The following is a 72,089-nucleotide window of genomic DNA, read 5'->3' as shown; positions in this document are numbered from 1 at the left end:
CATTATTAACTTATGTTCATAGTTAAATGTCAATATTGATCCTGCATATAGTAGTTTTATGTTTAAGACACTTAGTAGTTGGGTTTTTGTTGGTTTTTAGTTTGAAAGTTACACTTGAGTAGTTTTAACTTGTTTTGAGAGTTAAAGTGCCAATTAGACCATTTTTTTAGATTTTTGGGTTGGTTTTTAGTTAGTAAAGTACACTTTAACTAAAAAAACAAGTTAAAAAGTGTTTAAGTGGCACTTAACTCAAATGTGATATTGAACTAAAAACAAAACAAAAACCAGTAGATAACTTTTTAACTTATTTCCTTGAGTTAAAGTGTCACTTAAACACATTTTAATTTTTTAGATTGATTTGACACTTTAGCTAATACGTTGTCGTAATTTGCTACAGGGTTAACTCTTTTCTGTTCTATTTGAAGATGAATAGGGATTGGATTAAACTAAAAAATAGATTTTCAAGTGATTATATTGATGGAGTTGATCAATTTATGGAAGTGGCTAAGTGTCATGTAAATGATGTGGGGAAACTAGGTGTCCATGTAAGTGTTGTCAAAATTCAATAACACAAACATTGGATGGAGTAGAGCGTCAATTATTTACATATGGAATATCTTCTTCATATAATAAATGGGTTTATCATGGAGAAGCAATGAACTTAGCTCTATTTGAACATGGTGCTTCTTCATTAGAAGGTGGTAGATTAAGTGGAGAGTCTAATGTTGGCGACGAGGACGATGATATTTTTTATCTTTTAACTAATTTGCAAGGATCGATGATAGCGAGGCAAGAAGATTTTGATGACGGAGATGGTTTTGATGATGAATTTCCAGAAGATGTCGATGAAATGGATAGTAGTAACATTTTTTAGGAGTTGATGAATGAAGCACGTAACCCGTTGTATATTGGATACACCAAATTTTTCTCATTGAATTTTTTGGTGAAGTTAATGCATATCAAGGTTCTAAAGAATTGGAGCAACAAATCATTCGATATGCTACTAGAATTGTTAAAAGATGCATTTCCAATGGGTACATTTATACCTAAGTCATTTTACGAAACTAAGAGAAAATTATGTGACTTGGGGATAGGATATGATTCTATTCATGCCTGCAAATATGATTGTGTATTATTTTAAAAAGAATTTGCTAATTGTCAAAGTTATCCAGTATGCGGTGAATCTCGATAGAAAACAACATATTGTGGAAAAAGAAAAAAGATTCCAAATAAGGTTTTGCGTCACTTGCCATTAATTCCAAGGTTGAAACGATTGTTTTTATCATAACATATTGCTTTTGAGATGAGATGGCATAAGGATAAACGTATTAACACAGAGGATGTTTTACGACATCCAGCTGATGTTGTAGGATGGAAACACTTTGATAGAGAATTTCCTCAATTTGCTTCAGAGCCAAAAAATGTTTGTTTATGCTTAGCTTTAGACGATTTTAATTTATTTGGAAATATAAGTACTGCCTATAGCATGTGGTCGATGGTGCTTATACCATACAATTTTCTCCATTAGAAATAATGCATGAAATAATCCAATTTTTTCATGTCTTTGCTTATACCTGGACCCAAATCTCCTGGGAAGGAGATTGACGTATATTTGCAACCATTAATTGATGAGTTGAAAAAGTTATGGATTAATTGTATGCAGACTTTTGACTATACAGATGAGGTGTACGTTCGATTACATGCATGTTTGTTGTGGATCATCAATAATTTTCCTACATATGGTGACCTGTCAGGATGGAGTACGAAAAGATATAAAGCATGCCCTATTTGTAAAGAAGATATGTCATCGTTTGGAATAAAAGGAAAAATATTCTTTATAGGACACCAACGTTATCTTTTGTTAGATCATAGTTGGCGCTGAAGTCGACAACATGATGGAAAACCCAAATGCAGGCCTCCACCAGTTGTAATGAGTGGAGATGAGATCTTACAAAAAATAAACTCCATGAACTTTTCAGAACTAAGTAAGCATCCATCCAAGATGAATAAGAAAAGAAAGCGTACTATTAATTTGAATAAGAAAAGTATATTCTTTGAACTTTAGTATTGGTCTAAACTTTTTTTGAGGTATAAGTTGGATGTCATGCATATTGAAAAAAAATGTTTGTGACAACTTGCTTGGCACTTTATTAAATATTGATGGTAAAACAAAGGACACAATCAATGCCCGTTTAGATCTAGAGGACTTGAATATACGAAATGAATTACATTAAGGCAAGGAGCTAAGTTGATAAAACCACATGTACATTAACTGGTAGCAAAAGAATAGACTTTTGTAAGTTCTTGAAATAGGTTAAATTTTGTGATGGATTTGTCTCAAACGTATCAGGATGTGTGAGTGTCAATGATGGAAAATTATAGGGATTGAAGACTCATGACTCTCCCATTTTACTCCAACAACTTATTTCTATTTTTGTACAAGCATACTTACATAAGGATGTGTGTACAACTATAGTTGAGTTATGTAATTTTTTCCGTGATCTGTGTGCGAAGACAATATGTATCAGTGACCTAAATCGTCTAGAAGCAGATATTGTACTCATTCTCTGCAAACTTGAAAGAATTTTTCCACCTGCATTTTTTTGATGTAATGATACATTTTGTAGTTCATTTACCGGCTGAGACAAAGATTGTTGTTCAGTAAGCTATAGTTGGATGTATCCTATAGAGAGAAGCTTGCGAACATTAAAACAATATGTATGGAACAAAGCTTACCCTGAAGGTTCCATAGCAAAAGCATTCATTATGAATGAATGTTTGACCTCCTCCTTGATGTATCTAACAGGAATAGAGACAAGATTCAATAGGAATCCACAGAATGATGACTCAATGAAAAGACAACTTAGTTGTGGGGACTTTGATGTATTTAACAGAATGTGCAACTAATTGGGGGGGTCAGTTGTGAGGACGCTATCTAAAGATGAGAAGAGAATGTGCCATTGGTATGTTCTGAACAATTGTTGTTGAATTGAATCGTATAGTAGGTGAATTTTGTATATTTAGTTACTTGTCGTTCATAAAATGTATATGACTAAGTCAAAATTCTTTTAAATGTTTGATATGCTTACTAAATAGATAACATTTGAGCTTGATAAACCCTAGAGGAGAGGATGTATTAGATTTATTTAGAAGACACCAATTAGAATTTCCTGATTGGTTTAGAACACATGTAACTGTTGTTTTCAGTTTCATAGAATATTGTTTTACTATTGAGCTATTAGTAGTTATTCTACATACATAACATTATGTAGATATATTCATTATGTGATTGGGGCCTATTAATGAAGTTTGCATTTACAGTGGTTTCTTTGTAAATGGATTACGTTTTCATTCAATAGAGCGTGACAATCGTCAGACTACTCAAAAAAGTGCAATCATGGCATATGGAGAAACCAAAGTCAACGAAACGAATTATTATGGTGTATTGCAAGAGGTCTTAGACTTAGAATATCCTAAGTGTAGACGTGTATGTTTTTTTAAATGTAATTGGTTTGACATAGATGTAAAGAAGAATCAATTTCGTTGTGATTTAGGGTTTAAAATAATCAAGGCTTCTCATCTTTGGTACACTGATGACCCATACATATTAGCTATTCAAGCTGTGCAAGTTTTCTACATTGATAACCCAAAACTCTGTAGTAATTAGAAAATTGTGCAAATTGTCCAAAATAAACAAGTATGGGATATCCCAGAATCTGAAGAAGTAGAAGATGATAGATTTGAGTCGTTAGAAGCATGTAGTTCAATTGGGGTTGATGAATCCATACACAATATCCTATTTTGTAGAGGCGACGTTGAGCCTACTGTTGTTAATCATGAAAAGACAGATAATCAAGATCAGTCTCGAATTGACGATGACGTTATAAATGACGAACCTAAAGAACTAGAATCTTCTAATTCAGATGGTAATGAATAAAGGGTATATTTATATACTTATGACATAATTATTTTAACATCTAACCGCTAATAGTTGATTTTGTAGCGTAATGGTACATCCAGATCGAGCACGATTGGCATTGACTGAAGTTGAACAAATAAACACTCCATCAGTCGATCCTTCCACTCCATCAAGTATTAATATGATAGGTAAGTTCATTTCTTATACTTTACATAAATTATCTAATTTTTTTTTTTACTTTTAGGATCTCAATCATGAACTAAACGTGAGGAAGGGGTGTGAGAGGGTACGGTCGAAACATAGAACTGGACAAGTTTGTAAAAAAACATGGGAAGATCAAGATAAAGATTAACGAAGCGGAAGAAAAACTAGTAATTACTTTTGCCCCTAAAATTGCGTTAGGCATTGGTACTGCAGTTCAAAATACTATTCCATTGAGTTGTGAGAACTAGAAAGCAGTACCTATGGGTGTAAGGGAGCTCGTGATTAACAGTTGGAGGTACGTTTATGATTCTTTTATGCATTCATATACTATTTCAAATGTAAAAGTGATCCATTTATATATATACCATTGAATATGCAAACACATTTCGAATTTGATCCCACTAACATGGTTATGAGAAAATACTTGGAAGAAAAGATGCATAATACTTTTTAAAGAATTTAGAGCAGATTTACACAAATATTACTGTGAATTTGATGATCCGATTGAAGCCCGTGCCAATCCACCAAATCGGATAACACATAAGGATTGGAACGTAATGTGTGATAGATGGGAAACAAATGCATGGAAGGTATGTTTTCCTTAGTTTAGAAAATTGTTTTACATGTATATTTGTTCTTATCACTACTCAATTAGAAAAAATAAGAGACAAACAAAAGAAGTCGCTCTACTGTCAAGTTCAACCATGTCACTAGAGCTAAGTCATTTCTCCAAGTTCCACATGAACCTAGTATGATGAATTGTAATTATCTTTTATACTATTGTATGAGTATTTTAGTAATCTTAATTGCATTCTTTTTGTAGAAAAAGAAAAAAGATTGTGATGTTGATGAGATAGAAGTATACCATGAAACAAACTTTAATGAAAAAGAATGATGAATCAATGATAAGGCAAAAAATGCATACATAAGTTTATTTTATCATGACTAAGTAAATTCATGTGTTGTTAAATATATTTAATCTAACTATATCTTTCATATAGTTGAAAATGCAACGAATCATTGCAGTGTCAACTAAAGCTAGTGTTCAAACGATCTCTACTGCGAAGGCATGTGAATTTGTATTAGGGAGTCGCTCAATGCAAATTGTCAACCCTAAAAGTGGTGAATCGTTAGGTAGTAATGTGTCATCTACATGTGAGAAAGAGAAGAACAAGATGGCATACCTTAAAGAAGCTAATGAAAAGTTAACCCATGAACTTGCAAAATGGGAACAAAGGTGGGCTAACATAAAGAAAAAGTTGGATCTACAAGAGGAAGAGGTAGAGGAAGAGGATGCACCTTGAAACACTTAGGTATTTTTCTAAACTAAAAATTAAAAACTTATATTGTTAAAGCATGTCTCAATATTATGTGTGGCTATCCTGCAGTTACAGTAGCCAATAATGCATACATTTCACATTTATTTTTGTACTTGAGTTGAAATATTTTGTGGCTATCCTGCAATTACGGTAGCCAATCATGCATATAATGACATTTAACACCTATTCAGCACACTTTTAGCACAATTTTTAGTTACAGTTTAGTTTCAAAGTTGCACTTTTTAGTAACATATAATGACAATTGTTGTTTTAAGACTTAAAATGTCACCTAGACACTTTTTGAGGACTTTTTAGGTAGATTTTGGGTTTGAAAATCACACTTAGGCCATATAAGTGTGTTTTAGGAATTTTTAGGTAGATTTTATTTTAAGACTTAAAGTTGGACTTGGGCATATAAGTGGTTTTTTAAGACTTGGGCACTTGGGCATATAAGGAGTTAGAGATCATACACCTATTTAGCACACTTTTTAGTTAGACTTTAGTTTCAAATAAATCAAGTATAAAAACAAGTAGTTACCTATTTTATTATTCATTTTAATGTACCTTTTTCAAGTTTATGTAGTTTGAAGAAGCAGGGAAGATACTGTTTTTTTAAGACTTGACTAAGTTAACCATTTTTTGTGTATTTAATTTTTTTTATTCATTTTGGTATGGCAAAATGAAATTTAATATACCTCAGGTTTATATATTTTGTTATTGCAACTAAAGAATTATGGTTTTTCATATTTTGACATTGGAAATATTTTCATTTTTGAATTTTTTGTTGAAATGTTTAATATATTTTTTTATAACCAGGAAATTCATTATATATTTGAAAATTAATTTAGAAGTATACAATATAAATGATATATATTAAAAATTAAATTTAGAAGCATACAATATTAATGTATATGACACATATCTGCCGATAAATTTAACGTGGAGAGAAAATTTCTTTTTGTCAACAAAAATCTTTTCGTTGGTAGAAACAGTTTTTGCCCACGAAACAAACGTGGCTAGAAAGTTTGTTTTTGCCGACAACATGATGATCGTGGGTAAAAATATCTTTCTATCGACGTTTTCTTCGTGGACAGAAAATCTACTTTTGTCGACGTCATGATGATCGTAGGTAAAAATTTCTTTCTAGTGGCGTTTTTATCGTGGACAGAAAGGTTATTTTTGCCAACACGATGATGATCGTGGGCAAAAATACCTTTCTATCGATGTTTTTTTTCGTGGTAAGAAATTTCTTTTCTGCCCACGATTTTAATTTGTGTGGGCATTTCTGCCAACGGAACGTAAATAACGTGGGCATAGGAAAAGACAACGGTGTTTTGTCCACGCAGAAAAACATCGGCAGAAGCTTTGCGCACATTTTTCTGCGTCGGCAAAGATGAAAATTCTTGTAGTGTGATTAAGTTTGCTGATTATCCTTCTACAAGTCTTACTTCACTAAGAGCAGGAGCTCCAGATCTGTTAATATTCCCTTTACCAACAACTTTACCTTTAACTCCATCACCGAAGGTCGACACATGTCCAGCACTGCATTCCTTTAAGTCAGTAAAATACAGTGAACTTTCGATTATGTGTCTAGAGTAGCCACTATCAAAGTACCAATCATCTGAGTTAGATGCATGAACAGATGTAAACGCCACATTATATCAACTGTGATCTAACTTTTCCTTAATCCTCCATTTCGTTTTTGCATAAACAAAATTGTTCTGAATATTTTTTCTATTGCTTTTACTACACCATCTTGTATGACTAAACTGGTTATACCCGTAGAGTTTATAACAAAATGGTATGATATGTCCCAATTTCCCACAGAAGTGACATATCCACTTCCTTGAAGGTCTTGAATTTACTTTGGGATAAATGTTTATAGTTTGCACAACCTCATAAAGATCACCTTGATTCTTGTTATTTGTAGATCAAACAAAAACTGTTGACAATTTTCCAAACAATGAATCACTTCCTGAGGATTTAAGATTCTTTTTTATCAATCTTAATTTTCTCCTTACTCAAAAGATAATTCAAACTTTGAGTTCCTAGAGAAATAAGTATGATTGATTTAGACAGGGAGTCAAACTCATTTTGAACATCTTTAAGTTCCATTTTGAGAGCAGAAATCATTGACAAGAGACAATGACCGTCCTCTAAGAGAGCTTTCATTCTCTACTTTCGAAGTATCAGAACCTCTTGATACTCTTCCTATTTAGACAACAATTCAATAACCTTGAACTGACATGTATAAGAATCCCTTTCTTCTAGTTTTAAAGAAGATCTAGTCTTAGATACTTCAAAACCTATTTCAGAGACAAAACTGATCAAAGCCTTGCAAAAATGTTCAAACATTGCTGTCTAAGGATGATTCATCGTCAGATATAGTACAACAAAACTTTTCTTTTCTCTCTTTAAGAGGGCAAAACACTTTGCTTGGTAGTGGTCGGAACCTTCACATTCATGGCATCTGTTTGGGTAAATATTGACCTATTTAAAGTGTAACGACCCAACTTTCCGGACTAAGCTGAGGTTACTACTAAATACCAAAACTCGACCACACAACATAAAATTTATAACGGACCGGTTACGATTTCTTAAAACGTTAGAAATATTACAAAAAAAACAGTTTCGGGCCCTATTTTAAATCACAGTCACAAAAGTTTCAAATAAAAACTCAAGTCATCAGTTCAAAATCACAAACCAAATATTCTGACAAAATACATAGCGAAAGCAATAAGAAAACCAGACGCGTCCATATGGCCTTTAAGCGTCCTTCCTGCCTCTCGTCGGTCTGCCCCTCGCTGTGCCCTTACCTGAAAAGTATAAGAAGAGAAAAGGGTGAGTATAAACATACCCAGTAAGGGACCCACTACTGGGCCCGTTAGGGAACAACAGTTAACTTCCTATTCAGGGGTACCCTACATAACAGTCTAGTGGTTCCGTAGAACGCACATATCAGTCTAGTGCTCCCGAAGGATGCACATATCAGTCTAGTGCTCCCGAAGGATGCACATATCAGTAAGGCACACTACCCCATAGATGAAGCTAACCGTTACCCCTCAGTCCATACTAAACCGTCTACAACAGTCATACCCCATCAACACTCATATTACAATTTCGCCATAGGCTTTGCCAGTCAGATAGTACAGGTTTAAACAACTACACCCTCAGTTGCCATACGCGTTTCCAATTCGCATACCATTATGGTAACCCCTAGACCCAATCAACTAATCAATCAAAATCGGATTCACTGTCCTTCCCCGTCCAAACTCCATGATCAATGTCTAGACCAATGACTACCCCGTACCTAACCGTAACTTTAAGGTCCATCGACATACAATTCCAATCTACCACGTAGCCCATTAACATAACCACACTATACCGAGCATCCAGCATCGGGGTCTACTAGCAAGTAACTCCTTATACCCGATAGCGCACAAGTTACAACTAGCGGTCGCGTTACTCTTACATCAGACAAGAATATAATAACAATGCTTAAAAGTCAAACACACATATATTTATTCGGTACAGTTACTAACGTGTAATCCCCTGTGGACTACTACGTTTCCAGCCTCACTCCGAGGTCCAGTAGTAGGAAAAACCCTTACCTGAAACTCGGTTATGCCCCTCGATCGAGTCCAAGCTCAACGGATCCACCTAAACGAAAACACGAAGGTTTTAATCGATGATACTAGTAGAAGTCATATTAAATGGTCCTAAGGAACACCCGTTGACTTACCCAAGGAAAGGAAAGCTATCTTCAAACAAGCCTGCCACGGAACCCGAGAACTTATACGTCAACTCCTTAATACCTTCAAGGGATGAAAGGTAGGACCATATCTTATTCCAATATTCAAACTCGAATCGAATGTAGCAACATTAAGGAATTCATCGAAAACAATCCTTACTGAAGACTCACCGTGACCCGAAGTGAAGGGAGGAAAATATGGCTTAGGTGGCTCGGCTCGGCTTGGCTCACCCTCGGCTCGGCTCGGCTCGGCTCGGCCTTGGCTCACGGCTTGGCTCACGGCTTGGCCTCGGCTCACAGCTCGGCTCGGCTCACCCTCAGCTCGGCTCGGCTTGGCCTCGGCTCGCAGCTCGGCTTGCGGCTCGGCTCAACTCGGCTTGCGGCTCGGCTCAACTCGGCTTGCTACTCGTCTCAACTCGGCTCGCGGCTCGGCTCCACTCGGCTCGCAGCTTGAAACACGGGTCGGATTTGATTTGGGTTTTCGGGTCGGGTCGGCTTGAAATCGGGCAACCTCAACGATAACCTTCGGGCGTTCGACGACGGAGATGCGTCGCGGCTGGGCGGAGTCCGACGACTGGCTCAGCTTCCACGCGGCGGAGGGCGACGGTTTGACGGCGGACACGGTCGGACGAAGGACGCACGGCGGCGTCCGAGTGTTTGAAACCGAGAGGAGACCCGAAATGGTAGGGAGCCGTCGCGGACGAAAATGCTGAAGTTGAAGACGTTGCCGACGCCGGAGCTGGAAATGGGGACGGAATGCGACGGAGAAGATGGGGATGGAGGCAACGGCGTGCACGGAAGAGAGATGGTGGACGGCGGCGCTGAAACGAAAAGGAAAGAGATGGGCTGCGGCGCGCGAGGAAGAAGAACGAAAACGGATGAGGGGGGGTGTCTCGCGCGCGCTTTAGGGTTTAATTTAAAAAAAATTATTATTATTATATATATATATATATTAACTTTTAATAATTATAAATAATAAATAATAATAATATAAGGTAATAATAATAATATAGAATAATATTAATAGTAAATAATAATAATAAATTAACATTAGATAATAATAATGTTATTATTTTAAAATAATAATATTACTATAATATTAAATAATAATAATAATATTAATATTAAATTATAATAATAAGAATAAATAATAAGAATAATAATATAATTAATATTATATTATTATTATATCAATTTACACCAACATTTTAAATTTCCAAAAAATTACATAAAACGAAAAAGTTTACCTCGAATTTTCGGGGCGTTACATTCTTCCCTCCTTAGGGAACTTTCGTCCTCGAAAGTTTTATTCCTCGAACAGTTCGGGATAACGGGACCTCATGTCATCTTCACGCTTCCAAGTAGCCTCTTCCACCCGGTGATTCCGCCATAAGACTTTAACCAAAGGAATTTCTCTATTCCACAACATTTTCACCTCTCTAGCCAGCACCTCAACGGGTTGTTCCGTATAGCTCAAGTTTTCATCAATTTCTAGTGGCTCGTAATCCACTACATGGGATGGATCTGACACGTACTTCCTCAACATAGAAACATGAAACACATCATGAACGGTCGAGAGTGATGGTGGCAACGCCAAGCGATAAGCTACAGGGCCAATCCGCTCCAGAATCTCAAACGGCCCAACAAAACGGGGACTCAACTTTCCTTTCTTTTCAAAATGTAAGACACCTCTCATAGGTGCTACCTTTAAGAATACCTTGTCCCCCACGACGAACTCAAGATCCTTCCGTCTAACATCAGCATAACTCTTCTGCCTACTCTGTGCGGTCTGCATACGTGATCTAATTTTCTGTATCGCTTCGTTAGTCGACTGAACTAACTCAGGGCCCATCAAACTCTGCTCACCCACCAAATGTTATTATAAGCAAATTCCATCAAATGTAAGTGGGAGTCCCAGCTACCTGGAAATTCCAATGCACACGCTCGCAACATATCCTCTAAAACTTGGTTCAGACGCTCAGTCTGACCGTCAGTCTGTGGATGGAAAGCTGTACTAAAGTCTAACCTCGTGCCCATAGCCGTCTGCAAACCCTTCCAGAATTTGGAAGTGAAACGGGCATCTCTATCAGAAACAATCGACACTGGCACTCCGTGTAATCTCACTATTTCAGACATGTACAGTTGTGCCCACTTACTAGCAGTATAGGTGGATTTACCCGGAACGAAATGCGCTGATTTGGTAAGTTTGTCCACCACAACCCAAATCACTGTAAAACCCCTCAGAGTTCTCGGCAGTCCTGTAATGAAATCCATGGACACGTTTTCCCACTTCCATTCCGGTATGCTCAAGGGTTGTAATAAACCCGCTGGTTTCTGCCTTGGTGCCTTAACCTGCTGACACACCAAGCATCTACTAACAAATTCTGCTACCTCCCTCTTCATGTTACGCCACCAATAAACCCTCTTCAGGTCCTTATACATCTTCGTACTACCTGGATGCATGGAAAATGAGGAACTGTGAGCCTCAGATAATAATTCTGTCTTAACCGCACTATCCGACGGCACACAGAGGCGTCTCTCAAACAAAAGTCCGCCATCAGAGGATAATGAGAACTCAACCGCTTGCCCTGCCTCTGCTAGGCCACGTTTCTCAACCAAATAAGGATCGTTACCCTGAGCATCAATGATCCTTTGCCTCAAAGTCGGCTGTACCGTCAACTGGGCAAACTGCATAGTGACTGCCCCCACTGACACTGCAATCTCAGCCCGCTCGAGGTCCCGATGCAATGGGGCCTGTCGGGTAATAAGTGCTGCTGAATGTGATACCTTTCTACTAAGAGCATCAGCTACCACATTTGCCTTGCCTGGATGATACAGTATCTCACAATCGTAATCCTTCACTAACTCAAGCCACCTTCGCTGTCTCATATTCAATTCTTTCTGAGTAAAGAAGTATTTCAAGCTCTTATGATCCGTGAATATCTGTATCTTTTCACCATATAAGTAATGCCTCCATATTTTCAAAGCAAAAACCACCGCTGCCAACTCTAAATCATGTGTAGGGTAGTTCTGCTCATGACTCTTCAACTGACGAGACGCATAAGCGACCACCTTACCCTGTTGCATCAAAACACAACCCAAACCCTTCTTGGAAGCATCACTATAAATCACAAAACTGCCAGAACCATCAGGTACAGTAAGAACCGGTGCGGTAACTAGCTTCTGTTTAAGGTTCTGGAAACTGTCCTCACATGCCTTGCTCCAAACAAAAGGAGCTCCCTTCCTGGTCAACTGAGTAAGAGGAGTAGCTATACGAGAAAAGTTCTCCACAAACCGTCGATAATAACCTGCTAAACCCAGAAAGCTACGAACCTCACTGACTGTGGAAGGTCGGGTCCAACCGGTGACTGCCTCTATCTTAGCTGGATCCACAGAGACTCCAGCCTTAGAAACCACGTGGCCCAGAAAGGACACTTGCTTCAGCCAAAACTCGCATTTCGAGAACTTTGCATACAACTTATTATCCCAAAGTGTTTGCAAAACTATACGTAAATGCTCCTCATGTTCGGCCTCCGTCTTGGAGTATATCAAGATATCGTCGATAAACACGATCACAAAAGTATCTAGGAACTCCCTAAACACTCTGTTCATCAAGTCCATAAACACTGCCGGAGCATTCGTCAAACCAAAAGACATCACAATAAACTCGTAGTGTCCATATCTGGAACGAAATGCTGTCTTCGGTACATCAGCATCCTTAATCCTCAGCTGATGGTATCCCGACCGAAGATCAATCTTAGAGAACACTGTGGCTCCCTGTAACTGGTCAAATAGATCGTCGATCCTGGGCAAGGGATATCTGTTCTTTACGATTACCTTGTTCAATTCCCTATAGTCAATGCATAGACGCATCGATCCATCCTTCTTCTTAACGAATAAAACTGGCGCACCCCAAGGTGACACGCTCGGTCGAATGAATCCCTTATCAAACAATTCCTGTAACTGCACCTTCAGTTTTTTCAGCTCTGCGGGGGCCATTCTGTAAGGGGCTCTGGATATAGGAACCGTGCCCGGCTCCAACTCTATGGCAAACTCAACCTCTCTGTGAGGAGGTAACCCTGGAAGTTCTTCAGGAAAGACATCCGGATAGTCCCTCACCACCGGTTCTGATGACAGGGATACATCGACCTCTCTAGTATCCACCACGCTCGCTAAGATACCCCAAGTACCCTGACTGAGCAGTTTACTGGCCCTGATGGCTGAGATTACCTGAGGCAACGACCTTGACCCTTCTCCCTTAAATTTAAAACTGGCCATCGAGGGAGGGTTAAACGTTACCTCCTTACGGGAACAATCTATGCTGGCGTGGTTAGCGGCCAACCAATCCATACCCAGGATTACATCAAAGTCGAGCATATCCAGGACTAACAGCGTTACTTCAATCACATGGCCTGCTATGTCAATCTGGCATGCTTTCACCTTTTCCTTCGACAACATACACTTCCCGGAAGGAGTAGATACTGATAGAACATGGTGTAAGGGCTCTACCTCTAAGCGGGCATGCAACACAAATGCGGAAGAGATAAAAGAATGTGACGATCCCGAATCAAACAAAACTAAGGCGTAATGCCCCAATACTGGAAGCGTACCTGTCACCATTGTGTCTGCCCTCTCAGCCTCAGTCTTGTTGGTAGCAAAGACTCTACCCTGATGTGGAGCACCTGCTCCCTGATTCTGCGCGCTCCCCGTAAGTCTCAACGGGCATCTATCAGCTGTATGACCCTCTTGCCTACACTTAAAGCAAGTCCTGGTCCCGAATAAACAACGGCCCAGATGGTGCTTTCCACAAGTGGTACACAACGGCTTCGCTCTGGCAGCTTCCCCTGTCTCAAAAGGTTTCTGCTAGAAGCGGCGAAACTCACCACCTGATCTGAAGTTCCGCTGTGGCACTGGAACAGGCTGCTGCTCAGCCTTCCTCTTCTGTCCCGATGTTGAACCTCTACCAGCGGTCTTAGACGAGTTAGCCCTCTCCTGTAAACTGAGATCCACTGCCAGGCGCAGTGCATCGGCATGAGTAGCGGGTCGGAAAGCTCGAACCAAACCCTGAATGTCCAGTCGGAGGCCTCTAACAAACTTATCAGCTCTGGCCGCCTCGGTCGCTATCATCTCGGGAGCGAAGCGGGATAACATGTCAAACTCCGCATCATACTGCTCCACTGTCATGTCACCCTGCTCTAAGTTCAGGAACTCCTGCCGCTTGGCATCTCTCAAACTAGCAGAGAAGAATTTCGCATAGAAACTCTCCTTGAACTGTTGCCACGTGATCTGACTCACATCACCACCTAGCATTCTCTCTGTAGTCTCCCACCATGCAGTACCTCTGTCAGTCAACATGAAAACAGCACACTGAACTTTCTGATCCTCAGGGCACTTCATGTATCGGAATATGGTCTCCAAAGACGATAACCACAGCTGAGCCCTGGTGGGGTCCTCAAAAGACCCATCGAATGTCGTGGGATTATACTTCCTGAAATCCCTCAGGTGCTTAGCCTCTTCTGACAACTGATCCGGCACAACCTGGGGCGCAACTGGTACTGGAGCCGGAGCTGGAGCAGGAGCTGGTGCTAGAGCTGGCGCTGGAGCTGGCGGGGCAGGCTGCTGCTGCTCCCGCATCTGCATAATCAAATCCCTAAACCTCTGCTCCATGGCAGCTAGATCCGCATGAGTAACTAGCGCAGCCGGGTCAATGGCTTGGGCTACAGGCTGCACCTCAGGTTGAACACGTCCTACTCCCCTTCCTCGGCCTCCTCGGCCACCCCTACGTGCACCTCTCCTTGGCGGCATTTCCCTAACAACCACCAATGATCCCTTTAGTCATAATGGTAATTAACTGCGCATTTTAACTTAGGTAAGGTAATGCATATAGAGTTATACATATAATTTCATGAGAGCGTACCTGACGAGTGGCAAGGATCGTTTTAGCCATAAGGACACAAAACATAGACTCATATTATAAGTCAGTCTACAGAACCTAAAACTTAGGCTCTGATACCAACTGTAACGACCCAACTTTTCGGACTAAGCTGAGGTTACTACTAAATACCAAAACTCGACCACACAACATAAAATTTAAAACGGACCGGTTACGATTTCTTAAAACGTTAGAAATATTACAAAAAAACAGTTTCGGACCCTATTTTAAATCACAGTCACAAAAGTTTCAAATAAAAACTCAAGTCATCAGTTCAAAATCACAAACCAAATATTCTGACAAAATACATAGCGGAAGCAATAAGAAAACCAGACGCGTCCATATGGCCTTCACGCGTCCTTCCTGCCTCTCGTCGGTCTGCCCCTCGCTGTGCCCTTACCTGAAAAGTATAAGAAGAGAAAAGGGTGAGTATAAACATACCCAGTAAGGGACCCACTACTGGGCCCGTTAGGGAACAACAGTTAACTTCCTATTCAGGGGTACCCTACATAACAGTCTAGTGGTTCCGTAGAACGCACATATCAGTCTAGTGCTCCCGAAGGATGCACATATCAGTCTAGTGCTCCCGAAGGATGCACATATCAGTAAGGCACACTACCCCATAGATGAAGCTAACCGTTACCCCTCAGTCCATACTAAACCGTCTACAACAGTCATACCCCATCAACACTCATATTACAATTTCGCCATAGGCTTTGCCAGTCAGATAGTACAGGTTTAAACAACTACACCCTCAGTTGCCATACGCGTTTCCAATTCGCACACCATTATGGTAACCCCTAGACCCAATCAACTAATCAATCAAAATCGGATTCACTGTCCTTCCCCGTCCAAACTCCATGATCAATGTCCAGACCAATGACTACCCCGTACCTAACCGTAACTTCAAGGTCCATCGACATACAATTCCAATCTACCACGTAGCCCATTAACATAACCACACTATACCGAGCATCCAGCATCGGGGTCTACTAGCAAGTAAATCCTTATACCCGATAGCGCACAAGTTACAACTAGCGGTCACGTTACTCTTACATCAGACAAGAATATAATAACAATGCTTAAAAGTCAAACACACATATATTTATTCGGTACAGTTACTAACGTGTAATCCCCTGTGGACTACTACGTTTCCAGCCTCGCTCTGAGGTCCAGTAGTAGGAAAAACCCTTACCTGAAACTCGGTTATGCCCCTCGATCGAGTCCACGCTCAACGGATCCACCTAAACGAAAACACGAAGGTTTTAATCGATGATACTAGTAGAAGTCATATTAAATGGTCCTAAGGAACACCCGTTGACTTACCCAAGGAAAGGAAAGCTATCTTCAAACAAGCCTGCCGCGGAACCCGAGAACTTATACGTCAACTCCTTAATACCTTCAAGGGATGAAAGGTAGGACCATATCTTATTCCAATATTCAAACTCGAATCGAATGTAGCAACATTAAGGAATTCATCGAAAACAATCCTTACCGAAGACTCACCGTGACCCGAAGTGAAGGGAGGAAAATATGGCTTAGGTGGCTCGGCTCGGCTTGGCTCACCCTCGGCTCGGCTCGGCTCGGCCTTGGCTCACGGCTCGGCTCACGGCTTGGCCTCGGCTCACAGCTCGGCTCGGCTCACCCTCAGCTCGACTCGGCTTGGCCTCGGCTCGCAGCTTGGCTTGCGGCTCGGCTCAACTCGGCTTGCGGCTCGGCTCAACTCGGCTTGCGGCTCGGCTCAACTCGGCTCAACTCGGCTCGCGGCTCGGCTCGCGGCTCGGCTCCACTCGGCTCGCAGCTTGAAACACGGGTCGGATTTGATTTGGGTTTCCGGGTCGGGTCGGCTTGAAATCGGGCAACCTCAACGATAACCTTCGGGCGTTCGACGACGGAGATGCGTCGTGGCTGGGCGGAGTCCGACGACTGGCTCAGCTTCCACGCGGCGGAGGGCGACGGTTTGACGGCGGACACGATCGGACGAAGGACGCACTGCGGCGTCCGAGTGTTTGAAACCGAGAGGAGACCCGAAATGGTAGGGAGCCGTCGCGGACGAAAATGCTGAAGTCGAAGACGTTGCCGACGCCGGAGACGGAAATGGGGACGGAATGTGACGGAGAAGATGGGGATGGAGGCAACGGCGTGCACGGAAGAGAGATGGTGGACGGCGGCGCTGAAACGAAAAGGAAAGAGATGGGCTGCGGCGCGCGAGGAAGAAGAACGAAAACGGATGAGGGGGGGGTGTCTCGCGCGCGCTTTAGGGTTTAATTTAAAAAAAATTATTATTATTATTATATATATATATATATATATTAACTTTTAATAATTATAAATAATAAATAATAATAATATAAGGTAATAATAATAATATAGAATAATATTAATAGTAAATAATAATAATAAATTAACATTAGATAATAATAATGTTATTATTTTAAAATAATAATATTACTATAATATTAAATAATAATAATAATATTAATATTAAATTATAATAATAAGAATAAATAATAATAATAATAATATAATTAATATTATATTATTATTATATCAATTTACACCAACATTTTAAATTTCCGAAAAATTACATAAAACGAAAAAGTTTACCTCGAATTTTCGGGGCGTTACATAAAGATAGCTTATTCTCAATCTATATCATGCATATCTTCATTATTCTAATATTTTTATGTAGAATATGAAAGTAGACTCTGATACGAAAATCACTTAAAATGGAGTTCAAACGAAGGAGAACAATCAAATTAAACATTAGGGAAAATTCATAAATATTAAAAATTTGTAACACGCGTCAACCATCCACACGTGCGAGACAACTCAAACGTCACGCCTTCAAACCTTAAGTGAAGCACCAATTTTCTCTATTTTTCTAAATGGCGTAGTTTTGCCTTCCTTTCGCACGCCTGAGATGTCGTGTGTTTGAAACTCAACAGACACAAAAATAATTTCGAATTATTCAAACTTCTTTAAATTGTAATTAGGGTTTGATTCGATCTTGATTTTGATGTAAATTTTTGTTGGAATCCCTAATTTTTTTTGTATCAAGAATTAAACTCATGTCTCAATTTCAATAATTCTTGTTAAATTCATTCTTGATTTCAATTTGGATTCAATCTTTGTAAGCAAGATACTTAGGTATGGCAATTAATGCTAGACTAATTGGATTACTTTTCTCTACACAAAAATTTACTTGACTCTTGATTATTTCTCACCAATTCTTAAAATTGAATGATGTTTGATGAATTTTCCTTGTTCTTGGAATTTTTCTTGATTTACCAAAATTGTGAATGGAACTTCACTTTTCTTTAAAGAATAAGTTAAGGGCTTTAGTTAATATTGCAAGAATTAAACTAATTCCCTATGGAAATCATCTCTTTTCTTATCTTGATCAAAATTCTTTACAAGATAAACATGTCAAATACATCATAATCATATTCTATTTTGTTGTTCATTTATAAATTTAACTTAAACATGTCATCAGTTGCATAACCCTTTCCTACAAATACATTATTTTTTGTTAAAGTAAAATGATTTGATCCTATTGTTTGAGATAAGCTAACTTTGTTGAGGAGATATCCTGAGACCAGGTTCTTCTGAATTTCAAGAGTGTGCAGAACTTCCTTCAACACAAGCAACTTGCCAGATGTGAATTTCAGTTCTACTTCTCCAATGCTGGCCACCTTAGTTGTGTGATGATCTCCTAGAAGGATATTCTTATCCTTAGTCTCATTATATTTTCTAAATAAGCTAAGATCATGACAAACATGGCGTGATGCACCAGTGTCCCCAATCACATTTATTTCTATGATCATAGCTACTAATTCCTTTTCTACCAGATTCGCCTGAGTAATAGGATGATTCTCGTTTCTACAGTTTCTAGCTAAATGTCCAAGTTTATTATAGTTATAACAAATAATTTGTGCCATACTTTTGGATTGGGGTTTAAGAGAGTTCTTCTATTTGTTGAAACCTCTCTTCATTTTGTTTCCTTTTGATTTCAGGTCCAGCTTCAAAATGACAGTGAATTGCTTCTTGGAAATAGCATTCACCTCTTCCTTTTGATCATGTCTTCTCGCCTCCTCTATCCTTAAATGCGTGATGATTTCCAGTGAGAATTCTTTTGTTTTGTGTCTTAGAGTGCTTTTGAAATCCTTCCATAGTGGAGGTAGCTTATCAATAATAACAGCAACTTGAAATTGATCATCAAGTGGCATACCTTTGCTAATTATCTCATGTGCAATCTTTTGTATCTCGTGTGATTGCCTTCACAGATCTGCCATCAGTCATTTGATACCGCAAATATCTTCTTACTGCGTACTTCTTGGATCCAGCTTCCTTAGTGTCATGTTTCTTTTGTCACGCGTCTCAGACCTCTTTCGCGGTTGACATAGTGCTATAATAGTAATACAACTCATCAGTAAGTCCATTTAGAATTAAGTTCATATAGATGAAGTCTATCTCTGTCCACACGTTGAGATTCTTAAGTTTCTTCTTTGTTGGATTGGTTTCTAGAATTTTTTATTTTTCAGTGGAACAAGCGGTAGCAACCTTCTTCAAAGTCAGGAAGAATAACATTTTAACTGAAAAATCCTTGAAGAATACTTTTCCAATTCGGGTTCCAAATTTATCAAACTCTATCTATAAAAAGGAATGTGTTCCAAATTTATCCTTCGAAGCATTAAATCAAGACGTTTACAGGTAAGAGCTATAGAAGGATCATTATCAAAGGTAAGTGTTTACCTTCATAAACAAATATTTTAATGAAGACCTTCAAAGACCGATTCGAGATATATTTAGATAAGGGTTTGAAAGAAGACCTTAATAATTGAATGTGTTCAATTATAGAAATCACGGGGAACCTGATAATCTTCATTAGGTTCAAATATAAAAATCAGGGGAGCCTGATTGTTTAGTAAATAACAGTTACTAAAAGAGTACCGATCTAGGGGGACTTTCATCTAGATTAGTATAATGATATTATACTCATTTGAATCTTAATAAAATCTTTTTATTTCATCCTTAAAAGCTCTCTACAAGTAGGTGATATTCACTAAACTGGATTATCAAAGTTATAGTGTTGTTTTTACTTCTTGTTCCCTTAGTTATCAATCTCGACTTTAGCTAAAGTAAACTTAAAAGTAAAATAATATATTTTATTTTTTCATTACCAAAAGAGCTTTATGTTCCAATTCAAGTGGTAAATGGCACGCCTTTCCAAATACCAGTGCATAAGGAGACATTTCTATAGGGGTCTTATATATGTTGTTTTTTACACCCACAGGGCTTCATCATGATGGTCAACTCAATCCTTGCATGAGGTGTTAACTACTTTTTGAAGAATGATTTTTATCTCTTGGTTTGAAATCTCTGCTTCCTCATTTGTCTGTGGGTGATATGCGGTAGCAAACCTGTAATTCACATGAAATTTCATTAATAGTTTATCAACCATGCGATTAATTAAATGCATACCTTCATCACTTATTAATGCACAAGGTATCCCACAGCAAGTGAGAATATTCTTTTTGAGAAACTTGCTTACTGTCACCGTATAGTTCTTTACATAGGCAATGACTTTAACCCCTGCATGAAATATTAGTTACGATAGCATAAAAATTGCTATTGTAAACTTTCGATGGCATTTTCGAAATGTTGTTGTGTCCCATGTTATTGCAAGTCATGTATTACAATTAACGACCGTAACAACTAAACTCTAGAAAATGCTTAAATGTCCTACACATCATCAAAGTTTAAAATCTCACCATTAATTTTTCATTTTCTTTTTCTCAAAACTTTCTGCCGTAGCCATGAAATCTTCGCTAGCCTTGATTTCCTAATTCTAACAAATAAAAATCAATCAAAAATCAACCAAATACTTTCACTGAGCATTTCATCAAACACATTGTAAGCTTCCAAAATGCTTCATCACATAGCCAACCATAGAGAAAAAATTAATGTAGATTCACATTAGGAAGATGATTGTAAACCAAAAAAATTTTCTTCTTTTGTATAACAAAAAGCTTTCTTCTTAGCATACCAAAAATGATTTGTGAGTTCCCTTTTGAAAAATTGAAGAAAATGAAAAGGTGATGTTAGGACAACAAAACCCCTAAATATCTCCACAATGGTATGATATTGTCCACTTTGGGTATACACCTTCATGGCTTTACTTTTGGTACCATCTCTCAAAAGGTCTCTTATACCAATGGAGATAGTTGTCCTCACTTATATACCCAAGATCATCCAGAATCTAATCGATCTGGGACTTTGGTTGGATTCACAATCTTCCCCTCAAACAAGTCCCACATTTCAATCCTCCTTCCCTCAAACAAATTACCACAAACCTCCCCTCAAATAGTCATTCCATCCGCCAAGCTCTATTTAAGCTAACTCCTCTTCTTAGAGCACCTTGCCCATCTGATAGAGTCTAACCACGGATCTCATCGTCACCTACTTTTGAGGCTTTCGAGGCTCTACTACATTTTTGTTCCATACTTGAGGATTATACTAGCATGGTTAAATTAGAGCCATGGCTTTAACACCACTTGTTATCAACAGATTCAATGTAAGAGTCTTTAGTAATTTTAACATGTGTAGCAGCAAGAGTTTTCTTATGCTATGATTTATCAAGACAAACTTATAGACAATATTCTTAGCATATTTCTCCTGAGATATAAATATCCCCTCTTTTGATTCTTGGTACAAGATTGTGTACCCAAGATCATTTTAATTTGGTAAAAGACGATCTTGGTACAAGATTGTTTAGATTTTGGTATACGATCATGTCTGGTGTACCAATATCTAAATGATTAGTCGTCTATCCCAGATAGATGAGATAGACCACTATTACTGATCATCTCAGATAGATAATCCATAGATTCAAATGATCATTTACCAAAATTTAATTAATCGTGTACCTATGTCTAAACATTCTTTTAGCATTATACGATCGTTTAAATTAGAATATATTAAACCCAACATTTACTTTAGTGTCTTATTGGATACATATTTTTCTATAATACAAAAGATCCACCAAATATAAATTTGAAAATTTCGGAACTTATATGACATTTATAAAGTTTATTGATATATTAGACACATAGTTGAAAGTTCAAGAATTTATCAGATATTTTCTTCTAAGTTTAAAGACCTATTAGACATAAACATGATAATTTAATAACTAAATCATCATTTGTTTTAGATTTTTAATTTGTACGGTTAAACTTATAAACGTCATTCTATTCATATCTTTTAATGTTTTACATTAAAATTTGGCTAGAACTCATGTGTTTCATTATGATAGTCCAAAAAACATAATAAAGATTTCATTTTTTTTTATGTTTTGAAATAATTTACTAAAAAATTTATTATTAAAGTATTGTTTAGCCCAAGTTGAGTTGGGTGGAGTGAACTATATATTATAGGTCACTCAATGTCTAATTGGGTCCTTGAGAATATTTGGTTTTTCTTTCTCACATCCTTAATTATATTCCTTTCTTTACGGTTTCAAGAGTTGTTAGAGTCTGACAGACTGCTGGAATAAAGTTGTGACTGTGTTTGATGATGCAATCGGGGGGTTGCGACTATCCTTTTATAGGCTTTGTGGAGCTACTAAATGTCGTGAAGCATAGTGGTTCTCGCTTGGTTAAAGAGGTAATTTTAAACAAAGTTTACTTATATTTGGAGGATTTTAACCTAAGCAAGTTTAGGGCTTCTCGTGGGTCAGGAGAGAGAGTTAGGTGAGTCATGCTTCTTGGACTCTGCCTGCTGTGGAGGGTTTAAAAGCTTAACACTAAGGCCTTGTGGTTTTAGTGTGAATGGGCGAATGGTGTAGGATGGGATGAGGTTTTTTACTCTCCTGAATCTCCTATTCTAGCTAGTTGTTATCCCATTCAGAAGAAGTGACCTATTTGAATTTTAGAAGCCTTGGTTATAATTAAAGGGCTCGAGTGTCTGTTGTCCAAGCTTGATGTGGTTCTGTCATTATCTATTATGGTTGAGGCTGATTATGTTGATCTTATTTCAACATTGGGTCATTGTAACCCAAACTTTTCTATATTAAGTGATTTTGTTGCTAAAATTGAGAGTTTAACTTTGATTATTGGGGTGTCGTTTATCATGGTTCATACCTTTCAAACGTAGGACACCATGACATTGTGCTCGATCATGGTTAGTCTTAAGGGGAACTTAAGTCTCAATCTACTTTTTGCTCAATTCTTTGAAGCTTCACCGAACCTTAGGCGAGGTACTTTCATCCTCAACTGAATTGAACGCATGTGAAATTGAACTTCATTCAACTATACACGTTACCCGTACGTGTGTATTTCCCCTCATATGCAACTCTAGTTGACTTGCCTATACTCTAGGCCAAGCTCCGAGGCTCAACCTTGCTCATATGTGAGGCTAAGGTCATCACAATACAATGTCGCAACTTCCTTCATCATCTAGGTTTCCAACCTCTCAATCATCTCATGTTCAGGAACCTTTCCAGAATGAGTCCTAACCTTAAACAAGCCCAATACTAGCTTACAAGGCTTATTGGGTACAACTGGGTGATTCCTACTATTTCACTATGTCATAACTAGCTTAATTAGGATATTGACTCATAACTAGCTTATCAGACCCATCGAATGCTTTCAAGACCATTCATGCTACATACTAGCTTATAACTAGCTTATCAGGTCCACCGAGAGCTTTCGGGATAATTTCTATCGCATATTGGGTTAAGGAATGCTTAACTTGCCAATTGTGATGAATACCAACACTTGTTGGGTCAATACTAGCTTTATGTCGCTTACTGAGTCCCTACCATTAACTTAGGATGCCATTCCTGAACAAGATGTCACCAAGCTTCATTTTACATTGCGCCACGCTTATCGGGAACCATTGTAAAATCGACCTATGGGTATTCTTCCAAATCGGGGGTTTTCGAACATCCATCCATCCGAATATATCGAGGTATAAACCTTTTCGAGCCCATACTAAAGCATAGGGGCATAGCATATACTATTATAGAACCTCTGACCCATTGATAAATAAGTTCAACGTCGGAACGAACGTCCATGATTCTTTGAAAGGAACTGTGAATTATGTAAAAGACATTGAAATTGTAACCACCGCAAAAGAAAAAATTAATAAGCAACACAAGAACGAGAGAATTGAGTATATATAATAACACCCAAACACGATGAAGCAATATTATGTGATTTTTACTTTATGATGACACTAGAAAAATAGCAGGATTTGGTGGATTAAAATTCTCAAATTGCTCATGTACTCAAATTCTAGACGATTTTTAATATGAATGAATAAGTTCCACACTTTACACGTGCAACCAACCCGAACTCGCCACAATGAGTTGTCCAATCACCTATTTGTACATCAATCTTTTCAACAGAACGTCTACCTTATCGTAACCATACTTAGGTGTAGACATTTCTTCCCGTGTCACGACACCAACACCTAATTCTTATCATTAATGCATGCTTCTTCCTGGCCAACTAATCCTCATGGCGTCGCTCAAGTCAATGCGATTGCACTTGGGCTTTCACGCTTCTTGTCGCATCCTCCCTTCTCCAACGCATCTTTCCCAACAGGACACCTCTCTCTTATACTTAGCCAAAAATCACTTTTCTTGGCATAATTCTTTTTCAACAAGACTCCCTTTTGTATTAGGGCCTCATAACTACTCTCTCCCTTTTATAATTTCATCCTTAAAATTATACTCTGCTTTCTTTCCTTTGTCCAACATAAGACCTCCTCGGGATTCCTTTTAGATATGTCCTCCTTATCCTCACTTAAAACAATCCTTGTTGTACCTGCACATTTCTGAGTGTCGTCTACTGCACTCTGAGCACATAGAACTCCGATCGCCATCCCAATGCAATCCTTGACTAAAACCATATTTAACTTGCTTGCTAAATCCTTCATCCTTCCCCACTTCCTTTTCCTTTATTCATCTCCATGCCTGATCTCTTCTTCTTAAAACTCTTCTTTTCTCCAACCAATGTATTCTCTACACGCATAGTCGCCTCCACCATCTTAGAGAAGTTCAACCAATTCGCACTTGCTGTCACTGGTACTTGAATTGTTGTCCTTATACCCTCTTCAAAATGCTTGCACTTATCTCTGCTTCGTCCATTAAAAAGGGTATTGCATACTTCACGAGTTTTGTAAATTCCTTCCATGCTCCTCAACAGTCAAATTGACTTTTTTAAAGCTTAGGAGCTCCTTCCTTTTTGCATCAACAAATGAACGAGGGTAAAACTTTTTCTCTAATCCTTATTGAAAACCTTCTTAAGTAATGAAGTCTACTCCTCCTACTCTTGCTGCATACAGGATCCACCAATCCTCGACATTTCCTTGCAACAAGAACGTTGCTAGCTTTACCTTCCTTTCGTCAGGACACTTCATTACTCCAAAACAATTCTCAACCAAACTCAATCACTTCTCTGCATCCACAAGATTTATGGTCTCTTCAAAGACCTTAGCTCCCAACACCTTCAGTCTTTCAACACTAAACTGCTTACCCGCTTTACCCGTTGCTTGAGCAGCTCTCTTAAGCAGTGCCTCATTTCTTTCTCTTCTCGCATCTTGATTGATGGAGCGAGCTTCCATATCCATTGTAGGCTCGGTAACATTCTGCCATCTAGCTCGTCATCTCCCTATTCTTAATATAGTGTATTCTGCTTCGTACAAGATAACTTTAGATTTTAGCTCAACCTTCTCATCTATGAGGGCATAACCATGCAATTGTCAAGAACACAACAACTTAACTAGGACTTAATTCCAAGGATTAAAAATACATATTACAAGAACTATCATAACAAGGTATTCAAACACACGATTGAACATAACTCACCCATGATAAATCATGCGACTAAAGTTAGCTTCCACAAGGTAGAATCAAGCAACTGAAGTTAGCTCTCGCATGCTAAGGTCATGCAGCCAAAATTAGCTCTCGAGTGATACTTAATGCGACAAAAATCAGCTCTTGCATGATAATCCATACGGCTAAAATCAGCTTTCACATAATTTGAGAGTCATGTGTCAAGGTTCCGCTCTGGCATGTTTAGTACTTTTCATAATGGCAACTTGTATGCATTAACACTCTTAGTAGAGTACTGAGGACCCGAACACATACTACCAAAACTATAAGAGCCCTGCAAAAAAAAATACTATGCGAAAAGATTACTAATAAATAGAATGAGTTTGTGAAAGAACTACATAAGAAAAGTGCGAAGCAGGCAATAGGGTAAGTTTAGTATGCATATCTAGAAACAGTGGTGTGATCCTATCACTCTTTACGAAACCCATCATTCAACCTTTAGGGTGCGTTTGGGGGAAGGGTTAATTTAGAGAAGGGTTAGTGTTAAGATAAAACTAGTGTTAAGTTAAACCTAGTTTTATCATAACCTTTGTTTGGGGGAAGGGTTTAAAAAGATAGTTTTATGATAATATGTGATTGGGGGAAGGGTTAGGTGGGAAGAGTTAATGGGGATTTTATGATAAAATGTGTTTGAGGGAAGGGTTAGGTGGAAGAGTTAATGAGGATTTTATGATAAAAAGTGTTTGGGGGAAGGGTTAGGTGGGGAGGATTAATGGGGATTTTATGATAAGATGTGTTTGGGGGAAGGGTTAGGTGGGTAGTTTTATGGGAATTTTATGATAAAATGTGTTTGGGGGAAGGGTTAGGTGGGTAGGTTTATGTGGATTTTGTGATAAATTTTATTTAGGAAAATTGTTAAATGGGTTGGGTTAATTGATTTTTTATGTGGTATAATATTTTTAAATTAAATTGTAAATATCATAAAAAATTATTGCATATTTTTTTACGAAACCCTCGAATCCGTCTTATTCTCCTATTTTATTTGTTGTATGTGTAATGTTATTAAATTAATACATACAGTTGCCCAAATTAAAATAAATTTGTGAACATATTGTGATAAATTTATTACAATTAATTTTTTATAAAGATAAAAAAATTATTCAATATTTCTAATCGGCGATAGAGTAGTCATCCAATTTTAAACCTATATAAATAGCCGTTATAACGCTTTTGGAAAATTGTGACTATTTTCCTTCATTTAAAATAAACATTATCAATGAGGAAAAGAAGTTCTTGACAATAGAAAATGCATAAATAGTCAACATCATACAGAAAAAAACGTAAGAAAATAATAAGCAACCCAGGTCAGTAGAAACAGAAACTATCTCTCTATGTCTCGTAGGAGGACTCTACAGAATCCCTCCCTCTCATCCTCAGGCATGAGTACGAAACCCCGAAGGTCGTCCATACGAGACAAAAGATGCCTTTGCAATAACGCCCTATCCAAACTCGTAAGTTCTGGCATCTCACGCAATATGCGGAAAAATTCCGTGCGCACGTGGTTGTCATTTGCAAGGTTGCATGCTGGCCACTCCGCAATCTGCCTGAGTTGCTCGTTTGTTTGGTCGAGCCCCAGATGTATCGCTTCAAGCTTGAAGTCTCGCTGACTTCCCCTCTTCCTCTTCGATCCACTTGATCCGGTCCTACCCTCTGAAGCGCGAGAAGGTCGGGATGCATGTACATCGTCCTGCGAGATGTCAACTCCCTGGCTGTACACGGGCTGGAAGTCCTCGTTTCCATCCCCCATATCAAATCTGTCATATCCGCCACCAGGCTCGTTAGACCCCACGTCCGCGAATGTCTCAGCGAACCGACCGGTCGCCCTATCGCGACCAAATACATATGTAAGTTCGTCGTAATACGGGAATGGTTTGTTCAGGAGTCCCTTCGCTGCAGGATGCGACTGTGGGCACAAAAAAAAATCACATATGAGTACTAATTGAAAAATTGTTAACTAAATGTACATTGTGAACGTTGTGTCACGTTTAAATTATATTTCATACCCTAACCCAATTATCAAATAATTCCTTCTCCGCAACGATACATTTCTCTTCATCGTTCCACCCAAAGCCACTGCACGCTGGGCCCCGCATTTCGACAATGGCCTGGAACGTTCGCTTCAGTGTCTTGATCCTACAATCAATTACAACTGTTGCTCGTACCTGACATCCAGGTAGTTTCTCCGCCATCATGCGTACCAATTGCGCAAGGTATCCTGGTCGGAACGTACCATTATCTGATTTCCATCCCCCCATTGACACTAGCTCCATTAAACATTCCACAAGAGTCCCCTCCTCCTCCTTCGTCCAAACATGTTTCGGGGCATGATTTGAGGTTGACATACTGAGAATGAGAAATTAGAAAAAATACATGGAGTACGTAAGTAATTTCATCATTAAACTCCAAAATAAAATAGGCATGATACAAATTATGGCACGCGTACAATTCATATGCAACAGCCCATATTAGTTTTTACAGTACATGTTAGACACGATAGAATTGGGACGAACTCATCGAAAACTTGTTATCTAAATTTGTCTTAGCTAAGCGTTACGCAACTGCCATTCGGTGAACATCGATTCGGCTAGGTCGTCGCGCCACTGAGACCACTCGTTTGTTGTCTCAATGTACTGAATGTCTTCTGAAGCGGTGGTCGTCGCGTATGTGGAGTCTCCCTCGTCCTCGTCCTCAACGTCGTCGCAATATGTCATTTCCCTGTTGATCAAATTGTGAAGCAAGGCACATGCTAGAATGGTGCGACACTGGACTTGCAGGGGATAGTACGACTTTCCACGAAGAATGGCCCAACGACCCTTTAGAACACCGAACGCGCGCTCAATAACATTCCTTGCGGAGGAGTGCTTCATGTTGAAGTACTCCTTTGCATTTGTTGGCGCATTTGCAGCACCACGCCACTCTTGCAAATGGTACCGCTGGCCTCTGTACGGGGCGAGAAACCCCTCCACGTTTGGATATCCCGCATCGCACAGATAATAATATCCTGTTATTAAATGGTTTGTTTATGAACTTTAAATAGGTAAGTAGGAAGCGACGGTGTTTTATTATAAAGAAGATATACCCTTTGGCACTTGTAGTCCATTTTCTCGTGAAATCGCATCACGTAGGATCCGCGAGTCTGCTGCAGATCCTTCCCAACCGGCGAGGACATAAACGAAATCCCCTTTCGTGTCACAGACCCCCAGAACGTTTGTGGCAATTTCCCCCTTACGCGTTCTGAAAGTAGGCCGATCTCCTGCGGGGACGTTGACCTTTATGTAAGTCCCGTCTAATGCACCAAGGCAGTTCTGCAGGTTGAAAGAAACACGTTGAATTAAGTGCGATGTACGTAAAGGTCAATTATAGTGAACTTCTATGATGCTCACCTCGAAACACTTCCAACGTTGATCATTGCAGTTACTTGTTACCGGAACAGGTCTCTTTATCAACTCCTCGTACAGTCGAAGAACAGCCAACAATACGATGTTGAAATGTCGAGATACTATCTCACCGGACCGTACAAATTCTCGTTGTATGACGCGGTTCTTCACGTCATGAGCGAGGACATGCAAGAACATTGCTACCATTTCCTCAACATCAACAATTTCAGTTGAAGAAAGACGAGTCACATTTCTAAGTAAAATGGCATAGAATTGCGAATGTTCGCCTATCCATCCGCGTGCTTTGCCGACACACAAGATCTGACTCGTGTATCATGCAAAAGTAAGCAAGCTCCCTAATTCTATGGCGTGTATCGGGCGGTGTATGTGGGAGACGCTTATTGTTGTTCAATATAGCTCTAACGTTAGTAAAATCTGACGTTGGGCCAATGTGAATGCAGTTAGGACTCCAATAAGTGTTTGTTCATCCATTACAATGTATGTAAAGTTCCCTAAAAAACATGTACTAATTAAATTAGTACAATATCGATATATTGTGAAAAGATATGTAAACTTAGTTTGGAATTTGTAATTTGGGATTATAGTTTGGAATTTGTAATTTGGAATTGTGACTTATAATTTTATTTTATTTTCAACAAATTTTACAATGTATTTTAGTTCTAAAATAAGTATTTTAAAAATAGAAATAAAATTGGTTGAAAATAGAAAAAATAATTTAAACAAAACATAAAAAAGGTTAAAAGAAAAGAAAAATATAAGAAAAAAGGAAAATAAAGTTTATGAAGAAGTTTATGAAGAACTTTGAATACGTTTGAACAAATATTTGTAGAAGACGTTTGAAGAAGTTTCTTTTTTTAAAAAACCAAAGAAAATTTATAATGGAAATAAATTTATTTTTTTTCAATATTTTTTATAAATTGATATCATTTTCATTTAATAATATATAATTGAGCGGTGTTTAAAGAAATATATGCAACTAATTAATTATCTATCCTCTTTCTCTTCCGCAATTTAAATTTTTTAATTCACTTTTTTTAAAAAAATTATTGTTATCTATGGTTGGCTAAAACATCTTAATAAATTTTTGGGTAAAATATAATTTGTATTTGGATTGTATGTTGAAAAAAATTAAACCTAATAGAAAAAAAAATTGTTATTACTATATAGAACTAAACCCTAAACCCAATAGAAAAAAAAATTGTTCTTAGTATATAGAAAAAAATTGTTACAAAACAGAAAATTAATATCAATCCTCTTTCTCTTCCGATATACATTTTTCTTTAAGGAACTTTTTTTAAAAAAATTATTGTTATCTATGGTTGGCTAAAACATCTTAATAAGTTTGTAGTTAAAATATAATTTGTATTTGGATTGTGTGTTGAAAAAAATTAAACCTAATAGAAAAAAATTGTTCTTACTACATAGAAAAAAATTAAACCGAATAGAAAAAAAAATTATTACTATATAGAAAAAAAATTGGTAAAAAACAGAAAATTAATAGGATAGAATATGTAACAAAATTAAACCGAATGTTCTATATACATATTATAAACGAAACAAAATGTTAATTATAAAATTATACAAAACCGAAAGAAAATAAATAAAAATAAAATACATTATCGAAAGCCTACAAACGGCTATTACAAGAGTACCTCTTCAAATATTTTCGAACTCGTTCGTCACAACGTCCTACATAAGACAAGAAGATGATTATTATTTGTAATTAAAACACAATAAAAAACGTATGAAAAAAAATAAACATACATACCTTTTATGACGAGAAATGTTACTCCAAATGAAGATTGAATCGGGAAACCGAAAGAATAAGATTAATTTTAATTTAGTAGCCTCAGAGTTTTGATTCCATTCAAAATAATGAATGGAATTCCATCATGGTTATAGAAAAAAAAAATAAAGGACAGAAAGGTATACAAAACATATCACAAAAACCATACACTAAAAAGACATGGAAGAGACAACATACATGGTAACGGTAATGAATACAAAAGATAAGTTACAAGCACAGAGAGGGTACAGAAGATACATGGTAACAGTAAAGAATAAGAGGACTTACAAAATATAAGTTAGAACCACAGAGAGGATACAAAAAGAGGGAGAAGAATGCAGTGAATCAAAAGAGGAAAGGTGGTAATATATAGGGGAAAGATGGGGCAAGTTGAGAGGACTTGGAGGGAGGTAAACCAAAATATAAAGACCAAAGTACAGCCAACTGCAACATATCTATCAATAAAAGACAGGTCCTATCTCTCTGCTACAACTGACATAAAGCATAGCAAAGTCCAAAGAGTCAAAGGCTATATACTGAAACCTATACCAAAACCATACACTACAAAAACATGGAAGAGACAACACTGGACAGAAAGGAAGAAGAGACAACACTGGACAGAAACCAAGACCAATTGAAAGTAAATGAACAATGTAACAATACAGAGAAATAAATTTTGTAAATGAAAGTAAATGAACAATGTAACAATACAGAATAGAAGGATTGTAATAAATTTTGTAAGCAAATGTGAAGTCAAAACCATACACTAAAAAGACATGGAAGAGACAACACTGGAAGGTGAATACATAGAAGAATACAATACAGAGAGATAAGAATAGAAGAAATATAACAAATTTTTTAATGAAATAATATGTAACAAAAGAATACAGAGAAGAATACAAGAATTGTAAAAAAATGTAACAAATCTTTTAAGGAAATAATAAGTAAGAAAAGAACCAATAACACAGAACAAATAGGTGCAAAGAAATTGAACCAATAACAGAGAACAAATAGGTGCAAGAATACAGAAGACATGGTCGGATATATTTAACCAATAACACAGAACACATAGGTGGAAGAATACAGAAGACATGGCCGGATAAATATAACCAATAACACAGAACACATAGGTGCAAGAATACAAAACACATAGGTAAAGCAACGACATGGCCGGAACTACATACATTCATTACAAAAGAAAACATAGGTAAAGAATACAGAACACAGAACACATAGGTAAAGAATACAGAACACAACTACATAGGTAAACAAAAGAATTCAGTATTACACAAATTCGAACTCATCATCGGCTTTAGAAAAAAAAAAAAGTGGATTGAAAACTCCAATACCTCCCTACCAAGCTCCAATGGCAGAGTGAAGTATCTGTCTTATTGCCAAGCGAAAGACCGGACAGCATAATCGAACCACGGCGGCAAGGAGGTTTGAAGGAGCCAAAACCCACGATTCCAAAAAGGAAATCGTGTTTGGAGCCAACGAAATCGTCGGCTTCAACGAACACAGAACTCCTTTCGGGAGTGAGAGAGACGGATGAGAGAGATGTAGAGAGAGATTCGGCCTAACGAAATCCGGTTTCATCGCGAAAACGCAAGGGCAGAATGGATTAAAGGATGAAGACGAAACCCTACATTCGTTGAGGGAGAAGACGAAAGAAAACAACTATCTCTCGATTCGTTGAGGGAGATGAAACAAATGGACAAAACGATACGAAAGGAAGGAATGGATTAAAGGATGAAGACGAAAAAAACCAAATCGACCGGACAACACAGAACCAACACAAACCCTAGATTCGTTGAGGGAGAAGACGAAAGAAAACAACTATCTCTCGATTCGTTAAGGGAGATGAAACAAATGGACAAAAAGATAGAAAAGGAAGGAATCGATTAAAGGATGAAGACGAAAAAAACCAAATCGACAGAACCAACACAAACCCTAGAAAAGTTGAGGGAGAAGACGAAACGAAACATCCATTCGTTGAGGGAGAAGACGAAACGAAACATCGATTCGTTGAGGGAGATGACAGAAAGAAGAGAAAATTGGTAAAAATTTCGATGAAGAAGGGTTGAGGAGAATATTGAAATCGGTTTGAAGGAAGAAATGGAACACGGATTGCGGGGAAAGACGAAACCGGATTCACCAAAACGGGGAACACGCGTATCGCCATTGGAAGGGGCAGACGAAAACATGTTAAGGAAACCCTAAAACTAGGGTTTCCTTAACATTGGGCCCAAACGGGGGTTAGGGTTGGGCTAACCTAAGCCCACACCCCTAACCCTAACCCCAAACAGCCCCTTAGTCTTACCTAATAGTTTGAATTGCACATCGTGCCTTTATACAAGGCCACGATTGCACATGTATATAAATTATATATATCGTACATATATAAAAATTATATATGTCGTACATGTATATAAATATTTATATTTATTTATCAAACAAAAAAAATAAAAATGGGAAATAATTTTTGTATGGAATTTAAAAGAACTTCTGAAGTTATTCACATTTAGAGACAACTTGAGTAACAACTTCTAATATATTCCTTTGCAATAAAGTATTCTTTCTTGGAGTGATAATTCATTGTACATTTTAAACTTTGTATTTATCTCATCAAAATCAATGTAACGCCTTGTTATAGTGATTCCACTTGTAGAATTAAGGCAACCCCATGAAAAAAATATTTTAGAAATCCAAAAGCTAGATTTGGGTTGTCAAGGAAACAATATATGTATTAAGTTAATAAACATGAAAAAATATAGGAAGGAGAGTTTAGATGTTGGATAGTACCTAACCCGTCATTTGTGGAAGGCAAAATTTGTATATATCTTGAAGATGACCAATACTGCTTAGGGTAAGTATATTTCATATTGTTTGATACGTACACGAGGTTCCTCCAAAATTGCATTTTGTAACGTAAGTATATTTTTGTGCAAAAAATTATTTTCAATTTCGATTATTTCTTGATATCTTTTAATAATAAATAAGTTGATCAAACACTATTCTATAAAACAAAATATTTTCTAACCAACTTAATTTAATAAAATTACTGTAAAAATATAAATACTTTAGGATTAAAAATGAACTATTACTATTTTCACATTTATGTATCGACTCAAGTCAAATAGAAAACTATTTTAAAAAATTGTTCATACAAATACTTTATTGTCAAAATGTCGTTAAACGGCCTTGTGTACGCTATTTCAATCATGACGAAAATACTTGCATCGTCACTTATTTTAGTTGCACTCCTTAAAAGGCGTAAATTACGTTCTATTGGAGTTGTCATCCATAACATCATGATATTCTGCATAAATCCGAACGTGTTTTTATATACTTTTTTCTAACCATAATGCATTGGAATTCAAGTTTCATTCTCTTTTCATTTCCATCTAAGTGTATTATAGTAGTTGGTATGTTTGAAATTTAAACTCATCAGTTGATACTGACAACATCAAAATTTACCAAAGTATTCACATATTTTGATTCATCACTTTTTGTTTTTAGTATTCCATTTTCATCTTTGCAAACATCTTATTAAAAATTTGTAAGTTAGTATAATAATTAAAAAAATAGCAATACACAATGTTAATATTTCGACCTCCAATATGCATGCAAATTAGAAAATAAGGGTACATTATTTGTAAGAGATTTCTCAAAGGTTTCATAGGATGCCATTAGTGGCATCTAGCTTTCAAGTGAAGGTAGAATTAGTTTTTAAATAATGAAAAAAAAACTGAACAAATAACATTCAAATAAATCAATCAAAATCGATAAAGAAAATAATAAAAAAGTAAGAAAAGTGTTAGAGTTCTTGTGTATTGTTTATTGTTTTAGTTCTCCGAATGGAGGGAAGAAAGGAGGGTTATGTGAGATAAGAGAATCAAAAGGTCAGGACGTAAAGATGTCCAAGTAGGAACAAGGTAGTCATTTTCAATCCTCGTCTTCATCCCGCTATTTAATCCTCATCTTAAGAAATTTCCTTCTAAGGATTGTGTTCCCCAATGAAAAATACTCCTTTTTTTTTTTTGTTTTGTTAAATAAATGTAAATATATCATATATATTATTTAGATTATATACATGTAATATATGTTATATACACATAATATATTTTATATACACATATATTTTATATAAAGATTATATGAAAATATATACATGTATGTATGTAAACTTACATTTGTATTTTATATACAGTGTATGTACACACATATAAATAATATATGATTTTTTTTTTCTTTTTGGCCGAATTGAGGCAAGGCTTTTCCCATTGTTTATTTATTTGGAGATTTTTACTTCATTTGAGTCGGGTCGGGCCGGTGCGTTAGGTAAATGGATATCTCTAAATCATGGTTTATTTTTTTGTACTATGGTTAAATTATATAAAAAAATGTTACTTAAAAATTAGTGTGTCAAAAATATACTTGAAGTTTTAAAGGTGTTAATCCTTAAAATTTTAAAGCATATAAAAACATACTTCTATCATTTGTTTTAGTTAGGGACTTTCAAAGTTTTATTTCAAAGATACTTCAAAGTTAAAATGGAGGAGAACGAGCAAATGGAACATCAAGGGGAAATTGGTAAATATTGAAAAGTCGTGACATGCTTCATGACTCTTACTCCGCGAGTGTGTCCCCCTCGTCACGAGTTCAATCTCCATTCGATGCAAATAAAATCGAAAATTATCATCGCACGCTTCTTCAGTCGTCCACCCTCTATCAACGTGCACCACATGTCAAGCTACATTTTCTATATAAAGCTCTATTAACCCCGAATTTCAGAAAAAAAAATCATCAATCTATCATTTTCTTCTAAAATTCTCTCAAAACTCTCACAATTTCCAAAATTCTATCCCTCATTCTGCCATTTTTTTTCTTCATATTAAATTTCAGATTTCTTGACGATTGAGAGTTTAATTCTTTCTTTGAGAGTTTAATTCTTTCTTTGAGAGTTTATCTTCTTTAATTTTTCATGTAATTAGGGTTTGACTCAATCTAGATTTTGATGTAAATTTTTGTTGGAACCCTTAATTTTTTCTGTATCTAGAATTAAACCTATGTCTCATTCAATAATTCTTGCTCATTTATTGATTTTTCCTAATTATTTTATTGTTTTTATTGTTTTTCTTTTCTTTTTGTTACTAATCTCATCTCTTGCACCTATCTATGGTAAGAGTAAGGGTAGACTACAAATATATTTTTTGTTAAAGCGAATCTAGGTAAGTACCATTTTTCAACAATTTCAATTTTTTTAACGTATTTGTGTTTAATAACGACCTTAACTACATAGCATAATTCTTTACGCATACAAGATCGTCTTTTTCAACATCTAAAGTTTTTATCAATTTTGACAAATTGTGAATTACTTTTGTCAACATTTATTCGCCTAGGAGCAGAATATGAATTAGAAGAAACAGATCTAGAAGAGTTGGAATTGTCCAGCTCTCTATTAGACTGTGATCCATAACCACCTGATCTCTTATAAAATTTACTTTTAAGTTTTGAAATCTATTTTGACAATAATGTTATAGATTATGCTAGGTTTTCATCATGAGGATGATCCTCGTTCGATTTAGACATGTTTTCACTCACTCGTTGAAATGCAATTCCACTTTTCTTCTTTGAAATATTATCTTCAACAGACAATTCAAAACATTCTAAAAAAATCAAACAACTTGATTAGCTTTAGTCATCTTGAGAGCTTCAAATTTTAAAGCCAATATTTAAAGACGGGACACTTATACTTTTGAGATACCTTCATAGGCAACTTCTAGAATAATCCATGCCTCTTTAGTTGATGTACAAGTGTTAATTAGTTTGAAGACATTTTGATCAACCTCATTAAAGATTGCATTTAACGCATGAGAATTCCATAGAGAAGCTTCATCCTCCACATTATATTAGGAGTCTTAGGTTTCAAAGTGACGTTGCCATCACTATCTTTAGTTGAAAGATGTTCTCATCCAGAAATAACAGCTTTCTAGGACTTTCTATCAATTGATTTCAAAAAGAAAATAATTCTTGCTTTTCGGTAAGCATAATTTGATCCTTAAAAAATTGGAATACAAGTTGTAGACGTTCCTTCACGCACAGGATCCATCGAACAAAGATAACCTTCTCTTTACCAAATGATAAAATAATGAACTAGTCAACACTTGTGCTTCGAGTTGTTACTTCAATTAAGAACTGAAGATACAACAAAGGAATAGTAAATAAATAAAGCATCAATAACACATGACATTGTTAACTCAATTCGAGACATAACATCTGTTGGTTTTTTTTTTTTTTATTGTGCTCTATAATAATTTTATAGATAATTGGTTTATTATTTAATAAAAGTTATTATTCTCATTATTATTTAATTGCATGTTATTGTATAATAATATTCACAAATATGTTATTATATTCTAAATGTTCCTAATCGATTATTATTGTGGGAACAATAATAAATTAAGATTACTATGAGTTATAATTGATACTCATAGAACGCTTATAATCATATTTTCTTATCAGAGAATAAGAATTGGACTGACCCATTTTTTAGACTGTTACGTGGCCATGTATCATAAATAATCTCAAATAATTGACTGTTTTGATCCTTGCATTTGAGATTATCAGTCTCAAACATAAGAATTAATCTATTTTGATGCAATCAAACATTATCTTTAACCGGATACTTATAAAGGTTGTACTCGAATACACTATAATTATGTAGTGGTAATGATTAATCAAGATGGAATTTATCGCTCTTGTTATAGAGAGATATCTTTGGACCCCTCGATTAAGCATAACTGTTGAAATGCAAAGCGGTGCTATAAATGAATTAATAAGGGTATTAATGTTATTTATTATTTCAGTATGTTTATTGATTGATAAAACAATTTAATTATATTCAATTAAAGATATCATGTGATAAAAGGATTATAACAATAATTATATTAGGTTATGTTGGATCATAGACTTAATTTAATATGAGTAGCCATAATGTCTTGCTAGAGACCAATTATGACTTATAGGTCATAAAATGAGTCATGGGTCCATTGCCATATTAAATTAACTTAACGGGTCACACGAAAGAACTGAGTGGAATTTTTCTTTAGGCTGGGTAATTAATAAGCACAATTGGAGAATTGGAGGCTTGTTAGGAATCCCAAAGGGAGCATTTGGTGCATAGGTTCAGAATCAAATACCTGGGAATTGAATGCCTATAGCTTATCTGATGGGGTTCTGAAACCTGGAAATCATAGATGCCAGTGTTTGGGGTGTAGGGTTTGGAAATCTGAACTTCTGAGTGCTGGTCTAAAATTCTTGGGTTTAGCTAATCTGTTTAGTTTTTTTTTTTTTTTTTGTATGCACATCCTAAATTCAATTTCTTGACAATAATGTAAAAGTGAAATGTAACTGTTCACACGAGATTTTCGAAGAAATTTGATTCGTGAAGTTGAACTTGTGTTGATGTTGTATTTATGTTGATTTGATGCGATGTGGTTCGATCTCTAGAATTTGATCCTCTGATTCTCTCTCGTCTGGATGCTTACGCTTGATTTGAGGAAGCGAAGCACGTGATGTTCTTGAAGTTGGAGTCTTGGAAGAAAGCTTGTATCTTCGAAGAAGCTTCAATCTTCGAGGGTGTTCTTGAAGTTGAAGACTTGGAAGAAAGCTTGGATCTTCAAAGGAGCTTCAATCTTCGAAGGTGTTCTTGAAGTTGAAGACTTGGAAGAAAGCTTGTATCTTCAAAAGAGCTTCAATCTTTGAGGGTGTTCTTGAAGTTGGAGTCTTAGAAGAAACTTTTGTATCTTCAAAGAAGCTTCAATCTTCGAGGGTGTTCTTGAAGTTGGAGTCTTGGAAGAAAGTTTGTATCTACAAAGAACTTTGATCTTCGAGGTTGGTTGACTTCAGGAGTTGAGGAGGCTTCTATCTCTTGGGAGAATCCTCTCTAGACCTTATGGAGTCAAAAATTTCTAACCCCCACAAATGAAGAGAACTCCTCTATTTATAGAGTTCCCTGGTGGGCTTTTATGGACTTCAGCCTGTTCTGGTCCATGGATCATACCCATGGGCTCAATCACATGGATTTGGGTCATATTTTATTTTAGGCTAAATTAAGCTTATTTTGGGCTCAATTGAATTTTAGCCTAACTAAATAATATTTAATTGAACCAAAATAATTAATTTGACCCAATTGTCATAATAAAGACACATGACATCATTAGAATTGTCCAATTTGTCTTTAAATTTAATTTGGGACACATGCCAATTTTTAGTTAATCCCAAATATAATTATTTTAGTAAATGATGTAGCAATTTGTGATTGGTTCCAAAATTTCTTATTCAACAATAACAACTCAACTCCTTATACAAAGCTGAGATAATTACTACTAAAATAAATAACAATTTTATTTCATTTAAATGAAAAGAGGAAACCAAGTTCTTAGATAAATAATATTCAAATACTCGTTTATAATTCATAATTTGGAAGATATAAATAAATACAAGAAAATTTAGTTAGTTTAGGCCCTATTTAACTTTTAAAGAAAAATAACATAAAAATAATTTATATGTTTGAGAAGTTTAAATAAAATACTCAAAAGAAATACTGAAAACATGGAAGGCGGAAACAACATAAAATTTTCTCTATGGAAAGTTATACTCACTTCTTGTCATTCTTCAACTTTCCTCTACTTAAAAAATGAAACATAGAAAGAATAAGTATAAACATAAACTCAGTAAGGAATCCACTACTGGTCCCATTAGGATCCCATAAGGAAGTATCCTAAAACTATCGTGCTTTCGAACATACACAATCTAGTGATCCCGTAGGAACACATTTGGTTTATTGATGAACACGAAGGAACACCTTAGAGAATTGGACCGTAAGTGACGTCGTCAGATCATCATAAAACATATCATGACAGACCGGTGGTCTTGTCAAACTCACACAGTCATAAATCTGTGGAAGGTGGTGATCTTGAGGGACACACATATAGGTACAACCCTAATAAACAAAAATTAACAGAACACCACAATCTATAGCATGTAGCATATCATAAATATGATAACATGACATGAAAACTATTACAAAATCTACTTTACTTTACACTAGCTACTTTTACATACAATCCTTATCATGTGATTAATATATTATGCATCATAACATATCAGTCATCAATATCAGTCATCAACATAAGTTATCAACATCAATCATCAAGATCAATCCTCAACATCAGTCCTCAATATCAACACATTATGCACCTTAGCTACATCAATGTATAATGAAAAATACATGCAAGCTCTTAATTTTATGTTCGAAGGTGCAGTAGTAGAATCTCTTACCTTAATGATTAGCTAACAACTAGCTGATAGTCAAAGTTTCCAATGAACCATTCTCCAAAATCCAATCATAAACAGCGACGGAGAAATAAGAACTAAATCCAATAATTTAATAACTGGTTAATGACCTTAAAAATCATCTCAAATCAACTTACCTAAAGTTGGAGGTTGAATTTCAATTCAACCTTGATTGGGAAAATTCTACAGTACAAATCTTCCAATTAAATTTAGCCAAATGAATCTTCACGCAAAATTTCAAATTAAATCAAAGAATATTATTTAGAACAAAAAATTACCATTGATGGGTATTATCCAAAAACCCAAACAAAACTCACCAATGAAAAGTATCAAAGTGACTCAAAAGGGGCTCGACTTAAATCGCACGTACGACTAGGCTAAAAGAAGGGGTCAGCTTGGGCCAACTATAGGGACGCGACTCAGATAGGATGAAAAGCCAACTTGCGATGAAGGAGAATTGGCTGGGCTATGCTAAACGTGAACGACTTGCGATTTAATTGCTTATAACATCCACAAATCAAACAATTCTCAATAATTATCTCAATTAACACTATATAATTCCAACATAATTAAATTAAACCAAACTGATTAAATTTAAAATTACCTTAATTTTTGGGACGTTACATGAGAAATTTTAATATTCAATAACAATAATTTTGATTATAGTTGCATTAGCATGAATGGTCTAATTAGTAATATTACAAACAATTCACAAAATATAATAAGTAATATAATTGAATGGAGTTTACGAAAGTTTTAGTTAAACAACATTGAAAAAGGTTTAATACGTTTCAAAATAAGCTTAACCAAAAGGGTCATACAAAAGCGAAGGTAAAAAAGAGTTACATTTAGCCATACATAAGGTTGTCTTCCTGTGATACACATGCAATGTATTTTAAACTACTTTTATCAAAAAATTTAAATAAAAATATGTTTTTTTACAAACACTTTTTTCTTAAGTCAATCCAAATAAGTCTTTAAGTTTTCTAGTTTAATTGACCAACAATAAAAAAATATATAATGTTATTAACCTAAAAATAAACCATGGTATATGTGATATATATTTTCAATTTCTAGAATAGTACCAATATATTAATATTTGATTTATACTTGAGATCACAATAGATATGTTATCAATTTTCACCTAGGAAAAATTTAACAAAATAAAGAAAATCTCCTAAAATGGGAAAGATTAATTTTAAACAAAGAAGATAAAAGAGATAATTAAAAAAGATGATCTAATTATAATTATTATTTAAAAAACATTAGAAGAAAAGAAAACTGAAGAACGGAAAAATGCGTAATTTAAAAAATATTATTGTGATTAAATCGAATGCGTATTTGGAATGACTCAGAAAAAATGTTTTTAAAAAATTGATCATTTTTATTAATTTTTCAAGGTTTGCAGTAGTTGCCAAAGTTGGTGTGTCACACCCCCTTCTGGATTACCTACTCTCAACCCGAGAGATGGCGTGAAGTCAACCGATGTTAGCTTTCCTTTTGAAACAACACCAGTTGACCATAACTACTGAACCTTTTAGAATGCTAAACATCTTGAGTAAAATAAAACTTATGCAGCGGATTAACAAGATGAACACACATTAAACAAACTATATTACACAACCTCAAAATAAGCTAAGGCTAGATGCCATCATTTACAAACAACATATTAAGCAAAAGAAAGATAAACATCTTGACTAACTTTAACCCTAAATAAAACTTATGTACATGACATGGATTAGTCTAGAACTGACCACAATAGCAAAACTATTAACGACTTTACACATCAATTTGGAGACAACGATCAAGCCCCTGAATCACGATCTTTACCTGAAAAGTGAGAAAATATTTGGAAAGGATGAGCTAAAAAGTCCAATGAGTGTCGATTTTAATAAAACATGCTTTTGAAATAACTTCATTCTTTTTCTTAAATCATTCCATAAACATATCAATAAGGATAGAATCTTTTAGAACTCTTTCTACCTTTGGAAATATCTCTTTCAATCTTTTAAAAGCTCTTTTACTTTCTAAAATAAATATCTATTTCTTTGTCTTTGTTAGTTTTATATCTTGGAAACTCGATCACAATAGTAACTAGCTTGACCTACGGTGCTTGAAAACTCGATCATGATTATATCATGCTTGAACTCGATCATGACGATGTCATGCCTGAACTCGATCAAGATAGCAGAGCATTGATCATACTATCCTGCTTGAACTCGATGGTAGCGGCTAAGTGGTCAGCATAACCCTTTACCACTGAAACTTTGTGACATTGACTGTCGAGAACTCAATATATATAACAAACATGGTTTTCTTGCTTAAAACCATTATCAATACACTCATACTTTTGCAAGATCTTTCTAATACATTAATTAAATTTATTTCAGAGATACTAAAAGAGTAATCATAAAACATCGTTTGCTAATCTCATCAACAATTTCTCAATAAATACATGCTTTGCTAAACAGTTTTTAAACTCAAGCTTTGGGAACATTTTCTAAACAAGCATACTTAAATATGTTTTTATAAACATGCTTGCAAATCAAGATATCATAATCAGTATAGTTCAATGATCATTCCAAAACGTTCTTAAATAATAACATGTAAAACTTATTCAGAAACTTTATTTAGAAATTATTTTGCCACTCACATATGGTAGCTCAAACCTTTGGTTTGTAAACTTGCCCGATCCCCTCTTGACCTGTGAAATAAATCCATTTAATTCCCCTAAGTCATAAAAATATCATAACTTCACATAAAATTTCTAAAAACACCAAAACAGCCCAAAACCACATCTTGACACATGCTTGCGCATAGGGATGTGCATGGCCTTGACAGGCCTTGTCGCGTGCTAACCTCTCAAGAGGATTACGAAAGCACCTCATGCGTCTCACGTGGCCCTTGTCACGTACGTAGAGTTTGCCGTGTGCCTCCCTGGTCGCGTCGCCTTGCGTGTGGCTTGCCTTGCAAGAGCTGTGTGTCCAACATAAGTGACCCACAAGCACCTTGCTAACCTCTTCCAAGTTAAATACCACGCCCATCTTGCCTAACATAGCACACTACTTCGCCAACTGCCTTTAATGCCCAGAATTCAACCTTTCGACCAAAACCTTAATTATACTTTAGAGATTAATATCTTAAAATCCAGAACTCAAATAAAAATATTTCGTATCTTAAAACTTTAATAAAAGACTCGACGTATTGTGTTCTGTAGCCTCCTTGAAGTGAAGACTGCTTAGATTTTCTTAGAGAATGACCTTTCGTCCTTTCAACTCAAACTAAACCTTTATCTTGTCAAATTAAACCAGCAGCTCCAATTTAGAAAATAGACTCAATTTGTGAACTTGTGGGAGAAATTTCATTCTGAAATGACCTATTTATACTGAATGTCTTGCATGAAACATTCTTGACACCTCCTACTTGTCGAAATTTAACCTAAGCATGCACATGACACTTGTAAAGTACTTTATCGACTCCACCTATTCATCATCTCACCAAACAAAAATGCCAAAGTGTAAAACAACAAGCCAAACGCCTTGCTAACCTCACTTGGCATGGCCGCTAACCTCATTCCGCATGCCCATGACTCCACGACTAACCTCTCAATGCCATATTGACCTCTAAGCAAGCTTTCTCGCCAAGCCTAGATGACCCAACTAATCTCTAAAGATATGTCTTCTTGCCTAGTCCAAAACGTATGCACACTTAGAGGTTTTCCCATCCTTTTCGGCCACACACACAAACCATACTTGCTGCCTTGCTCACCATTTTCTCCTTATTTGGCTATCCACCAAGCCCAAAACGCCAACTTCAAGGACTTAACCAAATTTCCCTCTTTTCAACCTCACCTTCTTAACTCTTAAATAATTCCTTCTTAGCTTTCATTCGTTCTACTTACCACGACACACTTACAATGACACTTCTCAAGTCTACTTATTCTCATCTTAACTTCATTTAAAATCATCCTTTCAAACTCTTTGGAAAATTCAAGTCCTTTAGGGTTCAAGGTTTCCATGGTGCTGAAAGTTCAAAGGTAATTTGAACTTAGAAAGTTACTCACGTAAGCACAAATATATGTTTATTCGTGATTTAATTGTTTATGCACGATCTGTTTACGTTCTAAGGGTTAGAGTAAAATTTTTATGTTAATTCTACTGCGTGTAGCTCTAGTTCGTTTTCCAACAACATCTACGTTTGGGGGTCCTAGACCCGAGATCAGAGATTTTTTATTACTTTGAGATATGAATCATAATTGTAGATTTATGATCATCGGTATAGAATTTACGACCAATTTTGAACATTATGTACTTTACTGATTCTATCTTACAGAATAGTAAATTAGTCACTAATATACTATCAAATTCAACTTAAATGAAAATCTCCCCTTAATCATTTAACTCATTAATGAAATTAAGGTACTTTCAATCTTCAGTAGAGTGAATCTCAAGCTTCATTCTTAAGTTGAAAAGCTTTCTTCATACTGAGAATTGATCACCCGAAACAATTTAAGATCATCTATAGAAACAATCTCAGTTTCTTGTTCTTCGTCTACTTCAAAATAACGATATTTTTCTTGATTTGTTGCACGCGCACAAGGACGCCAATCTAAGGATATAAATAAGAAACAAAGATTCAGCCAATCCCAAGGAAACCAGAGGATCAAATCTTCAAGAAAATAATAACTTAGCCAAGATATAATTAATCCATGCATAAAATAACCCAATAAATATTAGGAAGCGGGCTCACAAAATATAACAACATGGAACACTAAACTGGTTAATGAGCTCATAGGTATACCTATAATATCAGTTGAAAATCGACATTAAAGACCCATTTCTTTTTTTCATTTGGTCTGACGTAGATTCGTGTCCAATTTGTTGGCCTGACATCTTTGGTGAAACTTCTTTTCTTGCGGTGATAAAAACATAATTTGGGTTCCACTCATTACAAACTTCCCTTCAAATGTTCCATGCTTGAAGTTGAACTACATGAGAAAAAGATTTGATATTTTCAACTAACTCTAGAAAGAACAACAACAAACTTCTCTAAAATTCTTTTGAGGAAGAAGTCCATTTTCCTCTCAGTTATTTCCTTTATTTTTCTATCTTATCTTTTATCTAAAGGTAAGTTTTCTTTTCATAATTATACAATAAAAAATTTTAATATTGTATACAATAATAAATATCAGGATCTTTAAATTAAATGATTTTCATTTTTTTACGAATTAAACTTAGCTAGCTAGCAGATACGTTGATTCATGAATGATCTTCTAAAGGATTGCGTTTTCGTTAAAATGACATATAATACACATGAGTCACATTAATAATAATATTATATTTAAAATAAATCGAATACTTTATGCTTCTTTTTTTTCTCTGCTAAATCACACATATATATATAGACAAATAGCTGAACAACACTAGCCAGACCGAAATTGATGAATTGAAAATTCAAATATTAATTTTTTGGTTTTTATTACACATTCGGAAACGATAAACTTTTAATTTTACACAGTTGAAACATTAGAAAATTTTAATACTATGAAGAATCATATTTTCATTTAATAAAAATGCATTTTTCTCTTACAATTTCGTTCATTATTGTTAATATTAGCAAACGTACATACTTTAGGATACATACTTCCATCCAAATTAGAATTCTTCTGAACATTAAAAAATATATTTTGTAATGACAAACTTGCCATTGATTAAATTATGTGAACCGGTCCTTTATATATATATATACTATATAGATAAATATATATTTCTCAAAGATTATATATTCTAATACTTCCAATAAACGTTTATCTTTTTCCAAGTTGCCATTGATAGGTCAGCTTTCTTGTAGCCTACTGTAATTTGATTTTGATTTCTAAAAAGGTTTTAATCAATTTTTTTTGTTCAAAATATAGTAAAATAACAAAAGAAAAAAAAAGGGAAATATGGGGTACTTGAATAATATATATATAGATGGATAGAAAACAAAGCCAAAGGTGCTATTATTTGATTGAGACGACAAATAAAACGTCATCATAAGATAGAAACAAATTGATAATTACACATACAACAAAATAACGACAAATAAAACAATAACGTCGTCATAAGATGGAAAGAAATTGACGTACGGCAAAATAACTACAAATAAAACAATGTGTCATAAGATGGAAACAAATTGATAATTATACATATAGCAAGATAACTATATATATATAAAAGAAAAATGTTTGGAGGAAAAGAACAAAGTGCGCTACGTCGTTCAACACCATTTTGATGTCAATTAGTATAAGTTAGATTGCTCTAAGATTAATAAAACGCCTACCTGATCAACACATGTAATGATTACAAATGAATTGAAAACGTTCAACAAGAACCAAACTTTAAAAATCATGAAAGAAGAAGATGATAATAGTAAACAAACAATAAGAACTTTGTTAACAACTAGGAGAATAATATTGAAGGATCGAAGAATCTCTAACCTATACGAAGAAAGTTGACGTGAGTTACTATTATATATATATATATATATAATATATATATATAATAAATATAACAATACAAAATGTGTATGTATATGGACTGTCCACCTTTAAATAAGGTATGATATCATTTTGGGCAAGAACCCAAGAACATAAAGAACAAGTTAAAATAAATTGTTTAATTGCTTTGATAATGACGAAAAGTAACTTAATGGAAAGATGACCTCAGAGACGATAAAAGAATTTAACTTGGGGACCAAAGGCTATTTGTCCATTTATCAAGTGCACCATAAATTATTCAACAACTTGTAAATTGTGCTACAACAGTGAATGTTTGTTTGCTATTGATTTAACTAAATTTGTATGCACATATAGATTTGATATTAACAATATAAGCTCATTATGTGAAACAAAGAAACCATATGATTTAAGTTTAGAGAAGAAGCGTGTGGAAATCGTCCATGGCGGAATTACCAAGTTCCAATGAGTCGTCTCCACAGGTGGGCTTGGGTTCTCGTAAGGTGTTGATCACCGGAGTTAGCAAGGGATTAGGAAGAGCCTTAGCGTTGGAGCTGGCTAGCCGTGGCCACACCATCATCGGTTGTTCACGGGATCAAACTAAACTTGATTCTCTTCAGGCTCAGCTTTCTAATCTTTCTTCCACAAAGCATTTACTCTGCAACCTTGATGTGGTTTGTCATTCTGTTTTATATATATATATGATTTTTTTCTCCTGTTATCTTATTAATATATTGAAATTTATTGATGCCAAAATCCAAATAGGAATAAAATTAATAATGTATCTAACCTTCGTAAATGACAACACCTGTACAATTGTATGGTGGAGAAAATGAGTGTGACTTGTTGAATATTTGGTAGAGTGACTGAGGGTTTAATTTGTTTAAGTTGACCTGATAGGATTTCAGAGACATTCTAAGATATTTCTTCGTCTCAGTAGGCTAAGGAGCATGCTTTATTTCACGTTCGACTAGTGTTCGTGGAAGTCAATCACCCTTTCCGAGGATCATTGTGCTAGCTAGGTTTCACTTTAAGTCGAGGCATACGAACAGTATGTCTCGTTAACTATATTTAGCTAGGGCTCAGCATTTTGGAGCACATTATACTGATTTCGCCCCTAACCTGAGCTAACCCTCTTACGTAGGCCTAAAATAATAGTGTTATTTTTGGCTTGAATCTTGTTAGGTTCTTGGTATTGTTGGTTTTGTCCATATTTTCCTTCAATCAGTTCATAATATAAAATCACCATGTAATGACAAAATTGAAAGTGGATTGTGCAGAGATCGAACACCGAGGTTGAGGAGTTTGCACGAGCTACGGTGGAAAATGAATTAGTTCCAAATATCATTGGTATTGGATTTCCAGTTGAATTTATTTTATAAAATTCAGAGCTTGTTTTCGAAAGAAAAAGGCTAAACGACGATATGGTTGTGTGTGGATGACAGTGAATAACGCAGGTTTGATCAATAGAAATGGTAAAATGTGGGAATTGGACGCACATGAATTTGATAATGTGATTGATACCAATGTCAAAGGAATAGCAAATGTAATGCGTCATTTCATTCCGCTTATGATTTCTTCCAACAAAGGGATTATCATCAACATGTCTTCTATGGCTGGGAGAGATTCGCATGAATTGGTACTTTTTATTATTATTTCAAATTAACTAAACTACTTATAACACTTATTAATACTTTTATTGTTTTTACCTTATCAATCATTCATACGCATAATTTATTTGTATGATAGTCTTTTTTTCTTCTTCTGATAATCAATGGTGTAATATAAGGATTTAAGGAATAATTGTATAGAAGATGGACATTTTTAAAGGATCCGAATTAAAAATAGCTCCAATTAAGTTAAAAAAACAAATGAGATTTGATCTTATCCTGATGTCTTCATCTCATGAAATTATACAAACCCTTCCTTCTTTTTTCTTTCTTTCTTTCTTTTTTCATCCTTCTTCCTTCATGCAATCTATCTCTTCTTTTTGCCTTCTTTTTTTTTTTTCCATCATCTTCTTCTTCTTTTTCAATTTTTATGTTTTATTTCTTCTTCTCTCACCTGTGTTTTTTCCTTCGTTTTTCAAAAGTTTTCTTCGTTCAGCAAAAACTAGAAAGAAAAGAAGAATATAAACAAAGAAAAAAATGAAAGAGAAAAAATTATAGTTGCCAAAGCTAGAACGAAGATCCACCAAAATGAGAAATTATTCACAATTTTAGGCAAGTGAAATAGAAACGAGAAACAGGTACTTGAAATGAGAAATATAAACAAAAAAGAGGAACGAGAAGTTATCCCCGAATAGAAAAAGGAAAGTGACAAAAAAATTTGGATATCGCATTGGGCGAAAATGTATAATGAAAGACGAGAACCATAAGAGCGAGTACTAATAGAAACGAGAATAAAGGGTTGGCCTCGTATGCAAATTTGTAAATTCACAAGTGGTTGGCATATATATTATACATCCATGAGGCTATTATTTATTAGAATTTAAATTGTGGGCCAAATTTCGTTTCACCTTTCATTTAGAGACCATCCGTACAAAATTCTCAAAATTTAAATCTTGGATTAAGAAAAATTAAATGTCAATCATTAATGAGCCATAAGCATAATGAAGGGTTTTTTTTTATGTGTTGAGTAATGTGTTGTATTAGTTAATATAATCAGTTAGTTAGTTAAAGATTTGTTAATAAGTTGATGTTAGAAAATTACATTTATGTTCTTGATCTTTCTTGTATAAATACCACACTCATTAAGTTAATAATACAAGGGAAAATACTCCTTATTTACCAATATGGTATCAGAGCAATTTTGAACCCTAAAATCCCGCTGCCCTTATTCATACGTTTTTTTTTCCTTTTTTTCAACCTTTCCGCCCACTTAATCGCACGATTTTGCCCACTTATTTGCACGATCTTCTTCCTTCAACCTTCAATGGAGAACCAATCCAGCACAAATGGAAGTCGATTCGATCCACTTACTGCTGCGAACTCCCAAAATGATGCCCAACTCAATCCCTACTTCATTCATCATTCGCTTGGTCCAACGGCTGCAATAGTCACGCAACCTTTGACCGGAGCTATCAACTACACCTCATGGAGTCGTGCGATGTTAATGGCGATTTCTTGACGAAATAAGGCCGGGTTCATCACCGGAAAAATCCAGAAACCTTCCGATGGTGTCTTACTCGATGCCTGGATCTGCAACAATGATATTCTAGCCTCATGGATTCTCAACTCTGTTTCAAAGGAAATTGCAGCAAGCATTATCTACACAGGATCAGTTAAAGAAATATGGGATGAATTACGCCAAAGATTCAAACAATCAAATGGCCCCAGCATATACCAACTTCGAAAAGAATTCGTCACGTTGCAGCAAGGAAATCTGACAATTGAAACATACTACACAAAACTCAAAACCATATGGCAGAATCTAAATGAATACCGACCTACAAATGACTGCACATGTGGAGGTTTGAAACCATTCATCGATCATCTTGAATCTGAATATATTATGGCCTTCCTGTTGGGATTAAATGATTCCTATGCTGCTGTAAGAGCACAAATCCTCCTTATGCAACCTTTACCTTCAATCAACACTGTATTTTCTTTGCTGATTCAAGAAGAACAACAAAGATCTGCTGGCATTTTAACCCCTCCCATTGATCCTGTGGCTTTAAATATTGCTTCATCCATGGCTATCTCAACTGATCGAAATCGCAAAAAAGAGCGCCCTACTTGCTCCTACTGTGGAATTAAGGGACACATAGCAGACAAATGTTACAAGAAACATGGATATCCTCCAGGTTACAAGCCAAGAAACTCAAACTCCATTACTACTGCACCAGATACCTCAAAAACCAACAATGTTGCCAATACCAATTCAGCTGCTGCCAATCGTTCTCCAGATTTTTTCTCAAGCCTAAATTCAGAACAATACAGTCAATTGATGACTCTACTCAACAACCATCTCCAAGCAGCCACTACAGCACCAATCACTACGGCAACTGCCATAACCCACACTTCAGGTATCTTTGCCTTAACTTCACATAATAATCAGTCACATGATGAATGGATCATAGACTCAGGAGCATTTAGACACATATGTCATGATAAATCCCTTTTCAAAAATTGGAGTCATACAAATAACATGTTTGTTATGCTACCTAATGGCCACCGTATATCTGTTGATCTTATTGGAGATATCCAAATAAATGGGTCCCTGACATTGCAAGATGTACTGTTCGTGTCCCAATTTGCATACAACCTCATCTCAGTCAGTTGCTTATTGATCACTAAAAATATATCTCTTGACTTTCAAAGTACTTGTTGCATCATACAGGATCTTTCCCGACCAATGATGATTGGCAAGGCTAGTTGCCAAAATGGACTGTATGTTCTCAATAAAGAGGCCAATACCAACTGTATTGCTGCTGGAGTTAAATTCAATGCCATTTCAGTTGATACATGGCATCAACGTTTAGGTCACTTATCACCTAAATGTCTCTCTTCTTTGTCTTCAACCTTATGTTTGTCTAATCATTCCATACATCATTCATCATGTCATGTATGCCCATTAGCCAAACAAAAAAGGTTATCATTTCATTCAAATAATAATGTTGCTTCTTCTCCATTTGCCCTTGTCCATGCTGATATATGGGGACCTTTTAAAATACCTTCTTATGGTGGCTACAAATATTTCTTGACACTAGTTGATGACTGCTCACGCTTCACATGGGTATATATGCTAAGGCAAAATTTTGATGTTCTTCACATTGTACCTAAATTTTTTCAGCTCATCGAAACTCAGTTTTCAAAAGTCATCAAGAGTTTTCGGTCAGACAATGCCCCTGAACTAAAGTTTACTGAATTCTTTGCTCAGAAGGGAACTGTCCACCAATTCTCTTGTGTTGAACGACCTCAGCAAAACTCAGTAGTAGAGCGGAAACACCAGCACCTTCTCAATGTAGCTCGTGCTCTTTTTTTTTAGTCAAGAATTCCAATCAGTTTTTGGGCAGATTGCATCCTAACAGCAACATATATCATAAACAAAACCCCAATGACACTTTTCAAAAACAAGTGTCCATTCACCATTCTCCATGACAGACCAGTTGATTATACTCACATGAGAGTCTTTGGCTGTCTCTACTATGCATCCACCCTCACATCATAAAGATCCAAATTTGATCCCAAGGCCTTACCTTGTATCTTCATTGGTTACCCACCAGGCATGAAAGCGTACCGCTTATACGATATTGAAAGAAAAACCATCTTTATATCACGAGATGTAACATTCCTTGAGCAACATTTCCCCTTTCATTCAATATCCACCAATGACCACTCAGAACTTGAAAATGCCTTCCACGACCTTGTCTTACCTATACCAATACTTGACACCCACATCACCACCCAAACAATTGTTGAACCTATCATCGAAAACCCAAATACTGACAGTTCACCTAAAATCCAAGCTGAACAAGATGCTACAAATGCAGACAATATACCAAATACAGCCAATACAGAACATACCACCGTGCCTTATAACCTACCATACCTCGTAAATCCACAAGGCAACATAAACCTCCCAACTTCCTAAAAGACTACCACTGCCACCTACTAACCCATGGCTCCCCTCCAAAAGACACTACCTCATACCACCCCTTAAATAAGTCCTTATCCTATGAAAAACTCAATCCAACACACCGTACCTTCTTATGCAATGTGTCTACAGAATATGAACCATCCTTCTTTCACCAAGCAGTAAAGTCACAGTCATGGAGAAATGCTATGGATGCAGAAATAGCTACCATGGAAAGAACAAATACCTGGAGCATTGTTCCCCTTCCCCATGGGCACCATGCCGTTGGATGCAAATGGGTCTATAAAGTTAAATACCATGCTGATGGCACAGTTGATAAGCATAAAGCCCGGCTGGTTGAAAAAGGTTATAGTCAACTAGAAGGCATTGACTTCCTTGACACCTTCTCCCCTGTGGCTAAAATTGTCACTGTCAAAGTACTTCTATCACTAACGGCCTCCTTTGGGTGGTCCCTCTGCCAAATGGATGTGAATAATGCATTCCTTAATGGCGACTTATTTGAAGAAGTATACATGACATTACCAATGGGCTATTATTCCAAAGAGCAACAAGCTTCTTCCACCCCTAGTTGCAAGCTACACAAATCAATATATGGCCTAAAGCAAGCATCCCGACAGTGGTTCTCAAAATTTTCTGGAGTATTACTCATAAATGGATTCTCCCAATCTAAAGCAGATTATTCCTTATTCACTAAAGGCCAAGGCACCTCATTTATCGCTCTCTTGGTATACGTAGATGACATCCTAATCACAGGGCATTCAAGCAAAGAAATAAACTCTGTAAAGGAACTACTCCAATCACACTTCCTACTTAAAGACCTTGGACAAGCAAAATACTTCTTAGGTCTTGAATTGTCCCGGTCAACAACAGGCATTTATTTGTCACAAAGGAAGTACTGTCTACAAATACTTGAAGACTCTGGTTTTTTGGCCGCAAAACTCACTCAATGCTCAATGGTGCCTAGTCTGCGTTTATCTACAACATCAGGCATTGCATTAGATGATGAGGATGCTTTTTCATATAGAAGACTAATCGGGAGACTATTGTACCTACAAATCTCAAGGCCAGACATTTCCTACTGTGTTCACAAGCTTAGTCAATTCTTGGCTAAACCTCATACTGAACACCTAATAGCAGCGCATCACTTACTACGCTACCTAAAAGGCACAGCAGGACAAGGTATAATGCTTTGGGCCTCAAAAGAATTTAACATCAAAGCCTTTGTTGACTCAGATTGGGGATGTTGTTTAGACACTCGAAAATCTATCACTGGCTTTTGCATCTTTCTTGAAAAATCCCTTGTATTATGGAAAACCAAGAAGCAAGCCACGGTTTCATGCTCATCGGCAGAAGCAGAATACAGAGCTTTAGCAAGTGTATCAAGTGAGATTACATGGCTAACTCATCTACTTCAAGACTTGCAAATTTCTCATCAAGAACCAGCCTTAATATACTGTGATAACCGTGCAGCCATATCTATTGCTTCTAATCCGACATTCCATGAGCGTACCAAACACATTGAAATAGACTGGCATTTCATTCGTGATAAAATTCAACAAGGACAATAAAAACTTCTATCCATTAAATCTTCACATCAACTAGCTGACATGTTCACTAAGCCACTGCCTTCATCTACTATCCATGATTTTATGTTCAAGATGGGAATCCGTAATCTCCATACTCCATCTTGAGGGGGGCATATTAGTTAATATAATCAGTTAGTTAGTTAAAGATTTGTTAATCAGTTGATGTTAGGAAATTACATTTCTGTCTTTGATCTTTCTTGTATAAATACCACACTCATTAAGTTAATAATACAAGGGAAAATACTCCTTATTTACCAATATGTTGTTTTGCAATATTTCGTGTTTGGCTAGTATTTTGGTTATTAGAAAAAAAAAAACAACATTTCTCTCTAGTGTTTGGCCCACATGCCTTATTATTTTCTTGATCTTGGCTTTTCTTGCTTTTATTTATATCATTAATTATAATTGACTCATTGAGTACTAGTATGAAGTAATTTGAGCATTGAAGAGACCTAACTATTGTATAGATGAGTATATATTATTAATTTATTATATATGTTGTGGTTTTGTAGATAGCGCCCTATTGTGCATCAAAGTGGGGAGTTGAAGGACTAAGCAAAGCAATAGCAAAAGAAGTGCCTGAGGGAATGGGAATTGTGAGCTTAGATCCAGGCTTGATATATACTGATATGCTCCTTTCATGTCTTCCTGATTTTGCTCCCAACTATCAATCACCCCAACATTGGTAACTACTAATTTCTTTCATATTTCAATTTGTTTTCTTTCTTCTACTTACAAAATCAAAATATATGATGTTTAGAACTTATAAAACTAAAAGTGTAACGATCCAACTTTTTTTTACTAAGCTGAAGTCATTACTATTAATAATGAATAAAGACTTTCTTAACAAAATGGAAAATAACACTAAACTAGTATTGAAAACGTCAATACTCATTTATAAATCATAAATAAAGGTATGTAGAAATAAAATCTAGAAAATAAAATCCTAGTTCGAGCCCTAGCTAAATTTTAAAGAAAAATAATCATAGAAATAACTCATGAGTTTGATAAATGCAATAATACAAAATACTAAAATCAAAACTGTAAAAGTAAAAGCGGAAGCAACAAAAAGTTTTCCTATGACAAGTCGCAGTCACTTCTCTTGTCATTCATCAACTTTCCTCTACCTCTACCTCCACATTTACCTTTGCCTAAAAAATTAAATATAGCTAGAAAGAGTATAAACATATACTCATTAAGGGACCTACTCCTAATCCCACTAGGTGTCTGTTAACTTCCCATTAGGATCATATAAAAAGTATCCCTAAACTAGCGCGCTCTCGAACACACGCAATCTAATAATCCCGTAGGAACACATCTGGTCTTCGATGAACCCAAATGAACACCTAAGACAAAACTGGTCTTCAGTGAACCCGAAGGAACACTTAATACATTCAAGATGTAAGTAACCCCGTCGGACTACTTATATATATAACATATCATGACAGATTGGTGGTCCCGTTGAACCACACAGACATAAAAAGGTGGTTATCCCAAGGGACACCCATATGGGTACGATCCTCATAGATAAAGTTAATAGAACACCCATCCATAGCATGTAGCACATCATAAATATCATAAACAGACATGAATATTAATCATAACGTCCTTAATCATGTGATTAATATATCATCCATAATCATCAATGTAAATCAGTCATCATCATCAACATAATATCAGTCATAAATATCAGTCATCAATATATTATACATCTTAGCTATATCAATGCATAATGGAGAAATTACATGCAAGCTCTTAACTTCACTTCGAAGGTCTAATAGGAGAATCTCTTACGTCGAGATTAACTTAACAAAATTATTTCTAACAGCAACAGTATAAGCTTTTCAAAGAATAGACCCTAAATAGTAAGGGAGAAAAACAACTAAAATCAATAATTTAACCGTTGGCTTAAGCTCTAACAAATCATCTCAAATCAACTTAGCCAAAGTTGAGGTTGAGTTCCAATTCAACTTGGATTTGGAGAATTCTATAGCACAAGTCCTCCAATAAGTTAGCCAAACCTTCATGTAAAATATAAAACCGAATACTTGATGGGCATGCCAAAATCCCACATAAAACTCACCAAAACTACTAAAATAGTTCAAAAAGGACAACATTAGGCTTGAGTTGGTCGACTTGGAGGAAGATGACTTAGCTCACGACTGAAAGAGGGTGAAGGGCTCGCGGCTCATGCATAGGGGTAGGCTTAGCTTGCTTACGACTCGAAATGGGAACAGATGGGCAACTTGTGCGCGACTCGCGAAGGGATAGATAGCGGCTCGGCTGGCTTGCAACAAAATTTTGAGTGGTGGCCGACGGTGGAGATGGTCGAACAGATGGAGATGATCAAAGCACGACTAGGTGACGCAAACAACCGGTGATATAAAGAAGTGCACAAACAAAGACTGCACGACGAATGCAAACGGAATGACGTGACGTTTAATGGAGGAAGACGGAGAGGAACGAATCCAACATAGAGGAGGATGGCTTGGATCTTAAACAGAGGAAGACGACGGACAGAGACGTGCAGACAATGAACAAGAGTGGCAGCGGCTAGGGTTTCAAGGAAGAAGAAGATTATGTATTTTTTGACTTATACACAAATCGAGGGCTATTTAAAATAAAATAATAATATTAAAATTTTTTTTTTTTGCTTTTTCTTATCTTTTTACCTTTTCAAAAAACAAAGTCAACCTTTGTAATAACCCAACTCTTTATACTAAGTTGGGGTCATTACCATTTAAAGTAAAATAAAATTTCTTAAATTAAATTGGAAGGTAAAACAAAAGTTCATGATCAAAACTTCAAATACTCATTTAAAATCATAAATAAATAACGTAAGTAGAAATAAATCTAAAAGTAAGTTCCTATCTCGGGCGTTATCTAGTTTTAAAATAACAAAATAAATAAAAGTGCATAAATACTGAAATCAAATCGAATAACATAAGGCAAAAGCAAAAGTGGTCCCTTATGGTATGCCACGGTCACTTCTTGTCATTCACCAGCTTTCCTCTGCTCTTACCTCTATCTCTACCTGAAAATTAAACATAAGAGAGTAAGTATAAAATATACTCAGTGAGGGACCTACTACTAGTCCCGCTAAGTGGCTGTTAATTTTCTATTAGAGTCTTGTAAAGTGGTACCCCTAACTGGCACGTTTCCGAACACGTGTAATCTGTGATCCCATAGGAATATCTCTAATCTTTGGTGAACCCAAAGAAACACCTAGGACAAAACTGGTCTTTAATGAATCTCGAAAGAAACACTAAGGCAATTGAGTTGTAAATGACCTCGTCGAGCCACGCGTAAACATATCATCTCATACTGGACTGATGATCCCGTCGGACTACACAGTCATAAAAAAGTGGTGATCCCGTGGGACATCCATGTGGGTACGACTCTAATAGAAAAAACTAACAGTACATCCTATCAATAGTATGTAGCATAACATAACATCATCATAAACATGGCATGAGTATTAATCAAAACATCCTTAATCATGAGAATAATACTTCATGCATAGGTATCAACATCATCAAACACGATCATCATCACACTACTATGTCATAATTAACAGTCAACACAAACATAGCTCTGCCCTGATTATCAGTTATCATAACCTAGCTAGACTAGTCAGGACTAGCAATCATCACCAACATAAACACATTTTGTATATTAGCTACAACAACACATAACGGGAAATTACATGCAAGGTCTTACTTTAATTTGAAGGTCTAGTAGGAGAATCTCTTACCTTGAGATTAGCTTAAACCAAATTTAATCTTGACAGCAAGGTCAACCTTCCCAAGAAAAATCCTAAACAATAAGGGTAAATAACTAAGTTTAATAATTTAATTAACAGTTACTTAAGAATAAAAAATCCACTTGATTCAACTTATCCAAAGTTGAGATTTAATTCAATTTGCCCTTAGTTTGGGAAAATTCCACAGCTCAAACTCCTAGATAAAATCTAACTAAATAAATCCAAAATTTATTTAATTAGAGTCCAAAATTAATATTTGTTGGGTATGCCCAAAACCCAATCAAACTTACCAAGACTTACCAAAAATAGGTCAAATATGATTAAAAACAAGTTTGGCAGCTCAAACGGCTCGTCTAAAGGGGAAAAATTGACTAGCGGCTCAGCTGAGGGAGAGAACTGGTTGGGACAGCTTGCATGCGACTCACGAGTGAAGGGCAGATCGAGAGCTTGTGGAGGTCGGCTCGCTAAGGTAGAAGTGGCTTGAGGGTCAGCGGCTTGCGTCGGGGTGGCTCGATTGGAGTTACGTGCGGTTCGGGTTGGCTCGCGCGTGGCTCACTCAAACGTGGCTCGTTTGATTGGCAATGATTGACGGAAGGCAAGGCTCGGTGACACGCTTAACGTAGCCGATCGGCTTGGGTCTGAGACGGCTCAGGCAATCCCGAATTCGACGACCCGCAACCGATGAAACTCATCGACGACTGCTGGATGGAGCGACGCAGTAAACAGCGAAGGAGACGCGGAGGAGAGCACGACTAAAAGGTGGCTGTCGACTTGGTTTATGCGGACGAACGATGAAACACGATGGAGACGCTGACGGCAGACGACTCAGCTACGGACAACTCGAGTGAACAGTTCGACGAAGAAGACTATGACTTGCAGATGACAACGACGTTTTACGACACAGGGAGGCGGCTGCGGTTAAGACTAGGGTTTCTTGGTAGTGAGATTAGGGTTTCTTGATTACTATCAGATCAAATCTTCCCAAAATTAATATATAATAATCTTAATAATCATGTTATCCTTAATATAGTTATTTTACCATTCCTTTAAATTTAATTAATTAATAAATTGAGTATAACCCGATTAAGTGAAGGGAGATACCAAACTCACCCAACAATTAGATAAAAAAGAAAAAAAAAAGAAAAAAAAAAAAGAAAACCGAAAGCTTAAGAAAAATAAAGTTTATTGATTAAAGAAGATATGTGTTATAGGCCATGTTGGTTTATAGAAAAATATAGATTAAACTATGATTAATGTTTTCTTCGGAAATTTTAGATTATGTAAATAATTATGTATTATATTAATCAGAGCATTTCTATGATATGTTTTCACAAATTTTGCTGACACATTTTATCAATTTCAATAAATTAGACATATTTAAAGTGTTTAAACCTATTAAACTATCAATTTAAAATTTCAAGGATTTATTATTACATACTTAAATAGGGACAATACACTATTGCTTTTATCCATAGATTTATTGGTCGTAGTTTCTATTTTTCTTGGGTCTAGAGAAAATGTCAAACTATTTACATTAAAAAAACAAAAAATAAATAATAAATATTTATAGATTTTTAATCGACCTCTATCAATAATAAACTAGCTTGTATCGATTTATATATCACTCATAGTATTAGTTGTAGACTTCTATTAATTTCTATTGAGGTGTTTGGGGCAATGGCTATATAAGACTATAGTAACCATATTTTGCTACACTAAATACTTTTAAAATCTTCAAGTTAACTATAATTAAACACTATTTCAAGACCTCCCACTTGCTATAATATTTATTATTTGTTACGCCTTTTACTATTTTATGTTCATAATTTTTTTTATTCTTTGCTATAATGTTTCTTCTCAAATTAAAATAGTTTGATATCCTAAAACATATACTATTATAACTTAAATTAAGAAAACCAGCACCTCAAACACAAACTAGTATATCCCCAACTATAATAATCCAAAATTATATTAATTCACTTATTGTCCCAAATGCCCCTTTATAGATTTCTATCAACATTTACGAATGGTAAACTTTTATAAGTCTTTATCAATGATAGATTTCTACAGGTCTTTATCAATGTAGACTTTTATCAGTTTCTATCACTTAGAGTATCAATGATAGACTTTTATTAATTTCTACTATTGATAGACATGGGAGTTTTTGGGATAAAGACTAAAATAACCACCACTTGCTATAAGTAAATTTTATTCAAAGTCTCAAATTAATTAGTTGCAGTAAACATTATTTCAAAACCTCTATTTGATATAGTATTTATTATTTGTTATATTTTGGGGTCTTTTAAAAAATATAAAAAAGCGTCAAAGTATTTACATTATATAGAACAATTTCGAAAATGGAAAAAGCTTAGAGACCCAACATGTAAAATACCAAAAATGCCCCGTCAACAATGCGCGTAATATATTTGGTAACGCGATTTGATACACGATCGTTTAGATTTGACTAATTTGTTACACGATCGTTTAATTAATTAGGTTACACGATCGTTTAGATTTGGCTGCACGATCGTTTAGATTTGGCTACCATTTTTTTTCAAAATTTGGTATACGATTGTTTAGATTTGGCTACACGATCTAAACGATTTTTTTTTTTTTCAAAATTTGATACAAACGATTTTAATTTTTGAATATTTTTTATACACAATCTTTTAGTTTTGGTTACCCTAATTTAAATGCCTAACCAATTTTTTCAAGATTCTTATACACCATCATATTTGGTTACCTAATCTAAACGTAAAACAAGAAAAGAAGAAAAACGATACAATGCATGTAGTAAAAAGAAAAAGAAAAAAAAGAAAGAGGAAGAAAGATATGCACGCATATTAAAAAGAGAGAAAAACAAGAAAGACGATATAAAGAAATAGATTTGGGTAACAAAAAAAAACAAAAAAAAAAAATCGCAGCTAGAAAAATCTTAAAAAATATCGCACCTAGAAAAGAAGAGTACAAAGAAGACGATTAAAAAATGAGAAAAAGATGGAAGGACAAACCTGGAATATTTAAAAAATGATTAACTTTATCGGTTTTGTTACACGGTTGTAAATATTTCAATAGTTTGTTATATTTAGGAAAGTTTCTCTTATATTTTTTACCATTTTACTTTCATCATTTTTTTTATTCTTTGTTACAGTGTTTACTATTTCATTTTCAAATAAAAATAATTTACGCCCTTAAACACAAACTATTATAACCTAACTATAATAACCTATAACTATAAAAACTCACTCGTTGCCTCAAAAGCCTCCTTAGCTTATGGATTTCTATTACCCTCTAACAATAATTGGCACTAATAGATATTGATAGACTGGAATCAATTTCTATCGATAGTAGACTTATATTAGTATAATAAATATTGATATCTAATGATAGATATATGTGATAAAAGATTGCCAAGAATATGTATCACAAGCAACAAAATTTTCAATAATAATTCATTTTGGAAATAGCAAAAAAACTATAAAAAAATTACCAACACTTGGATCGGAAATCGTGTAATTAAGCATAGACGTCAAATTGTATTGAAAGCAGACGCAACATAACCCCAAAAAAGTTTGTTTTGATATAAAATAATAATAATAATAATAATAATAATAATAATAATAATAATAATAATAATAATAATAATAATAATAATAATAATAAATTAAAATTAAAATTAATTAAAAAAATTAGAATGAGGAAATTTCATAGATAGCTTCCGCATCGGCAAATGACAAAGACTAATTCCTGGTAACAACATAAACTCATCGTTTTGTTAATGAATTAAACAAATCGGATCACAACCACAAAGTTAGTGAAGGCAATGTATGTATTCAGTATTGTATGACCCAATAAACATCTTTTTTTTTTTTTTTTCTCTTTTAAATTAAAGAAGTTTGGAGGTAAATACAAATGTTTCCTTAGATACGATGAAAACTTATTTTTAAAAACCAAAATATTTTCAGTAAAAACTTACCCTGAAGCAATGTAAAATATTTAATTTGTATACAAAATAACAAATGTACAAAGCAAATAAATTGTGGGTTAACCAAATTAACAAAACAATAAAAAAAAAAAAAAAAGGAGGAGACAAGCTGAAGCTAATTGTTTTAAAGCCTTCAACTCAATTCTTTGTTTTTGTATGAATATTATTGATTATTCATTTACAATTTTCATTTTATTTTGATTGCAGGGCATCCAAAGCAGCGACAATGATTCTTAATCTTACTGCACTACACAATGGAGCATCTCTCACTGTTGAAGATCCAGGCACTTTGCCCAATCCTTGACTTTAACAAATTAATAACAATAAGGTTGATGAAGAACTTTTATTAAGGAAACAAACAACAAAAGTGGACACTTTGAGATATATAATACACATTTTTACTCTCAATATATTCCCTCACTTTTCACTCAAAGTTTCTTCCTAACTCTCTTGATTTCTTTCTTATTCTTGTGTTTGCTTTCTTACTTGCGTAGCTCGGTTCACAAATGAAACTATAACCTTTATTTATATGGTGTAAAATCCTTGGACCCAAGTAAAAGAATCTTTCTAAAGTTCTAACTACCCTACATATTTTGTAGTTTAATTATTCTTGTTTAAATGAATTCTACAGAACTTCTTAACCTAAAAAAATATTATTAATTTAAGATATGTTGGAAGTCTGTGATGAACACCCCAAATAAATAATCCCAAAATAGAATATTTGAGAGAAGAAATAAAAACTTATTTGGAAGACTTTAACTCTCTTTGTGTGTTCTCCTTTACACACTTGGATACTCTTCAATACAACATATCAATTCTATTTATAGGATTGTCTAAATCTATAACTCTCACCGTAAAATATTTAATAAATCCCATATTTAATGTATTAACCTAATTAACTCTCAAATACAACATCTTACCAACTCTCATTGATTTAATATACTTCATTAATTAACTTTCTCAATTCTCTCATTAATTCATCTCTAACGATTAATCTATTTAAACATGTTTAATTAATTTTCAACATCCCTCTTAAACATGTTTTCTTAAAACTCCAAGCAAAGTTCTTAACTTGTTAAATACATCAACTTTGAGTGGCTTCGTGAAAATATCTCAAATTTGATATTCGGTCTTCACATATTAAACCTTTTAACCTCCTTCATTGAAATGCAATATGATAGAATGAAATATTGTATCAATGTGTTTTCTACAATCATGAAACACAGGATTCTTTGCCAGAGCAGTTGTTGACTTATTGTCTACATGGATCACGGTTGGATCGTCTTGTGAAATTCAAACTATCTTTTAGCAAATTTCTTAGCCAAACTGTATGATAGAAACATGAAGCCACAATACAACATATTCTTTCTCACACGTGGATACTGTCACAATATATATTGCTTCTTAGAACTCCAAGTAAATGCAGTAGTACCAACAAAGAAAACAATCCACTAGTACTCTTTCGATCATTAGTTTCTCCGGTCCAGTCGCTATCCCAATAGCCTTCAAGCTTGATTTCTTTGATAAAGAATAAAATAATTCATATTCAACCGTACCTTTGAGGTAACAAAAAAAAAAATCTTTTTGTCATTTTCAAATGAGTAGTAGTAGGAGATTCCATAAAACAACTCACCAACCCAATGCTAAAAAGAATATCTGGTTGTGTGCAAGTCAAATATCTCAAACTCCCAACCAAACTTTTGAAATATGAAGAGATCGATATCATCTCCTTTTTCATATTTGAACAGTTTGGCCTCAATTTCAATCAGAGTTACATTGTGACTAGCTTAGAATTGATCATCTTGAACTTCTCTAGAATTCCTCTAGTATATCGTTCATGAGAGATGAAAATACCTTCCTCTGATTGCTTCACCTCTATTGATTCTGCTATTAGACATTCTTGGTGCTTGTTTCAATTCGTACAAAGAACTTTATCTTTTGGCCTTTCACAACATAACCAAAAGGTTGTTCTAAGCAAACTTCTTCTTCTAAATGCTCATTCAATAGTTGTTGATTTGATATCCATCTGGAAGATCTTTCAATTATTTTGAGTAGCAAGCATAATTAATGGATGACCTCCAAACAAGCAACAAGAGCAAATATTTCACTGTAATCAACGTTTTTTTTAGAATAGCTTTTTGCAACTAACCTTGCTTTGTATCTCTCTACTTCTCTCTTTTCATCTCATTTTATCTTGAACACTCATTTGATACATATTGCTTTCTTTTCATTTAGAAGAGATGAAGAAAATTTCCACGTATCATTCTTTTTTATGGCTTTTATCTCTTTATCCATAGCAATCTTCCATTTGTCATTTTTCAAAGTTTCTTCAAAATTCAAAGGTTCACTGTTACCAAATAGACAAAAAAGAGTAAGGTTATTAAAACTTTGACTTAACTCCTTCAATTTCAAAATACTATTTTACCCTCGAGACTACATCTTGCTCCTTAAGTCCCACTAATCCACTATTGAACAATTGGTTTAAGGTCCAACCTATAAACCAAATCCCTCTTGGGCCAATGAGAGGGTGTGGCCCCTTGTTCAAGACTTGGATTCAGTCTTTAAGAGAATAACCTATCTACTAACCCTAAAGCGGGTAGGAGTGAATTTCGTCTTGCACCCTATGTGTCCAGCTATTCACCCGGTCTTACCTTTGAAATGGGAGGCTTATTGGGTCAACGCTAAAGAGTTGCCCTCACTTATACAGATCTAAGGATAATCTCGTGTGAACAAAAGTTCATAGTTAGCTGAAGATTAAAATTAAGTTACCTAGTTCATCAATAATTGAAATTGTTAGTTTTAAATAGTAAACGAAGTTATAACGTAAAAGTGACTATTTCATGGTTCAGTCTTATGTAAACTCTTTACATAAGATGCCCCAACTTTCATGTCTCCACATGAATGATTCAAGATCACGTCGTTTGTACTAACTACAAAGCGGGTCGCATCAATAGGGCTCAAGAATAAGACGTCCAATATTTATTCAAATACTATAGGTCATTTTAGGCTATATACTCGAACTTGATTCACATTTATATCTCTACATAAAGTTCAAGTTTATTCAAAATAGCCTCGGGACCTTAGTTTAAGATTATAGTGTTCAATTTCTCAATAACGAATTTATTGACTAGAATATGATTACAAACTACGAATTTTAGGACATAAATTCGAACATCATTATTTGTAATTTCTTTCATCACACTCTTCCCTTTTCCCTATTCATTGTGCATTTAGGTTATAGTTTTTCTCTCCTCCTTCTTCTTTTCTAAATTCAAACTTTTCTCAAAATGGTGTTGTTGAAAGGAAGAACAAAACAATACTTAACATGGCTCGAAGCATGTTGGAGCAAGAAGATGTCAGAAGAAATTTTTTACACAAGCTGTTGAATTTGCAGTGTAGTTATCGAGTCATTCCCCTACTAGAAGCTTGTGGAACTGAACTCCTGAAAAACATGGAAAAATCATCCATTGTTCATTTAAGAGTATTATGATGTATGGCTTATGCGTATATATCTGATCAAAAGCATAGTAAGCTAGCTCAATGATAAAAGTGAGAAGAATGTTTTTGTTGGCTATGATGCACGCTCAAAAGGCTACAAGCTTTATAATCCTGTTACAAAGAAGACAATGGTAAGCATAGATGTTCTATTTGATGAAGAAACATCATGGAATTGGAATGGTGAACCAGAAAACTACAAGTTTTCTTTTTATAATCACGATGACTCTAATGACATTGCTTCTTCATCAACACCACTAACATCGCCAATCACTTTGATCCACAGCAAAAAAGCACACCTTCATCATCTACAAGTTCAAGCAAATGGTCTTATGGCATGAGAAGTTCATGAGACATATATAATGAAAGTGAAGAGTTAAGTCAAAGTTTTAATAACCTTACTTTATTAAATATTTGGTGACAGTGAACCTTTGAATTTTGAAGAAGCTTCACAAAATCACAAATGGAACATTGTTGTGGATGACGAGATAAAAGCCATAAAGAAAAATGATATGTGACAACATTCTACTCTTCCAAGTGAAAAGAAAGTAGTAGGTGTCAAATGGGTATTCAAGATAAAAACAAATGAAAAGTGAGAAGTGAATAGATACAAAGAAAGACTAGTTACAAAAGGCTATTCTCAAAGAAAGGCATTGATTACGATGAAGTATTTTCTCCCATTGCTCGTTCGAAGTCCATAAGGTTGTTAATTGCACTCGTTGCTCAAAGTAATTGAAAGATCTTTTAGAAGGATGTCAAATCAACACTTTTGAATAGATATCTGGAAGAAGAAGTCTACTTAGAACAATTTCTTGGTTATGTTGTGAAATGTCAAGAAGATAAGGTTATAAAATTGAAGAAAACGTCGTACGAATTGAAACAAGCACCAAGATTGTGGAACAGTAGAATCAACAAATATTTCCTTGATAATGGGTATTTGAGATGCCCAAGAACATTCTCTTTATATTAAGACTTATGGTCATGGAGATACTTCGTTGGTTTGTTTGTATGTGGATGACTTAAATTTTACAGAAATATGTGCAAATATATTTGAAGATCTCAAGAAGGCTATGACCCAAAAATCTTAAATAACAGATATAAGGTCGATGTCATATTATCTTGGCATTGTAGTGAACCAGTCAAAGAAAGGTATTTTCATCTCTCAGGAACGATATACTAGAAAAATTCTATAGAAGTTCAAGATAATCAATTCTAAGCCTGTCACAACTCCAATTGAAATTAGAACCAAACTGTTCAAATATGAAGAACAAAGTGTTGCCGTTGATCCTTTATATTTCAAAAGTTTAATTGAAAGTTTGAGATATTTGACTTGCATACAACCAGATATTCTTTTCGTTGTTGGATTAGTGAGTCAATTTATGGAATCTTCTACAACTACTCAATTGAAAGTGAGAAAGTGAATTCTTCGATACCTGAAAGGTGATTATGGGTTATTTTATTCTTCATCTATTGAATTCAAGCTTGAAGACTATTGTGATAGTGATTGGGCTGGAGATACTAATGATCGAAAGAGCACTAGTCGATATGTTTTCTTTGTTGATAATATTGAATTTACTTGGAGTTCTAAAAAGCAACCTACGCTATAACATTATTATGTGCTTGTGAGGCATAATATGTTTTTGCTGCTCCATGTGTCTATTATGTAGTTTGGTTAAGAAATTTGCTAAAAACGGTTGGAATTTCACAAGATGATCCAATTGTGATCCATGTAGACAATAAGTAACAATTGTCTTAGCGAAAAATCTTGTATTCCATGATTGTAGCGAGCATATTGGTACAAGATTTTACTACATTAGGAATTGCATTTCAAGGAAGGAGTTTCAAGTTGAATATGTGAAGACTGAAGATTAAATAGCAGATATTGTCATAAAATCACTCAAAGTTGATGTGTTTAACAGGTTAACAACTTTGTTTGGCTGTTTTCTTAAAAAAAAAATGTTTAAAGAGTTTGTTGAAAATTAATTAAACATGCTTTAAGTAGATTAAAATTGTTCTAGATGAATTAATGAGAATGTTAAGAAAGTTAATGTTAAGCAATCTTGATTCTCACCCCACGCGATAAAAATAGATTTTATTCAATTTCTTTATCTTATTGTTTAGCAATCTTGATTATGCCGCTTCAAATATCCTTCCATTTACATATATTTGTGTAAAATGTTGAGTTTGTTGATTGGGATTCATTGGTTCTGTAGCATTAAATAACCAACTTGGAACTTCGTGAGTGCTCAAACCTCTATTATTTTGCAGAAAATTGAGTTTCTTTACTTGTGTTCAACTAAATTAATTTTTTTTGTGTGTTTTGTAATTACTTTCCCTATCACTTCTTGGGCAGGAATTGATTCAAATTGTAACATATCTCCTTTTCTATTTAATTTAGTTTTACTCTCATATGGTATTTCCATTGCTTTTCACACCAAATGCTTCTGCCTCCTCCAAATGGGAAGGTACTCCTTTCAATTGCTTGAATTCATCTGCTTTTGTGCTTAATTTTACATATTTTTGTCAATTTCGATTCAAGCTGAACATTTTTTGGTTGTTGCTTCATTGCATGTAACAATTATACGTTTATGAATTTCTTGCTATTTTATTAGTTTAACCTGTGGAATTGAACAATACCCAATACTGTTGGAAACGTAATAGACCCTTACAATACAAATCAAGAAACAAGAGAAGAAGATTGAGAAGAAAGAACTTGAATAATATTTCTTAAACTTGAATTTCTTACTTTCTTTCTTATTTACAAATGAGAAACCTTACACATATTTATACTAGTAGAAAAGTATATTAAAAGTCATTAACAATAAATATCAATACATGTGACTATTCATATATCAATGTATTTAGTGATTAACTATTCCATGTATCTCACCTATTCATGCATATTTAATATTGCAAATTCATGTATTAAGTTTAGATTAATTTAACTTCAACATCCTCCCTTAATCTAAACTGCAACTCCAAGTTTTCCTCTGAATTTAACAAATAAGTCAAACTTGAGCGCCTTTGTAAAAATATCAGCCTGTAAAAATATCAGCCACTTGATCTTGAGTCTTGCAATATTTTACTATCACTTCTCCATCTTTAACCAAGTCTCTGATAAAATGGTATTTGATTCTAATATGCTTGCTTCTTCCATGGAAAACTGGATTCTTTGATAATGCTATGGCAGATCCATTATCACAAAATAAAACAGTTTCACATTTTTTAGTACACTTCAATTCTTTTAACATCCACCGAAGCCATAAAGCTTGACATCCAGCTGCAGCTAACGAGATATATTCTGCTTCGATTGTAGAAAGGGCAACAACAAATTGTTTCTTTGAAGTCCATGAAAAAACACCTGAACCCATACTAAAAACATAACCAGATGTACTTCTATGATCATCCACATTACCACCCCAGTCACTATCACAAAAACCAAACAACACTGATTCTGAAACTTTCTTGTAATAAATTCCAAAATTAATGGTGCCAAGAATGTAACGAAGAACTCTTTTTCCTGCTTCCCAATGACTTCTTTTCGGGTTTGTCATAAATCTGCTTAACATACTTACAGCAAATAAAATATCAGGTCTTGTTGTTGTCAAATACATTAAGCTTCCAACTAAGCTTCGATATAAACTTGGATCGACTGCTTCTCCAATATCATCCTTGCACAATTTCAAATTTGCATCCATGGGAGTGTTGCAAGGTGAAGCATTTTCCATTCGAAATTTTTTTAGTAAATCATGAGCATACTTTTGCTGTAAAATGAAAATTTCTCATTCATTTTGATTAACTTCAATTCCGAGAAAGTAATGGATGAGACCCATATCACTCATCTCAAATTCCTTTTTCATGGAATTCTTAAAATCATCACACAAAAATTTATCATTTCCAGTAAAAAGTAAATCATCAACGTAAAGAGAAACGATGAGAAATTTACCATACTTGTCTTCTTTGACATAGAGTGCATGCTCATATGGACACCTTCGAAATCCTGTCTTTAGAAAAAAACTGTCGATACGACTGTACCAAGCTCGCGAAGCTTGCTTCAATCCATACAAAGCTTTTTTCAACTTGTACACTTTTTCTTCTTCTCCCCTTTGCACATAGCCCAAAGGTTGTGCAACAAATATCTCTTCCTTCAAGTGTCCATTCAAAAAAGCGGATTTTACATCCATTTGATAAACTTTCCATCCATTTTGAGCAGCTAATGACAAAATCAATCGAATGGTCTCAATTCTTGTCACAGGGGCAAATATTTCTTCATAATCCACACCATATTCCTACTTGTAGCCTTTTACAACAAGTCTTGCCTTGTATTTTTCAACATTACCATCTAATTTCAACTTTGTTCTGTACACCCATTTTACTCCAAGAGCTTGTTTGTTTGTCGGAAGCTCCATCAACTCCCATGTTTCATTTCTTCTTATCACATCAATCTCTTGATCCATTACAATCTTCCATTTCTCATCTTGAATGGCTTCATCAAAAGTTACAGGATCAACACCAGCAAATAATGCAAAATTAGCAAAATGATCATCATTAATCTTATTAGTGGTATTATAAATTTCTTGAATACTCCTCATTCTCCATGGTGAGATTTCATCATTACTTGTGGAAGATGACATTGAGGACGAAGATGACTCCACCGCTTGAATTTCTGCTTGCTCTAATTCTTGAGCAACTTCATTTTTATCTATATTAACATGAAATGGACTTTTAGCTTCATCAACGTCGTCATTCCAGTTCCATGATTCATCTTCACTGAAAATCACATCTCTGCTGATAATAATTTTTCTTGACACAGGATTATAAAATCGATAAGCTTTAGAATTTTCACTATAACCTACCATAATGCATTTTTCAGATTTATCATCAAGCTTGCCTCTTAGCTGATTTGGAATATGAGAATAAGCTATACTCCCAAACACTCTCAAATGACTAACAGATGGTTTCTCACCACACCATGCTTCATAAGGAGTCATACTTGGAACACTCTTTGTTGGAGCTCGATTTAGAATGTAAACAGTACATGCAACAACATCTCCCCAAAATTCGTTTGGCAGATTTTTTGCTTTTAGCATACTTCTCGCCATTTCCATGATTGTTCTATTTTTTCTCTCTGCAACTCCATTTTGCTGTGGAGTCATTCGAGCTGTCATTTGATGATGAATTCCTTGCTCCTTGAAAAAATTACCAAAAGCTATATATTCTCCACCACGGTCAGATCTCAAAGTTTTTATCTTGTAACCACTTTGATTTTCAGTAAAAGCTTTGAAGGATTTAAAACATACAAGTGCTTCACTCTTTTCTTTCAAAAAATAAATCCACAACTTTCTACTGAAATCATCGATGAAGGTTATGAAATATCGATTACCTCCATTTGTTGTTGTTCGCATAGGACCACACAAATCTGTATGAATCAACTCGAGAGGTTTAGAGGCTCTCCAAGCTTTCCCAGATGGAAATGAATCTCGATGATGTTTTGCAAGAATACACACTTCACAAATATTTGTCTCATGGTTGATATTTTGTATACCTCTCACGATATGATTTTTGCACAAATAAGATAGTGATTTGAAGTTTAAGTGACCATATCTAAAATGCCAAAGCCAGGATGGATCCTTCAATATGCTGCTGAAGCAAGATATTTGACCATATGTAAAGTTAAGAGGAAACATCTTATTAGCAGTCATTTTTACCTTGGCAATAAGAACACCGACTTGATCTTTGATTGCACATATGTCACCTTCAAATGAAACTTTTAAACCTCGTTGAAGCAGTTGGCCAATACTCAAAAGATTATGCTTTAGACCTGGAACATAGAACACATTTGTAACTCGTTTTGTCTCTTTCTTTGTCTTCACAAGAATATCACCTTGGCCTTTGACTTGTAGTCTGGTATTATCACCAATCTTCACTTCGCTTTGGAAAGATTCATCCAAAGTAACAAATATACTCCTATTTCCTGTCATGTGGTTACTACAACCACTATCAAGATACCATGTAGGCTCTACAACATTGTCTTGAACACTACATGCAAGGAATAGAATGCCTTCATCATTTTTCTTTTGTTCTTTATGCATATTCATGGTGGTATTTCCAACTCCATTTTTTAGTGCCCAATAATCTGCTTGAAAATGACCATACTTTCTGCAATTAAAGCATTGAATTTGAGAGAAATTACCACGACCACCTCCTTGGTTTCTGCCAAAGCCTCTTCCTCTTCCGCTTCCTCTTCCTCGAGATAAAGAAGAGCTTTCTTGTGAATTTTCAGAATTTGCACCGCTTCTATTATCATAGTTTCTTCCACCTCCTCGTCTTCCAGGACTACCACGTCTTCCACGTGAACCACCTCTAAATGAAGTTTGCATTTGAAAAGCTTCCTCGAGGTTAACATCAAATTGTTTTAATCTTAGCTCATGGGATTGAAGAGAACCCATCAAGCTATTTATAGACAACGTAGATAAGTCTTTCGATTCTTCAATTGCAACGACGATATGCTCAAATTTTCTTGGCATACTTCTAAGAATCTTTTCAACAACTCTTTGATCGCCTACTTCTTCACCATTTGATCTTAAACTATTGACA

The 72,089-nt window shown here is 35.2% G+C and overlaps 2 protein-coding genes and 1 long non-coding RNA gene across 4 annotated transcripts in view; 2 read left to right on the top strand and 1 right to left on the bottom strand.

The window, feature by feature from the left end:
- LOC127151135 (uncharacterized) overlaps positions 1–3,000 on the top strand; it is a 4,576-nt gene extending 1,576 nt beyond the window's left edge. Inside the window, exon 3 of one of the 2 annotated variants that reach the window (XR_007823881.1) lies at positions 2,628–3,000. This is a non-coding gene — a long non-coding RNA (uncharacterized LOC127151135). Of the gene's footprint in view, positions 1–1,754; positions 2,065–2,627 lie in introns of those variants that run through there. The other variant, XR_007823882.1, reaches the window with a different exon arrangement.
- A 44,424-nt stretch (positions 3,001–47,424) lies between these two features.
- Positions 47,425–62,301, top strand: LOC103502554 (NADPH-dependent pterin aldehyde reductase-like). The gene is made up of 5 exons (XM_008466522.3): positions 47,425–47,739; positions 48,346–48,415; positions 48,511–48,704; positions 54,762–54,934; positions 62,205–62,301. The coding sequence occupies exons 1-5, from the start codon at positions 47,509–47,511 to the stop codon at positions 62,299–62,301; spliced, it is 765 nt and encodes a 254-aa protein (XP_008464744.1). The 5' UTR covers positions 47,425–47,508.
- A 6,226-nt stretch (positions 62,302–68,527) lies between these two features.
- Positions 68,528–69,220, bottom strand: LOC107992098 (secreted RxLR effector protein 161-like). The gene is made up of 2 exons (XM_051090613.1): positions 68,767–69,220; positions 68,528–68,673 (listed from the first exon to the last, which is right to left on the bottom strand). Exons 1-2 carry the CDS (start codon positions 69,218–69,220, stop codon positions 68,528–68,530), a joined length of 600 nt encoding a protein of 199 aa, XP_050946570.1.
- Positions 69,221–72,089: the final 2,869 nt, after the last annotated feature.

The sequence above is a fragment of the Cucumis melo genome, chromosome 10, assembly GCF_025177605.1.
Source record: "Cucumis melo cultivar AY chromosome 10, USDA_Cmelo_AY_1.0, whole genome shotgun sequence".
Taxonomy (NCBI): domain Eukaryota; kingdom Viridiplantae; phylum Streptophyta; class Magnoliopsida; order Cucurbitales; family Cucurbitaceae; genus Cucumis; species Cucumis melo.
This window is presented reverse-complemented; position numbering and strand designations above follow the sequence as displayed.

Bases quoted from the DNA above. Each gene is read 5' to 3' on its own strand.
- LOC103502554 (XM_008466522.3), top strand. From the start codon at position 47,509: ATGGCGGAATTACCAAGTTCCAATGAGTCGTCTCCACAGGTGGGCTTG. The intron at 48,416-48,510 runs GTATTGGATTTC...TGTGGATGACAG, and splicing joins ATTAGTTCCAAATATCATTG to TGAATAACGCAGGTTTGATC. The intron at 54,935-62,204 runs GTAACTACTAAT...TTTTGATTGCAG, and splicing joins TATCAATCACCCCAACATTG to GGCATCCAAAGCAGCGACAA.
- LOC107992098 (XM_051090613.1), bottom strand. From the start codon at position 69,220: ATGGAAAATGCTTCACCTTGCAACACTCCCATGGATGCAAATTTGAAA. The intron at 68,674-68,766 runs GTCAAGCTTTAT...GATCTGCCATAG, and splicing joins CTCGTTAGCTGCAGCTGGAT to CATTATCAAAGAATCCAGTT.